Raw genomic sequence first — 58,494 nt, forward strand, 5'->3', positions numbered from 1 at the left:
TTTACATAATCTTCTATTAAAATGCAAAAATGTTTCCACATTGGAAATCACATTTTTCTTTTATGCACTTATAGTAAATTAACTCTCTCTTGATTATACGTAAAGAATATTAAATGCAAAGGCCTCCTATACTTTCATGTTTCAAACTATTTTTTGTGACAAAAAAAGTCAAAATGTAAGTAAAATAATGGCCCATTGTCATTTAGCATAGCATATTTATATATAATTTTGTTGAATTAAACTGTATGGACCTCAATTATTACATTTTATTTAATAAGTGCTTTAAATTGTACTATAAAATTATATAATTTAATTACTTGAATATATTATCTGTACAATGCTGACAAATGGGTAAAACCTAGTACATCAAAGTATGAGGATTTAAAATAAATAATTAGTATTTCGGGGTTGCACTGTGATCCTTAAAGAGTCTTTTAATATGTCATTAAATGATTCTTGCTTAAATATGTTATTGTATAAGTTATACTACAAACGAAAATGAATTCATTAGCAATCACTTCAATTTTACATTTTGTTTAGCACACAATGCTGATCCTTTAAATGTTTAATTTAGGGCTGGGCTGAAAAAACGGGGTCAGTATTTATTGACCAAACACCATTGTCAATAGCGATAAAAAAAAGTATGAAGTTTTGGTTTGAAGTGCTATAGTTTTCTTAAAATGTGTCTGCTAAGCGAGCGCCTGGGAATAAAAAAATTAACCAGTAAGCCTAAGGTTATGTCCGATCGAGGTGCAAAGCTTGCGAATGCAAATAGGGAGCAACACCAACATGGTGTGCAAGCAGCGCACACGTGACGCGCTCACATCTTCCAGGTGCTCCTAGTTGAAAACATCTCAACTTCCAGAATGCCACATTCACACCGCGATTCATGCAAGAAGAACTAACCAATCTGCTTCACACTTTGTGTGGAATATACACATATTAATTACCTCAGACAAAAACAGGGCACCCAACACTGCCGTGCTTTTTAATTCTCTCCATAAATAAAAGTGTATCGGAGCTGCATCAATGGATTAACTGTTTGTCATTCTCTGAGAAAATGGTTGATGGTCGCGTAGCTATGAGTGACAACAGGGTAGCGCGAGCACAAAGCGCATTGAAATTGGTAAAGGAAATCACGAGCTGTGCACTTTTCACGTTCATTTAGACACAATTTGTGAATGGACTCCGGTTGGGTTTCGCCATCGCCACTTCAGATCAGAATAACAACACATGCGAAAATGAGTGCTGTGACAAGCAGCAGAGAGAAAATTGTAAATAAAAGGATGTAAGGATGTTGCCAAAGTGTCTTTTTGGTTTCTTTTCTTGTGCATCCCAGCCACTAGCACACCATCTGAAAGATTTTTTAGCATAGGGTTAATATAGTCATTCAACTTCACAATTTCTGATGTTGCAATATGTATTTGAATAATGATTGCTGATTCCTCAGATTTGATTCTCATCATTTGCTTTGTTTACAGAGTTTGAGATTTACTGTATCAATATTATTCACACCTTACAGATGTTGATCTACCTTAAAGTTTGCCTTGATTGTTCAGCGTTTACACTTTCCCATTGCACACACTTTGAAACATTTTATTTATCGAGTTTAAGAGTATCTTTAACACTTTTGTTCATTTTATTATAAGACATAAGAGACAAGTTATTTTTGATCATTTTTTTGTTTTTGACTGTTAAAGCTATTTGCCTTAGTAATGTTGGTAAATTTAAATAAAGTGGTTAAATAAAAATCCTAATACTCCTAAATTGATTGTAAAAATATATTCAATAATTATTTATATCGAATGTTATGAAGCATTAAATTGTGATCATTTTTTAATTCATCAAAGAATCCTGAAGAGTGTATCGTGGGTTCTATAAACATTTTAAGCTGCACAAATAATCTACATAAAAAAGAAATGTTTCCTTAGCATGAAGTCAGCATATGAAAATGAAAACTGAAGATCATGTGACAGTGCAGACTGGAGCATTGACAGCTGAAAACTAGACCATAATAAAATAATAAATAAGTTAAACATATTTTTAAAAAGCCTTGTTGCAATTCTATAAATGCAAATAATAAAAAAGCTAATTTAAGCTGTAGTTCTTTCAGAAGTCTGAGGTAAAACAGCTGTGAAAAAGTACTCAAGATAGAAAAGCATAGATAAGAAAAAGTGTGTGAGCAGCTAAATTACCACGAGACAGATGAAAGACTCCTCAGTACTATTTTAAAATGCTGGTCAGCAGCCTTGAGTTGTGTGCTGACTTGTGTGAAATTGAAAAATCTGCACAAATGTGACACAAACCATTTTCCTGTCGCCCAGGTATCACTCAAAGCACAAAAAAAGTCAATATTGCATGAACTCAACCTGAACGTGAGAAAAAAAGAACAGTAAAAGTTTGGTGGAAATAGCAAACTATATAAATTCAGAAACACATCAATGGACATTAGAAGAGTTTTAACATAATCCTCTAAGATTTTGTGCTATGCGGACTTCACCGATTCCCCCACTGAAGGTCTAGTTGCTACGTAACAGAGAAGGGTCAGTGGCACTGTGAAGGGTGAATGGATTCCTCCAGAACAGTCCATTTATCAAGTGCTGCCAACATGCCAAACGCACAAAGGACAACACATCCACCGCTAGATCCTGTTCCTTTTCACCGTTTCTTTCTAACCCCCTTTATTTTAACCTCTATCTTTGTTCCTTAAATCTCCAAAAAGTTCCCAAATACGACTCAAACTACTTCCAAATTCCACACGAGATGTTTTATGTTGGCTACATGCAGAAACAGGACACCGGGGAATCGTTAATATGAAAATCATTTCGAATTTCCATGTATCATTCCCCACTTAAGTCTCCCCCAATGACCTCGCTAATAGGAACGCTGTACAATAGGAAAAAGATTTCATATCATATGTTCTCCATCGCTAAGAAAGCAGAACAAAACTGCAGCTAATGAGTCCCTGATCATGTGAAAAATGACCCCAACTTGCACCAACCCCCCCCCTTTTACAGGTGAAAACCAAAGCACGATGCACAAAAACGATTTATGATATGGATTCAGCGGCCTCTGAGCTGGTCATTAAGCAGTACGGGTCATTAGCCTTTTTTTCTGCCCGTTTCAACTGATAACAATACACAGCTGGAGTAAAAGCACCAAGAGAACTCTTGCTTTTGACTTTATGCATGACACAATATAAATTACTTTTATGACTCTGTGCGCTAAGGCAAGGCTACACCGCGAAGTGTGAATTGTTATGTTATTCTTCACAGACAGAGCAAAGAGAATTCATAACAGGGAAGGTGTCAGCGCATCAAAGGCGAATTTCACAGAGATAAGAAACAAAGAGCGGGTTCAAAACACTGCCACCCCACCATTGCTTTTATGGAGGCTTCTTATTTCCTATTCACTCAAAGCCAAAAGAAGGAATTCACCACATTTCCACACCTCAATTCTGGAACCCTCTGACAATGACTTTGAAAGCAGTGAGTGAAACAGCAATCCATCAGTAAAAGCATGGTGAATGTAGGGTACAAACGTACTTTTATGGCATATGACCCCATGACTGCACTTGATACATCCGTTTCTTTATTGACTCCTCTTCTCGCCTTTTGTTCACCTTGGCCTGATTGCATCCGAGCAAATAATGACCTCTTCATGAAAATGACTGTAATTTTCCGGCAAAAGTCCCCCGTGCTGGCAGCCTGCCGCAGTAATACACAGAGGAGAGAGCGGCAGACGTTTAACTGATGTTAATGATGAAATTAAAACTGCAGACCCCTAATGAGGCCAGAAAAAGGATCGGAAGACGTCAATGTGTTATAACACACTCGTTTTGCATAATTAGCACTTTCCTTTGTTGTTTAACAACTCCAGTGCAACAGTTGTTTTGCGCATCCCCTGACTGTAACCTCACATTTTCGGACCTGTTCCAGACTAAACATGAAGCACTTAACACCTGGAATATCAGTTATCACACATTAACGGGATGTAAGATCGGCCTGGCAGTGGAGACTGTAAACAGGAGAAACAAGAAGTGATCGCGTGGTCATTAGCGGATCATTCATGAAGATGAAGATCATTAGAGATGCCGACGGAACAGGTATTGTCTGACTTCAAAGTCCCGTCCAGGAACACCTAAAACCTGCGTGCTGCTCTCGCTCTTCCTGAAAGCAGTCTCTTATCTCCCAGATCCGCAGACTCTGATGCAAAGTCAGGCTGACACTCTACTTTCCAACTCCAAGAACTTACAACCGACATCCATTCAAAGCAAGTGGGCCGTTTCTAAACTGCGTGCGATGGTGCGAACTGATGAAAATGCAGATAAGTGGAGAAAAAGGGAAGGCGAGCTCTCGATTTGTTTTGACTACTTTTCATCTTACTGCTACAATAAATGAACTCAGGATCTGGATGAACAGCGTATCTCTTGTTTTAGATCGGCAGAGAGGGAAAAACTGCTTAAGGAAGGAAGGATTTTGGAAGGAGTGCATGTAGAAGATCAACACCATTAGAAGTCCAAAGGACCATGAGAAAAGTTGGCATGTATCTCCACTGCACACAAAAGTCCACTAAGCGCACGACTATAAAAGACCCCTGAGATGTATTCATCAGAGCCTTTGAGACACAGACAACCGGGTGACTTCAAAATCAGTGTTTGCTTTATCTGGCACCTGTGAAACTATCCCAGAGATGCACATCTCTGATTAGATGCTGGCTGTACAGTCAAAGGTGTTGTGAGTTTGTTGTCTTTTAAGGTTTCTGGAGTAAACCTATGACAAGGAGTATGTGGGCTTGAGGTTATATGAAGAACATCTCTTTGTTTAGCAAGACAGCTCATTGATTATGTACAAGATTTTTCCAGAAACGTGTCTAACTGCAGTATGAGCTGACTATAATGGAGAAATAAAATAAAGCAAATCTATTGAACTATTCAAATTATACATTCCAACTCATTGGAACGGAGTATTCATGCAAAGCTGAAAAAAAAAAAGATTGTTAAAAGATCTGTACTGAATTGACACTATATGTTTTTTATATATACACGTTATCGGCAAATATGTGAAATCCAGGATTGTAAAGAATGCCTAGGAAATGTATAGAATGCCTAAAATCGAATGTCAACGTATGAAACATTTGCTACTTTATACATTGCCTAGGCATTCTATAGAACAGTGGTCCTCAACCACTTATACCGGTCCGTGGATCAATTGGTACAGAGCCACACATTCATTCATTCATTCATTTTCTTTTCGGCTTAGTCCTTTTATTAATCTAGGGTTCAACACAGTGCAATGAACCACCAACTTATCCAGCATATGTTTTACGCAGCGGATGCCCTTTCAGCTGCAACCAATCACTGGGAAACACCTGTACACTCTCATTCACACACATATACTACGAACAATTTAGCCTACCCAATTCTCCTATACTGCATGTCTTTGGACTTGTGGGGGAAACCGAAGCACCCGGAGGAAACCTACACCAACACGGGGAGAACATGCAAACTCTACACAGAAATGCCAACTGACCCAGCTGAGGCTTGAACCAGCGACCTTTTTGCTGTGAGGCGACAGCACTACCCACTGCGCCACCATGCTGCCCCCCCAAGCCCCCCCTGTTCGGCTTTATTAATCTGGGGTCCCCAAAGCGGAATGAACCGCCAACTTATCCAGCATATTTTTTACGCAGCGGATTTCCTTCCAGCTGCAACCCATCAATGGGAAACATTAATTATTTCCATTTTATTTATTATCCGAGTCTGAAAGATCTTTTATTTTGAAAAATGATCCTATTCTCTCGCTAAGATCTCAGTCACTTGAGCGCCCAAATTTAACCCTCAAGCAGCAAAATAAGTAAGAAACAAACGTCTTTGAAAAGTTTCTTTGCTAAGGGGAAAAGGCCCAGTGAAGGACACGTGAACTGCCAAGGAATAGATCCACAACCTACTTGTCAACAAATCAGGTGTATCCACCATGTCTGTACAAGAAGACCAACAGCTAGAGATCGCAAATGATGGCGTTCTTTTAGATGGGTTGCAGCTGGAAGGGTATCCGCTGCATAAAACATATGCTGGATAAGTTGGCGGTTCATTCCGCTGTGGTGACCCCAGATTAATAAAGGGACTAAGCCAAGAAAAAAAAAATGAATGAATGAAGCGAACGTAATTATAAGAAAATTGTAATGTTTTTTGATGTTGTTTTCATGTAAACATATCATAAGAGACATCCAACAGAAAATTAGCAAAACTGTCAAAAAAGCATAATAGGGCCACTTTCAAATAAAACCTTGCTCATCAGCACTACACGACTTTGTGACCATGCAAAGTTATAATACCCAGTATTTTTGGGTTCCTTGTATTGTCTACAAAGTGAAAAGCAATGAAACTTGCTCTATTGAAGTGATAGTGACCCTAAACTGTCATCCCATGTTAGCCATGTTAGTGCTCTCTCGCTGATGGGCCGGATAACCTGGATTATGGAGACAGCTGCTGCTGAGTCACGCAACACTGGAGCCAGTGTTCACTGCAGATAATTGGCTGGTCCAGGGTAAATAATGAGCTAGAAATTAACAACTGTCTACGCAGCCACACATCTTTTGCAATAAATGTCCATGAAAGCAACTCAAAATTACAGGAAAAAGAAAAAACACAACAACAACAAACAAACAACTTGCTCATTTGCAAAACAACATACTGAAATCAAGCTGTTATCTACAACAACTGAACAAATTTCTCAACTGAACAAACTTGGGTACATAATTATGAGATGAAAGTTGAATCCACTGACCCGTGCCTATTTTTCAAAATTGCATTAATTCTTATTAATAAGCTTTACTGTTGCTGCCAAAACTACTTTTAAAAGGCATAAAATACCACATTGTTTACCAAAATGTTAGCTTTTTGATGTTGACAGGCCCGGCCGACTATTTTAAACTAGCAGATCTCTCAACAGCACTAACAAACATCCGCCTGCATTCATTCAGGTACTTCGGTATAAATGTAGATACAATTAATGGGCGGATAACAAACAGGAAGAAGATTAACCATGAATGGAGGTAAACATTTCGCATCATAAGTTGCCTTTTATAGCTCTGGCTGAAAAAACACCTGTTGATTTTTCCGTATTGATAGAAATCACTAAACAAGAGCAGGCGGCAGCTTTGTTTTCTATGACCCAGATGGAATTAAGTTGAACTGGTGGTGAGGACTGGAAGGATGGACATTCTTCACTATTAATAAAACATTAAATCAGGAAGTGTTCTGGATGATGAACAACACTGGCACGTGAAACGCCATCAGCGGTAGTTGACTGGTAGTGTGGATGCCATTCCTACACTCAAAGCGCTTCCTGTAAACATCCAAGTACTTCCTGTGAGGTCAGATATGCCAGTGGAGGGGTCTGCTGGTTTAAAATAGTCAATAAATGAGGTCAGACATACCAGATGCTGTTGTTATGAGTATGTTTAATAACAATTAATCAATGAGGGACAAATTGCATTAAAAATAGATAACACTTTAGTTTAAGCACCAATTATCACTATTAATTAGTGGGTTCTCACCTGCCTATTATTAAGATATTGGGTTTTGGGATGATAAAGCACATATTCTGCATGATCTTTTTCCATATGCCTAATCCTAGCCAATACCTGACCCCAACTGTTACCTTAATAATCATTAATAGCCAGTAAATTAGGAGTTTATCGAAGCAAAAGTCGTAGTTAATGGTTTATTAATAGCGAGGATTATACCTTAAAATAAACTGAAGCGTGTGACCAAAAAACTAAATCTTATCGCGAGATACATACAAGGTTTAAAACATCTAAAGAGGATTAAACTAATTTGGTCCAAATTTTTGGGACTTTACGTCATCCTTTATAAGTCACAAATGCTCTTATGTCCTCCTTGACAGCATTAAAACATACCACTCATACTCTAGTAAATATTTTGCTGATTTTATTATTACTGTATAGCGTCTAGTGTGTTCTCATGAAAACACCTAAATCAAGTCAGGCATGCTTGAGCAGATAGCAGCCATACATAAAACCTGGACAGTGTTCTTCAACAAATTATCTCCTATAGCTAAAATTAGGTCGCTGGAGGATAAGCACCTTCAGACTTTGCATTGGACAGTACCAGATGAGAGGATTACTTCACCAAGAGTGAAGGCTACAAGTGGACCATGCTAAAATGGAAGGCGGTAGTGTTGTTAGTTCTAAAGAGGGTGTTACAGACATGTTTGCCTGGGGCGGATGACCACAGAAAACAATGCCACATGGAGCCACGGTCTCACACTGCAGAAATGCCTTTCTTACACTGTAAAACGCAACAGTCAACTTTATCAAATGAAATGAGTGTAGTCAACTCAAAATTTACTGAAAGTTAATTCTACTTATTTGAAAAGAGTTTTAAACTCAGTGTTGAAGGTAATGAGTTAGTTAAATACCTCATTACTTCAACTTAAATGGAGTAAGTTCACAATATAGATTCATTGTTTTAACTCAAATGGTTTGCAGCAATCAGTTTCCTCAAATGGTTTAAGTTGCCTTAACTCATTGGGTTTTACAGAACTCAGTTGGTTTGAGTTCTCTTCATTTGTTGGGTTTTACTGTGCTCAAATTGCTTCGTTTACTCAAATGGATTACGTTCACAGTACTCATTAGGATTAGTTTTTGAACTTAAATGGTTTGTTGCAATTGATTTCCTCGAATGGTTTGAGTTACCTTAACTTATTGGGTTTTACAGTGTACTTAGGGGTTTTGTCTTCTAGTCCAAATATCTAAAAATTCTTAAATCAATTTTCTAGACAAGTAAAATATATTGTCTTGCTTTTAGAATTAATGTCAAAATTAAGTGAGTATTGCCTTAAAATAAGCTAAATAATCTGCCAATTGGGTAAGCTAAATATATGCATTTTCATTCATTAATTCATTCATTTTCTTTTCGGCTTAGTCCCTTTATTAATCTGGGGTCACCACAGCGGAATGAACCGCCAACTTATCTAGCATATGTTTTACACAGTGGATGCCCTTTAAGCTGCAACCCATCACTGGGAAACACAATTTAGCTTACCCAATTCACCTGTACCGCATGTCTTTGGACTTGTGGGGGAAACTGGAGCACCCGGAGGAAACCCACGCCACAGGGTGAACATGCAAACTCCGAGGCTCGAACCAGCGACTTTCTTGCTGTGAGGCGAGAGCGCTACCCACTGCGTCACCGTGCTGCCCAATATGCATTTTGCTTTAAAATAAGATTATTTTGCTTACCTTATTGGCAGATTATTTTGCTTGTTTTAAGGAAAAACTCGAAAAAGAAAATGTGATTTAAGAATTTTTAGATATTTGGACTAGAAACAAAAACTGAGAATTCTTTGATTGACAGCCTATGTGTTAAGTGAGTATGTATATGTATGTATATGTGTCTAATTCCCAAATGGGTGTCTGTGAAAATAAACTAATGCATTTTTAGTTCTTTGGAAATAAAATAATTATAAAAAAAACATCATTCAACAGTGATTATTACTGCTTGATCAAATATTTCTACAATGTTTAAAGACAGAATAGTGCATACACACTGAGCTGGAACACTAAATAATGAGAATATATTGTTCTAATGAAACCATATGGTGGGCATCTTGATAAAATGATTCTGACAACATTACAGCACATTATACGTTCATCCGTCATCAACTGCCTCAGTCTTTTGGCCTCTACTGTAGCTCTAAGTTTCTTAGAGACTGGATTATGGGAACGTTCGTCTAGGCGTTGAAAATGAAGAAGGTGGGTCATAAACAGTTTAAATTGAGCTAGATTGGCGCCAGAGTTTGTCAATACAAATAGAAATGAAAACAAATATTTCAGGAGGAAAAAAAAAATTAATTACAACAGAAAGATTTTACATCCATGCAATAAACTTTATATTGTTTTAAGGCTTTTTCAAATCCCTCACCATTCAGCAAGAGAAATGAAACCCTTCCTGTTTATTGGACGAACAGAAAATTTGCACAGTACTCAGTCTACCTCTCCTCAGATTTTCATCAGGCCTTTTGTTCTTGTGGACAATGGAAATCTATACACAGAGCAAAACAAATGACTCAGAATCAGCAAATCAAACAAAACAACAGAGCAACTGATAAGTTAGTTTTCCTCTGGCAGACACAAAATGTGCCACCCAGGGTAAAGAAGTGTACTGTGTAGGTCTGTTCAACTCATATGCAATAAAAATGAAGAGAAGAAAATCAGCTTTTCTTTTCATGTGATGTTATTTTCAGACTTAATTATAAAAAGGGTATCTGTTTGGATAATATCATCAAGATACCCTCTTCCTCTCTCTCTCTTTCTCTCTCTCAGTGGGAGGGTTATAATAAGGAGGGTGGAGGGGAAAAGCCCCTTTTCCGTGACCCTCAGAGTCAGGGATACATAAGCAACATGAGGGACTAGTGCTCCTAAATCCATCCCCTGATTCAAAGCAACTAGCTTCGCACTCATCCTCCTGGACTTCCAATTGACAAAAGGAAAACGCGCACATCGCAGCAGGAGAACTCCAACAGAAACCTGCCCTCAATCTCAGCGGCGCTGTCACACACTTGCACACAGATATACAAACACATTCACAGCCACACACACAGCCGTGCGCGCACACACACACAGACACACGCGCGCACTGAAGAGCAAACAGTCTCTCTCTCTCGCTCGCATTCGCTCACCCACTCTCCTCTCCCTCCCATCCACACACGCACACCACTACAGTATATCAGCTAGCGACTGGCAGGGAAACGGAGGGGAGAGCAGAAATGAATGTGAAGATCTTGACGCTGGTGATTGTGCTGGTGGTTTCTCTGCTGTGTTCAGCCAGTGCTGGTAAGTCGGGAGCGTGACGGCTGTTGCCTGGAGCCTCCCCATGTTTATCTTTTTTCTCTTTGCTGTTAGCCTTGGGCTTAGGAATGGGAATGGGCAGCTGTAGTTGATCAGTTACCCAGCGTGGTTAGCCTTCTGGGGCTAGGGAGAGGAGGGAAACGGCACCTGGCTGCGCGCTGTACTGCACTGCAGAGGTTTGGCTTGTTATTGTGCCCGTTTAATGAAGTTAATTGTGCCATCGGTGGATTACCTGCCGACTTCTGCATGACATATGTAGGAAAAATCACGCAGATAAGGAGGATGGTGCTGAGGATTCTTCCTGGTGTAATGTAACGGTTGGCTTTCTAGGATTATGTACTCCTGGATGCCGTAAATGTAAGGTGTATGCCTATATAGTGTTGCGATGCATGTGGTGAGGTGTTAAAAACAGCAGATGGTTGTATAATTTGGGTTTCACAAGGAAGATGCTGATCTCAATGGTTACGGTAGATGTTTGAAGGTGGATATGATCCATTTCTTTTGGGCTGTGCCACATCATGGATGGATCCTCAGTCTGCTAGGCTGAAGATGCACAGATCAGAGTTCTTGCGCTTCACCTCCATACCATTTATCTGATATTGTGCTGTTATGTAATTCAAGCTTAAACACCATGTTATTTTGAATATACCTCTGCTTTTAAATCAAAGATGTCACACAAGTGTTAAAGCTGTGAGCTGGAGTCAGGTGACCGGTGGCCACCCTGCAGATGTGATGCAGGTAACAGGCTCGTGTTAAAAAACAAATCTGACCCTTGTGTAAACGCTTGCATCTCTCCAAAGTCTGACTGCTGGGAAGCATGTGTGTTTGAGAATGTGTGCATGTTGAAGGGTGCTGGCTAATCGGCGAATCAAACGGCCCCTTACGCCCTACGTTTCCACTCACGTTTGTTACAGAGACGCAGCTATTTTGGTCTAAATGGGAAGCAATTACCTTGCATTACAGTCAGTGTCATTTTTCACTCTCTCTGCATGTGAAGCCTGATCCTGATCCTGGAAAGGCTACTAACGTCTGATCCGGGTCAGACTGCTCGCTTGCCGTTATTAGTAGTATTATCTCCATCATGAGGGAGCCACAGGGAGCCGGAGCTGCGCGCTGTCACGGGAAGGTGTTGGAAGCAACTCTGTGTGTAGGCAACGGGTGTGAATCCTTTTATCTTCCGACAAATGCTTTTCCACTACACTGGGAGTTTGCTGGGAATTGCCTACCATCTCAATCGTACAATGGGAGTCATTTGCGAGCTGCTTTCGAGAAGGTAGAAAGAGGGTGGGGACATAGTGGAGAAGTCATGGTGCAACAGGCGATAGCAGCATTGAGTGTCACCCAGCAGAACGGCTGCGGCCCTGCTAATCTCATCCGCGCATACCTCAATCTGCTCGTCTTGTAATGGGCTTCCCTTCAAGAATGGGCGAATCTTGAGCGCATTGAGTCGTTCATAATTCATCCTGAAAGCAATCTGTCTTCCACTCTCAAGTCTGGTATGTAAACACTTCATATTGTGGAAACACTCTGGGTTGTCAGTCCGAGTGCGGTATCAACGCCTCATCTTTCAAAGTCACGGAAGCGCAGGAGTCCTTTCAGAAATACAGTCTTGAAAGCAAACAAAAAGTCTTGAGATGGTGTAATTTTAGCTGCCAGGTTCATCCTCTTCATCTGTGGAGATCAAATCTTGCCACTATCAGTTTAAAATCAGCCCTTTTTTTTTAATCACGCAAGCTGTCAGCAATGCTATAACTCGATATTAAACGCTGAAGTCTTGCACGGGCATGTTGCTCGCCATGCGTCCTGGGTCAGCGTGAGACCCCTGCTAAACAAATACAGGGCTCATTAGGAAATCTTCAGCCATACAATGTTTCTTTTTAAAAGGAACGGGGGGATATTTTGTGAAATAACACCAGTGGCCCTGCGCTAACAGCATGCAGGAAGCATTAAATCATAATTCCATGAGTTGCCCTAATGTGAAGAAGGTGTTTGCGGTTACACACTTGATTATAGAGGCCATGGCGAGAACACAAACAGGCAAACTTTTCCAGATGTCCAGTGATAACATGATGATAATGTCCGAACAGCATGAAGGAGATGAGCGCTACAGAAAGGTCATTACAGGATTATGGAGAATCATTCATCGGTGCTGAGGCATGATGGATTTTTGGCCGAGTTCCTCTCTTTCACAAGCTCTCTCTCACACACACACATACGTGCACAAGCTCACACACATACTGTACAGAGGGTCAGTGACTCAGATCTATTTTATGAGTAACCTGGATATCCTCTATGCTCTCACTGTAAGAACTGCACAGTGTGTGTGTGCAGAGAATTGAGAGAAAGTAGCAGAGAGAAAAGTTCAATGTGCTGTAACATGAAAATATGGACATTTACCGACTCATATGTCATTCCAAACTCACATGACTTCATGTTTCTGACTATATTTGGAAAATTACATAGAATATTCACACTTCTTTCACCTATGCAGTCAGTGACAGGCAAAAACTCCTACAGTATATATTTAGTCATTTGTAAGTGATAGAGTTTATGAAAAATGGCTTAATATTTTGTATCAAAATACTTTAGCGTGTTGGATTTTTGTATTTTTAAAATACTTTCTAAGAAATCTACATGTTGACATCATAAAAATGCGGCCCCTGATTGTTGCTTTCTCAGTTATTTGTCTATAGGCTTGAGATGAGAACAGAAAATTGATGAAGAAGGTGGTCAATGCTTGGAGTATGGATGTGCAATGTGTATGTGCAACACGCATAAAAAAAGACAAATGGCATGGGTATATTTGGGAGCAAGTCAACAATCATTGAAAATAGTATACTGCACAATGTTAAGAGCAGTAATATTTAATGGTAGTATAGTGTACAATTCGGCATCAGCATCTTCGCTTAAGAAATCAGATGGAATAAAATATCAGTCCAAAAACAGGAATATGGAGCCTACAGCACATAATCATTCTCAGTCTCAGTGCTGCAGACGCAAATGCAGAGGAAGTTACACCTGTGTACTAGTGTTCACTAAGGGGTAAAGTGAGACTCTTGCAGTTAAAGAACTCAAAAAATCTTGGAGAATGAGTAAACTGCACAAATAATAGTAGTTTTGGATGAATTGCTGATGCCAAAAAAATAAGACAAACAACATTAAAATAAGTCCTACATTGGCGATTCCTACAATACTTTATTGGTTTCACATGCCAGTTGTTGATCAGCAGGTTGTGCAAGAGTACAATTGCAAAAAAAAAAAACAAAAAAAAAAACATGATTTATAGAATGACTAAAGCTGAAGATTTTAGTAGTTTTCAGAAACCATGTTTATACATTAAGTATTGAAGATTTCAATTGCAAAAAACGAAATTTATTGAACAAAACAAAAAAACAAAAACCTTTTCATATATAACCCTTTTAAAATATAAGATTGTTAAGGAATGGTGTAAATTTTACTGGCCACGCAATGGATGGAAACACAATAAAGAGATATAGTACTATGTTCCTACTCACTGTCTGCATGTCTTCAAGACAGGACTTTCTGTATAAAATTTGTACAAAATGTATATTAAAATGAAAGAAACAAATGATGAATAAATATCTATCAAAAGGATGAATACCTCCTCATGTACAGGAGTAGAGGTGAATAAGTTGGCAGAGAAGCTGACTTACACCTGCTCAGAGAAACACTGTTGTTATCAATCATTGTATACTTCACTGGGTCAGTTTGGGATTGATCTAATATGCCTGTTGATGGAAGGTTTGAAACTTCATGCCCACGAAAAAGTATTTTGTAGTATTTTCAAAATACAAAAATACTGTATTTTATTTTGATAGTTGTTGTGGCTGCTGTATTTTGTAGTTTACTTTATTACATGTAAAACTGAGGTATTTGGTATTTTATTTTAAAATACATTTCAATGTATTTTGCCCGTCATGATTATATGCTGCAATTCAAGTGTTCAGAAGCCTTAAAGTAGCTTATAATTAAAATATAATAAGTATACATATACAAAAAAAGTTGAAGGTGAATTTTATTACAATAAATATTCTTTTCTTTTATCTTCAGAAGGTTTTTTTTTTATGAAAGCCCCATAATAACAAAAGAAGTTTGAATTTAAAAGCTAATTTTGAACCATTATGTAGTTCAAACAGTTAACAATTTCAATTTCACGGGTTCAAATCCCAGGAAATACCTGAACTAATGAAATGAATACCATGAATGTAATGCATGTCATGCTGTGTTTACATGAAAATGCATACATTTCATAAAAGAATCAAGTTTGGAATGGTCATCTATTCCCTGGACAGTTACTACTTTTTATTAATGTAGTTTCTGTTAACTTGTTGCAGCCTTTTATAAATACAGCAGAAATATATCTGCTCGGAGCTGTGGAAGTGGTTATTTTTTCCAGTTATAAGCCTTGGCAGAGCAGAACCAATAAAAACGGTGCCCTTTATAAAACAGAGTACATTTTCTGAGCTCTATAATAACTCATGTGGTAAAGACACGGGATAACCTTTGAGCAAAGCTCCACAGTGGCAAAAAGGTGAATGTCTTGACATGTATGATCGCTATAAGGCCAACATAATGCAATTCAGAGCACTGAATAAATCAGATCACCTCCACCATCAGACTTAAACAGATGCAGAGGAGAAATCCTGAAGGATGCTGATGGAGGAGAAAGAAAAGAAAAAAGCAATCCCGCAGCCTTCTGATGTGGCGAGGAACACAGCCGCTAAAATATTAAAAGGTCTTTAAAACTTCACAGCTGGTGGTCTTCCCGAATTTGCAGGTGGACAAATGTGGGGAATATAAAGGGCCCGGTGCCAAACTTACTTCAAGTGGATGCTTGCTCACTGCTCGCTCTCAGAACCACACTTTCTGCATCTGGAGAAGCTATATTACATGCCTTCTGTACCCAAAAGCAAGCTGACAAACCATTAGCTAGGCCCCTTCCACTAAACACCAGAAAAAAAAAATCCCCTCAACACCCCCAAAATCTCCCTTTCTTTCCCCCAAACTTTTTAATTAAAGCCAGATACCCTGAACGCCTCGCTGCGTCCACAGGGGCCTGATATTAACCTGATTTACGGCTCCCTTTTCAAATATTAAACATTAGGTTTATTGTGGTTGCTGATCAGATACGATCGGAGTGGACATTTTTATGAACAGCCAGGCAAAATGCTGTATAAATATTTCGAGTTGGGGAATAAATGTGCTTTAATTATTTTCATGCTCAATTTGAAGAGCAAAGGAATGAAAAACACAACTGCAGCACACAGGCCTGGTTTTGTTCGCTGAAAAATAGCAGTCTGTTGTTTGTACTTCTATCGTGAGCTTTCCCAGATTATTTCAGAAGTATCTCACATCAAACCATTAGTCTGATTTAAGGCTTCTGCTGTGGGTACTTCGTTACATCTGTTCAGAAACACAGAACCAGGGTTTTGATTGCTCTGAGCGGTATGGATGTGAGAAACCGACTGGATTGTTTATGAGAAGTGTTTGAGAGTTTTTGGAACACTTTACTGATGCCCCCACTGGGACTACCCATAATTCCAAGCCTCAAGGTACAGGATATGCGTGTTATGCCTTCAGTTTTATGGCTCTAGTTCGTATGCTACCAATACAAATCCCAAATCTCCATGGGCTCTCTGATCTTTCTAATAGAGGACAATGCACATTAAATGAAGTACCTCTGGTCATGAGTCATGAGTGTAATACGTCTTTATAGTGAATAATAGTTTATAACAAATTACAAATACTCAAACTACTGTAATTGAGTAGTTTCTCTCAGGAATAGTAATTTCTAATTGCAGCAAACTGTTTGAAAGCATTAAAAGTGTCCAATAGATGTCCAGTAAATCTTTAAACGCATTGACCCAGAGACTGTTTAGATGCATGTCACTGATGAGATGTTTACTGTATCATGACCAAAATGGCCTTAAACACCCAGCAGGCACAAGACGTCAACATGACATTAGATTGACGTTGTACCTCAACGTCATGGGGACGTGCACTACATTTTTAAGTAATGGTACTTTTACTTAAGCATGAATTTTCAGTACTCTTTCAACTCCTGGTTGTTAGACATTGATAAAAGTGAATTAAGCCTAAATAGTAGCAGTCTATACATACATCAGTCTATACATCAGTCTTTGATATATTTTAATAAGCACAGGCCAGATTAGGTATGGCTCTTCATTTTTACATGAATTTAATTGCTGAATGATGCTGATGGAGGATTATTTCACAGATGTAGATACTTCACAAAAGTAAAAAAAAGGAATAGTTTTATTTTTATGTACATAGAATCTTTTGTTAACTGAATACAGACACCAAAATAGTGCATCTTGTCTGACCATATTTATATTGCTTATGAAGCTAAAAGGAGTTCTGATAAATAAATTGAATGTTTGAATGTCATCCAATTTTTGGTAAAGACTGCATCACTGATAAGCTGATTAATTTTTTTTTTATTTAAAAAGTCCAGAAGGAGCAATTCAGAACAGAAATATATTATGTGTCAAGCAAATCTTATCACGTCTATCATTTCTTGCCTTTCAAAACAAAACAAATGAGGTATATGCATGATAACTGATATCCCGTCTTATATCCCACTAGAAACACACTAAAGAAAAACATTGTGCTGAAAGAAAAAGTCTTGTTTGTTAAAGTAGCATGCAGAAATTGGAACCACATTCTGTAAATACATACACAATTCAGACAGGGAGTTTACTCAAACATTGTGAAGCTTTATATTTAATCTTATATGGGGTAAACACTGTGGCTAATATACCAACATACTGTATATAAACACCAAAGGTAAATGAACTGTTAGTAATTAGAATCTCGCCTGTAACATGACCCACAAAGTTGCTGTGAGAACCAGGGCAAACTGTCTAAAACAAAAATCAGTCCACCACATGACACAAACAGCCATTCGCATCAGAGCTGTTAATCATGCATCATCAGTCAGTTCTCGTCCACATGACACATATGTGCCTTTTCATGACTGATTGTTTGGTGTGATCTCAGCTGGAAATATCCCAGCATGCACTGGTTGACACTCCTTTCAGTAGCTCGGCACTGGGCCCGAAGCAGGAGAACTGAATCCACACATTAAAGACAGTATGCATGCGGGCTCACAGCTGACAGCACAATAGAAAGGGGTGGATGTGGTTCATTACCGATTAGAAGAGCCTTGAAAAAGGACTGTCGCTAAAGAGCACTTTTCTTGATGATTACTAACATGCTGAGTTTGAGCCCATCACTGCTGACGAGGATATTCGGGTCTCGATCGGCCTCTGAAGTAAATCCGCTTTGAGGCGGCGTACTGTTTTGCCCTGGAAGCCAATTCAGAAGAAATCACACTTAAGATGCTTTGCATGATCGGCTCTCTTGATTTTCTTGTACTTAAAGATCCAACCTGCGGTAACCTCTACCCAGCGATTCACCCCTGCCAGTCTGAAGTGCTGGTGCGAGAGCAAGTCTTAATCAGCCTTCTTTTTTTTTTGTCTTTTCTCTTTCTCTCAACACATCATTAGCAGTCAAGGCAGCAGCCGTAGCGCTTTGAACCTGCAGCTCTCTGATCATTCGGAACCGGGCCATTTTTAACCACATTATTATAGCTTAGCCCTAATTTGGGTCATGTGTAGTTTGCTTGCAAGGCTGCACACCATCTGAGGGTGTCAGAAACGTTCAGAGAGCAGATCGGTAACATAATGCTACAGCCACTTTTATCAGAGCGCAGCTATTATTTTCAGTAACCCAGCTCAAAGTGGAGGTGTGGGAAAGTCTGTGAACTTTCATTTCTCTGCGGAGTCGCCGAAAACAATGCACGCCTTCATTTCCTCCTGCAAGCCGCGTGCCATCACAGCAGCACAATGCTGAATATCAAACAGCCCCCGTTGTGAGGAAATACAACATCTGACCTCATGGACAGGGAAAGGGTTAAGCAATCTTACTGCCCACCTCAGCCTAATAATGGAGCTCTGCTGAAATTTGTAAACCGGGAAACCTGATCCATTCCAGCTGACAATGTCATTCTCTTGCTCCTCAGTGAGTGCCTTTCACAGCGGCTGCCATGGAAACGTGGTTTGAGAGCATGTTAGAGATTGGTACCAGTTTATGCCAAGGCCCTGCGCTACTGGTAGGCATGCGATAAGCAGCAGCCTTCAAAAGGCCAGGCTGCTGATTGTACTGGCTTCTTTAACTTCATTTCCATATCAGAAGTGGTATATTCAGAGACATAATAGCACACTGTTAGGAAATTTTGCGTAACAGGGTCTCATTTATGAGCTTGGCAAATGATTCATACTGGGCTTTCATGCTAATTAATGTGTCTTATTCTAGGCATAATGCTTATGATCAAGTGTGACTGGCTAAAGGATAGTCTTAGGGGGCATCAAATTGGCATGTCTGCGTGTGCGGCGTAGAAAAAAAGCAGCTAAGTATGGAGCTTTCTCTTGCTTATTTCATTGAATGAACGTCCTCTGAGACACTGGGGATCACGCCTCTGACGTCACACACCGTCAGCTATGGTTACACCCCCGTGGGACTGCACGCCTCTTCTTGCACATATGCAAGGCAAAACAAAGCACAAAACAGTCACGCACATGCACATTCATTCACAAAATGATTTTGGGAATTATTTGGCCTTAATGGAAATCACTTACAGCACAATTGTCATACCTTTCTGTGTGCAATATCATACATAGATAAAAAGGATTTATTTGCAACCAAGCATCAATGAGTGTGTTTGGATGTGCATCTAAATGCTCATAGCTATCAGAAATCAGCTCATTATAGATAATGGCTCTGTTTTTTTCCCCCTTCTCGTTAAGGCTGATATGTAAATCCTGCATTGCATTGGATTACAGATGTGCATGCACTGAACAAAAAGCTAAATGGATGTAAAAAACAAAAAAAATATCTGTCTAATCTCATTGGGTTTTTGTTTTTACTCATTTAGTCAATTTTATCATATAAACAACATCTTAAATATGATTTATACTGTTGTGTTGTGCGTAAGTCTCGCATCTCCATATTTCGAAGTTTTTAAATCATTTCATAAATCATGCTAGTGGTCATTCTTAATGTAAATATATTGGTTTTACAAATATTTAACCAATGAAAAGTATTTTAAAAACATGTTTAAACATTGTGCTTTCACTGAATCCTTAAACTATCAGTAAAACCTCATAACTCTACCTGGTTTTCTTTACTCAAGCACCGTCTACATGAACCGATTTGAGTGATGTAAACAATAAAAATGGTCGTATTTCCTCTTTTACATTTTTAATTTCCATAGCTACCGAGAATCCTAAAAGAGCAACATATTGTTGAATAACATTATGACAGCTGTTTTAACATTGCGATATGATTGAATTGCCTCGTTACAGTTATTCAAATTGTTTGACAACAAGGAAATGTTCATAAGTCAATGTCATCATCACATTGAAATGGTCTATACAGTATGCGGTTTTAAGAATCTAATGCATGGGAAAAAAGTTTCTTAATCTAGCATTTCCTTTGGCCACAACAGCCTTAAACATCATTTGCATTGCACATAGGAAAAACTGAGAACCAGCACTACTATAATTATCCTTATAACCTGTACACGAATGAAAATGCAGCATCCTTACTAATCAATATGGTTAACTCTGGCACTTTATTCTGAAATTAGCTGGTCAAAGTCCACTTAATCTGAGCTTGCTTTTTGTGAAATGGTAACAATATGATAATAATATAAGTGTCTGATCACATTTAAGCCACACTAACAATTTGACAACAAAGTGTCAATATCTGGCATCGATAATATACACATCTCAGTCCTTACAAATCCTTTATATTGTACATATTTTGCATGCATGTAATCCAGAACCAGATCATTTAGGTAAATAAATCAGAGTTTACGAATGACTCGTTGTTTATAAAAGCAAAACTGATAACCCATGTCTCAGGACAATTCTTCTTCTTCCACTTTTTTTAATTACAGTTGGCAACACAACATGGCGTCTCTCTGCCATCTGAACACTGTAACAGGTAAAAACAGTCTTCGAAGCTATATCATGCATATTAATGAAGTCTTTCTCATGAACTATTGCTGAAAACTCAAAGACATCAGGTTGAACTGGCCGGTAAAGACATCTAGTCTACATGCTGGAATTTCCACAAGGATCTCATGGCCTTGACATAGCTTAAAAATTTCTTTATTAAACCAGAAGAACGAATTTGTTCGAAATAACCCAAAAACAACCAACAGTCACTTTTTGTGAAATATATGTCTTAATAGTGTTTTTAGCAACGTGGGACATATATATGACTGGCAACATCTCAAAAAATGTGTTTTGGTGCTTCGTGAGCAATTCAGCATAAGATCCACGTAAGCACACTCAATGTCATCTCAAGGCCAGTTAACCTTCTACATTTGAATTACTCTATAAACACTAACCTCTTCAGACATGCGCAAATTATAACACTAGACCCACAAAACCACATTAACTATTGTAAAACCAAAAGATAAGGAAAAACACAAACCACCATAACACTTCGTGTCACCTTTGACTTACGATGTGGCTGTTACCGGTATTCATTATGCATGCTTGCGGAGACGCCCTTACATGAGCTGTTATGACTGCAGTGTCAAGCTGTGGGGAGAGCGAGAGGCTCGATGTACAACAAACATCATACCCATCGCTGCATTCATTCCTCTGCACTAAATAGGCTGGGTTCATCAAGCAGACTATTTTGTAAACAATGACAAATAAATCAATACTCATGTATAATATTGCATAAACAAACTAGCCAAGCAAGACGTTTTTGCTTCGCATAGATGAAGCAATTATATTCCGCATTGATTGGTCGTTGCGTTCGCTTGATTTAAGACGGGTGGTGGTGGAGGTGCTAGAAGGGTAAGTGTATAAGCAGAGATAATGCATGTAGTACAACCAGCCATAAATAAGGGTTGCCCTCTCCTCACCTGGTTCTGCTTTGCGTGTAAGTAGATCTAATCTCTCACTTCCTGGAGTAGTGAGTAAAAGATTAGATCCATCTGGTGCCCCGAGCTTAAAGGTCTTCAGACTAGCCTAAACTTTATATCTATTGGAAGTCGTCGTTCTTTATTTTCTGTGCTGTGTGTTTGTACTGGGAGTGTATTGTAAATTTAGGCCGGTCAGAGACATTTGGTAAACCATTCATCAGATTGTGTTCGGCCCTTTATAAACGTCGCCTACCCTGGGCCTCTCTCGCTGTCAGGAAAGTGCCGGGTGATGGATAACTCTCTCGGCTAAGAGGCAGCCCTGGGATTTACAGGGACACAATATCAGACACAAGGTGTCCAGCAGAGGAGAGGCACGCCGAGGCAGTCATGTTAAAAAGTCAACATAATGGATAGCACCTATGGACTGTGGTACTAGAGGATGAGATGGCAAAGATGCTGCAATTTATCATTAGCCTGGAGGAAAGCTGACCAATTTGGGCACTTCCTGTCACTGTGGGAACAAGCTATTGTGATTTCAGCATATTGGAGTTGCCAATTTTTTTTTATATTTGTTTAAACAACTTCAGAAATCGTGTTTAAAAAATTTGGTGAAAGCAGTGCACTGAGGAGTGCAACTTTTATTCATTTTGATATGAGATTCAATTATGATTGCTACAGACTTAATACTGTCACTGTGCAGTTCCTTGCACACTACTGTTATGACCAGATCCAAATCTATGGATTTTCCGCCAAAATAAACTTGCTCTAGGCCTAATGATGATGATACAAGGGGCAACTTTGGAAAATGATGCCATCAATGGGCATCCAGGTGTGATACAGGGCAATTAATTAGGGCAATGGTTACAGATACAATATTGTTGCCCATTCCTAACTGGTATGTAGCCAAGCACTGCTCTGAAACATTGCTCAAAATAATTGCCCCTTGTATCATCACCATAACTCTTTGCAAAAGCAGGCTAAATAGCATGCATGCTTTAGAAAATTCATTTGCAGTTGATATTTGATAGTTGATAGTATTTGTCAGGTTTAGGGCAAGGCTTGCTGTAGGTGTTACATCAATTTCAAAAGGGAACGAGTGCCACACAGGGAACGAGTGCTCAGACATTCCATTTTCAATCTGCCATTATACGAACAGCTTCCACAAATATATCTGTCATAAAAAAAAAAGTGTTATTTTAGCAACACTTGCTGGACATTAGCAATTTGCTATAATTTTTCAGATTATTTTTTGCCTTACATCCAATTAACTTGGGTTGGAAATAGGGATGCAATGCTAATAGATTTTGGTTTAATGATTATAGTCTAAGGAATAATCATAATCAATTCTAAATACTACTAGTTTAGAAAAATCACATGAAAACTCCTTACATTTTAAAGTGCCTATTTATTTATTGCTGCTCAGTAATCAATTAATACAGCACAAAAAAATAAAAACAAACAATAGTCCATTTCTCTTTGGACTTAAAAATAAGTGAAAAAAGTTTTTGCCATTTAAATATAAGTAATGATTTTACTCTGAAAATAAATGACAGAACAATGAATAAACGAACAAACAAATAAATAGATAAATAAGTCAATGAAAATAGTATTTGTCTAATGTAACTCTAAGCGACATATTACCCAAGTATTTCCCTTTTGAAGAAAACAAATGTAGTCAAAGTCTGCTGAACCTCTGTCTGAAAGACACTTTGATCAACTATATTACACAATGGTTTGGTATTTTCCTTTTGTATTTTTTTCTCTTTGGAGTAGAAATGTGTATATTCCATACAAAGTATGAACCTGACCGGTCAGTTCTTGTCACATGACTGCGGTGCACTCGCAGCATTCGTTCAATTAGGTGCACCTGGAAAGCGTGAATGCGTCGCTGCCAAAATTCGCACACATGCCTCCATTAGAAATAACAAACTTGCACACGCAAAAGACTGGATATGTGAATAGCCCTTCGTTATTAGCGTCAGCCATAGTTAAAATCAGCCTTTTATCCAGTTTGCTTGCGTATTGTGTACAAGCTCGAAACTTTAAACTAGCGCACAGTTGGCATAACTTTATTTGCAGCAGCTTTGTTCCGGACAGGACAAATTAAAGCGTGGTTAATAGTGAAATCGGTTAATCCCCAGTTGGAAATCTCTGAGTCACCCGTATAACTTAATAAGTATTAAAATTTATTTATTTTTATTAATATATCTCACTGTTTTCATCAATTTAATGGAACTGAGTAGGATCTAAAACATTAAAACACTAACTTTTACTGCATGGATTAAAACAGTGAGGTACAAGCTTTTAAAAAGAGAAAGAATACAGGTTCAGAGCAACATGATAGTGAGTAAATTGACTGAATTCACTATTTTGGGTGAACTTTCCTTTTAAAGGTTTGAGGTCTTCTAATAAGAAGATATATCGTGAGAAGCATCTATTGCTATCTCTTCCTGACTTGCCTGTCATTAGCTGGTAAACCTGGAAGACATTATGCTGGTGAGGAGGAGGCCCACTATCAGCGGCATCAGATCTAATGCAATAAGGGTACTCGAGTGTTTTCATCCCCGAGTGGGTCTGATAAACAAGCAGCAAGTTTAAGGAAGATCCCATCAGCATATGCCATCTATTATAGTATATCCACAATTATTGCTCCTGTCACTTTGCATTCGCCACAAAGCGTGGAAAGATACAGCCTGCAGAGAAACACAGATTGAGAAAAAAACCAAGTCAAGTCGAAAAACAGACAATGAAGTGATTTTGAGTGCTTAAAATAGAACTTCCTCTTCATCAGTCCCAACGCATGTGTTGAGTTAATTCATAAACGCCGTTCTTGTCACTAGCAGAGATTATTTTTAGCATTGTTCTTCCTGCTTGTGCCCTGGGATGACAATTTTCAGAGAGATTTGCTCCTCTTAAAACTAAGCGGCCAGCAAATGTTGCCTGTCAGATGGTGATGGCAGGAAACATCTAAATTGTGTCATTATGGAGAGCTTTATGACAGACGCAGATAGAAGAGCTGCGGCGATGTGCTGCGTTCAGCTCAGCCAGGTGTAATTACAGCCTCTTCTGCCTGCCTGGACGAAAAACATTGTGTTTTTGCCCCCTCAGAGACATTTCAAGACTATTCCTCATGGCGTCGTGAAAAATATGTTAGTACTGAAAAAGCCTTACTCACAGCTGAGTGTTTTAAAGAAACATTTTGGTAGGGAACATTTTTAAAACCCTTCAGATTAGAAAAAAATGACTTGAATGCAGACAGAATGTGTAAACTCGCTTCATTCAATACTGGAGAAATAACAGGAGGATAATGCTGGGATTAGCAGGTCTGTAGGAAAGATGGGTTTAGCGTGGTTTCCTTCTTTCATGAGATGTTGAAATATGCAATGTAGTCTTTCTGCGGGGCAAATGAATTAGTCCACTGTTCGCAGAATTAGTCTGCGGTGAACGTGTAATGTGTCAGCTAAAGGCGATTAGTTTGAAAAATGTAATTTGACTTGTCAGGAATTTAAAAATATAGTTGGAGGATATTTAACTCATAAGCAGACTTACAGGCAACGTGTTTAGCCTCACGTCGTCCAGTCACCACCTATACTGACCCTTATTTCAAGTCTACACGATAAGCAACTCATTTTGTTTGGCATAATTTTCTAAAAAGCAGACCAAAATATTTGATGAGAAAAAAAAAGTTTTACATTTTAGTTAGAGCATATCTTGACCGCTTTTAGTTAGTATTATATGGTGTCCAAGCCAAATTCACTCCATTGGCCCTTACCCGTTATGGCCTCCCAATCATCTTTCCACCAAATTGGCTGCATCACAGTCTCTCCACTCCACCAATGGTGTGTGGTGAGTGCACTGGTGCTGTTGTCCTGTGGCGTCTGCACGTGGCGTCCTGTGGCGTCTCCAAGTGGATTCTGCACACTGGTGGTGGTGTGGAGAGGCCCCACTCATGATTGAAGCGCTTTGGGTGTATGGCCATTTGGGTTAGGCAATGTCGACCAATTTAGCATCATACGATAACTAACGTGAAACGTAGTAACTGACGATGGCATAGTCGTCGTTGGCGGTAGTGAATTATTTATTTATGAATAATTAATTATTGCATAGTCAATTTATTATTTGTAGCCTACCATTTCAACTACCTGAAACCCATGGTCTTTGTTTTACCCATAACCAAATCATAAATAAATTAAGTTTGACAAATTACCACCTATCAATCACTTTTTCTGCAGGACTCTGACATGAATAGGCAGAGTGATCCGTGTCGTTATAATGGCATCGACAAACTTGGTTGGTAAAAAGGTGCACAACGGACAGGATCCAGCCAATGGTATTTGAGGTTTTCGCTAAAATTACTAAGTACAAGCGTGAAAGCGAAAGATTGAAGCAGTGTACTGACGCTGTGACACATTACCTGATAGATTCAAAAGACCAAAGAGTCATTAGATAGAGACAAGATTAAATAAATTTTTTTTTTTTGTCTATCGTCTATGATGCTGGACGATGGCATCGTCTAACGACCCTACCCTAATGGCCATATGCGATAAATGCGCTATATAAATGCACATTACATTACAATTAGCATTTTCCTACTGGAAAATTTTAGTAGGTGTGTTTGATCATTTCCAGCTTGTCATTAGCTGGTCCAAGCAGGTTTATAGCTAGTCTAAGCTTTCAAAAACCAACTTGTTTATTTAAGATAATCTTCCGGCTTGTCAAAGTGTATAAATCTACTTGGACAAGCTAATAACAAACCAGCTCCATAGTTTAAACATAAATGTGTCAACATCAAGGTATATGCAGGAATCCTAAAGGTAATTTCAATACCTTTTTAAGACTTTGTAAACAGCTTCTCAGAATATTTTAAGACCTCATTGCCACTTCAAGTTGAAATCAGTATCAAACCTTTAACTTAATAAACAGTTGTTAATAAACCATTGTAGTTAAATAAATCAATAGAGCACAACCATGCAACAGAACTCAGATAAGCTCTGAAGAAACAAAGATGACGTGGTTGTTTTCAGCGACAGGTTTCAGCCACTGTTTAAACTCGTCTTTCTTCAACCAGGAGTACACAAACGTACATTTCCCAATTTGCCGTCTGTTTCGCTCTATGGTTTCACTACATGTGGAGAGCGTCACATCACCTTCCTGCGTTTGTTGCAAATTATGTGACATCAGGAGCCTGGCCGGACGCAACCCGGCCTGAACCAATCGCATGGATCGAGAACGCCGTTGTTAATATTAGGAGGAAAATAAATATATTTTTGCTTTTTTGGATTCAAACACTTTGGACAATTCTTGAACAAAATTTAAGACCTCGTAAAAACATAATTAAGACTTTTTAAAACCTTTAATAGCTTAATTTTCTCATAATATTACTTTTAAGACCTTTAAGACACCCTGAACATCTACATCGCAAAATAAAGAAAAAAAACTGCACTTATTTGTCCAAATCAGAATTATAAAAGGTCTAAAATGCAGCACTGATTTTTTTTGTTTAATTCACAGCAACTGCTTATGTTTTGATATCTTCCAAAAAAGCTGCTCCCTGTAGTCTTCTCAATATTGGTTGTCTGTCACTCCCCAGGGAGATGTTTGGAATGTCTTGACCCAATGAGAATAATCTCATTCAAGTTCTTGCTGGGAAAAGGTTAATGGGATTCTCTGTTTACTCTGTAGGATAGGCATTTGTTGAGCTCTCACTGAAAGATTTCTTTTTAAAGACATTTCTGGCTGCGTTCTTTTGCATGCAGTGGAATTTAAGACAAACATAGACAAATAGGTTAAGGGAGAAAGATGTATGCAAAAAAAGCAGGGGGTTTGAAGAATAGGATGAATTATCTTCAGCAGAAAGAGTATGGTATGTGTTTAATATGGATTGAAGAGCAGTGGCCTGAAACGGGAAACATAACTGATGATTGACCAAGCACGTTTTCCTATTCATTCCCTTCAACGTACAAAAAACAAGTCTCATTGATTCCAGCTTCTGTCATTGGGAATAGTGGGAACTTTCAGTGGAAAGACATACAATCCCTACGATGCACTCGAACAAAACGCCCTTAGAAAGCCAATTCAGAACTTGAATGGGAGATCAGTGACACCAGATAGCACTGCACAGATCAAGGTCTCCCCAAAAACCTCCCAGAATGTTTGCTCTCTCCAGAGGACTTGTTTGATTTTTCTAAAGAGGTGAGAGGTTAGAGACGCGCTGATGTGGATCAAGCTGTGGATATGAGACAGGCTTAAAGGATCTACACACGCTTATTGAGAGATGACTGGAAACATCTGAGAACTCTCACAAGTGAGCAGTGTAGTGCACACAGACACACAAACAAGTGTCCAGGACAAGAGTCTAGACAACTCGTGATGAGAGATGTTTGATAACATGAACGTAAACAGCATCTGTGATGAGAGACTTTTTAAATTAAGTTTCTTAATAGTGAATTGTGTTATTAAAATTCAATACTTTTTAAGACTCTTTCCATACATTTAAGACCTTTTAACTAGGGAAGCACTGATGCCATTGTTTTGGAACCGATCCGATACCAAAATTCGGAGTATCGACCGATACAGATCTGATCCCGATACTGTGCCTTTTTTTAAAGCCTAATACAGTTTCTATAGTTCTGTAGATTAACTCAAATAAGATATCTTCTTTAGTAAAAATACCAGACCCATAGGCCTACTGTATATGACAGAGGACACAATCTAACTAAAAACATGATGCTTGCTGTAAACTAGGCTACATTATTTGAGCATCCTTAATGACATTGACCTGTTGTGGTCCAGCTCATTTTTCCTTTTTAACATTAAGATTTTTCTTTTAAATCTGTAATAGGCTACCATTATTGACCCTAATCGTTGGTAAAATAACCAGCCTTTTAGCAAAGCCTGATATTTTTTTACTTAATAAACACTCCCCTTTTTGTTAATGACAATCGATATTGCGCCTATCAGTCTACTCCAGTTTTACAGAGTGGGCACTGCGTCTGCACAGCTGCTGCAGCGTGAATGAAGCGCTTGATGCATCACTAAGACACTAAGTGCGCAGCCCTTCGGTATCTGCGGACACTTTCGAAACTCAGCAGCACAAAGGGAGGAAATCAGTTTGTTGAGGATCTGTCCAATGTATTATTGAGCCTTTTCTAATTTAAAATTTCAAGAAGGCCTACTTTGTGTGTGAAGAGCAGGTAATAACCCTTTACTCCAGTGTTGCAAATGAGCGAATGCGATCTAACAGACACAGCGCAACATGATTTCAGAACAGCAATGAACTCCATGTTGCAGGTCAAAATGAACCCATTTAATGCAAAACTAAATGCTTTTCTCCATTGATTATTTACAGTATATTAACAGGAACAAATAGTATTGGGGTAAGCTTTGTGTTGTCATTCATGCGACATGCAGTTTGAGTTGTAAATGAATGGAGAATGATTGACAGGCGCAGCGGCAGGAAGTGCTGAACTGAATATGAATTTAACCACTTAAAAAAAAAAAAATAAATGCAGTATCGAATAGATATCCGATTGAAGTATCGAGATTGGTGCATCTCTACTTATAACCACTTTTCAACCGGAAACACTGGCGAGATTTTAACTTACAGTATATTTACTAAATATTAATATGAGAAATGAATCCAAAACTAAAACATTATTCATATACTGAATAAAAAACTATTAAATCTAGCTAAATCAGCAGGTTGGCACCTTTAGAACTGCAGAAACAATGGTGTTGCCTTGCAGTAAACAAAGCAGCATGATGTCAAATCTAGTAGGATTTCATTGACTACACAAAGTACACAGCATCCTGATAATCGCTGATTTCATTCAGGCAAACTTTAGCATACAACCAAGAAATAGTTAATATACAGTAGGACTTGTTAATTGGGAATTGATTGTTGTTGTTTGTTATTGCTGGGTTCGCATGTGAATGTCAGGTTGACCGGCCACTGCACTGGTAAACATCAGAGAGTAGAAGAAATGTCTGTCCAAGAGGGCCATTAGAAAGGACATTGTTTTGAAAAAGAAGCTTAATGATTTACATATATTTCATTTAAAATCTAATCTGTAAGATCTGTAAAATATGAGAGACATTTTGAAGGATGATTCTGCTGAAGAACTATAGGCAGAGCATTATCAAAAACATTGCTATCATTTTTTGACATTGTGACAAGCCCAAAATAGCAACACTGGCTCAGCCAATGGGATCACTTTGGGGCGGGGATAACTCATTGTAAAACCAATGGAGAAATTAACTCTGGAAAGTTATCTTGCAACAATTTTTTTTTTTGTCGGGTTATATTCACATACCGTTTTTCTTGTCACAGGTCCAATGGCCTCCACCGAGCATAGCAAAGAGATCGAGGAGGTGGGCAGCATGAGGACTCCTTTGCGGCAGAATCCCGCTCGAGCCGGCCGGAGCCAAAGACCCTCTGGCTGGAGGAGGAGACGCCCTCGACCCCGCCTCTCCCATAAGGGGCCCATGCCATTCTAGAGCAAGGTCAGTTTGACATTCCAGCACAATAGCCTGAAAGCAACAATAAGAGGCAAACAAAATATGAGTGACTAAACTGAGGGAGGAGAAAGAAAAATCTCATTTCCAACTATAAATGAAGCCATTCTGAATGGCCTTGAGGGAAGAGGCACCTGTCTCAATTTTTTAGAGTGCATAGTGAGGAAGGCTGGAGAATAACATGAGAAAAGGGAGACTGTGATTGACAGAAACTTGCTCGCTCATTCACTTGGTCTATGAATTATAGATTACTGCTGGCACAGGAAAACTGCATGTCTTTATGAGATTACCGGACTTTAGACTGCTAGCGTCTGTGGTCCCAATCTTCTCCAGCAGATCTATAAAACCCACACAGAGTGGAATATAATACATTGCAAATGTTACATTATATGTGAGTCAACATGTTTCCGTTATCCTTATAATGCCAATTAACTTTCCAATCCAATGATAACACTCGAGCATATCGTCTGAAGCGCTTCAGTTTGTTTTTCACACAAAAAGCATATTTAGCTTATCGTCTACACAAACGACTCCTCAGGCAAAACTATCTTTACGTCTAATAAAGTGTTTTCTCTTCCTACAAACACTCTCTATGAAATTTCCAGACCAAAGCCTATATTTTAACAGGGCCTCTATTAAGGAAACTTTCAAGTTACAACATCAATAAATAAAAGAGAAACATATCTGACAGATCTTATCAGCACGTTTATGCTTTATTACTTACAGTCTTCATACTAAATTGCTGACCCACAGTATTTCCAGAAAATAAGTGGTTTATATGAAAAAAAGAAAACAAAAATTCAGCGGACAGCAGAGAAAACTCATTCACAGCTTTCTCACACATGGTCCCACACAAAAGGATGACTCGACAGGGTACAATGTCCCCACAGGAGCCCACAACACTAGCCTGCCATAAATAACCCTCATATAAGCCCAGATTCTATGGAGAAGAACAAGTCAGCTCTTTATGGCATAGTTAATCGTTTTTTTAAAAGCTGAGAGACAAAAACAATAAAAAAAGTGAGAAATCCCCAATATGCGGCACGGTGGCTCAATGGTTAGCACTGTCGCCTCACAGCAAGAAGGTCTCTGGTTAGAGTCTCAGCTTGGCCACTTGGCATTTCTGTGTGGAGTTTGCATGTTCTCCCTGTGTTCATGTAGGTTTCCCCTAGAGCCCAAACACATGTGCTATAGGTTCAGTTTGGTACGCTTTTAAAGGTACCTCCACTGTGAAAAGGTACCTAAATGCGAACCGTACCTATTTTTAAATACACAGCCGAGACATTACATTGTAATACTATATACATATAATAACGAGCCATGGTCGACCCAAGCTTAAACAAACCTTGTCATCATCTTGATGAACAGCCACAAAACCAAGAGGAACAAAATCTGCCGTGTCCTGTTTTTGTTTTATGAGGCCGTCTAAAAGTGCAAGCGGTTTCACTTTCTCCAGAGAGCTCACGATCGCTCGCCGAACATAAAAGACATGCACTATATAGGTCAACTGAATAAACTCTGAGCGTGTATGGGTGTTTCCCAGCACTGGGTTGTGGCTGGAAGGGTATCCCCTGTGTAAAACATATGCCGGAATAGTTGGCAGTTCATTCCACCGTGGCTACCCCTGACGTTAAGGGACTAAGCTGAAGGAAAATTAATGAATATTCCCTATATTTCTCCAGCAAACTCTTTTTTTTCCCCAAATATTAGTAAACAATTCCTATTCTTTTGTTTCATCAAACCAAGGTCAACGCTCATCTTAATGTCTATAGATGTGGACACAAAGACCAAGGCCTATGCATGTCCTCCCATCCCGCCCAATAAAATGCACAGATTCATTGAGTGAATTGGGCAGTCAAGGCTTGTTTTGATCCCCAGTATACTGACAGCACAATAAGGAGAGCTGCAGGAAGCTGTGTAGCTCCATTAAATGGAACGGCTCAGTGCCTCACAATGTGGAGTCCACAAACAGCACTTCAACCCTAAACAAGACGAAGATTTCTCTTTCACTCGGCTCCTTCTTCAGCTCCCTTCATGCCGTACTAGGGTTCAGAGTTCACGTCTTTTAGCACATTCACCAACATTCCTTTGGGCCTATTCTGCTGAACCAGTCCATTTGAGGCGACTAATGTGCCAATCAATCCGGCAGTACCAGACCCCAAAACTCTTCTCCTAATCCACTCACGGTTCATTATTTTCCACAATGTGATACATTTACATTTATATTCATTTCCCTGACAGACATTTTATCACTAAAGAGAACATGTTGCGATAATTACTGTATGACACGGTACAGTAAATCAGACCATGGCCCAGAAGGGACTCCCACTAAAGTGTTTGACCTGCATCTGGCTTGTGTACAACATCTCACATTTTGTGCAGTGTGAGAAATGTAGCCTCACACTTCATCATCTATGGCTAAAAACGGGGCACAGACTGACTGGGGCAATTAGCTCTCCTCAAGGGCTGATAACAGACAGAAAACCACTGAACAAGGCCACAGTGGAGGCACTTGAAAGGCTTTTTCTCTTTTTTTCATGGATGCCTGCGGATGAGAAAGATGTTCAAAGCTTGACTGCATGCATAACAGCATACAAGAACAAAAAAGAAATCATTGCTCGAGTAGAACTGCTAGAACGTGGGTTGAGAAATTAAAATTGTTTTCTAGGAAACATTTGAGAAACAAATAAAAAGATCTTGACTTTAAACACTGGGGAAACACTTATTTAACGCTTATGCTTCACACTACAAGATCCTAAACCTTGGGTTAACATCCTTTGTTTTACATTTGCAGTCGTTGTCATTAATCGGATGAACGCAATGCAGCACTAGCGTTGCAAATCTTCTTATAAGTGTTTAGTTTTCCATCAGCGTTTGAATATTTTCACCTCAAACTCTGAAACAACGCATAGTGTTTCTGTGAATGTCTAATGCATGTGAATATGAGATGAATCAATTAATATGATTAGCTGTTGCTTGATAATCATCCACATCAGGGCTATTCAATTAGTTTGTCATGGGGGCCAGTTCATGAAAATCATGCCAAATGAGGGGCCGGAGAGATTTGCAATATGTGATGACACAACAGCAATATAAGAGCCCATATGCTGTATTTTTGCTCCTTAAGACACCCACGTTGGCTTTTTCTACACTAAAACGTTAATATGTCGTATTTTGAAACTACATAACATCAGTGCATTGTGTTTTACAAACATTTAAATGTTGTATTTCGAAGCACAACAAAATCAGTGTTGCTCAAGTAGGCTTCTTCTACAGGGTGGGCCATTTATATGGATACACCTTAATAAACTTAGTGGGAATTTCACAAGAAAAACAATCGTGTGCTTGGATTTAAACATAACTTTATTCTTTCATGAGTTATTTACAAGCCCCCTCACATATACTAATGTGCCACAAGCAGGACGTTAATATCACCAACCATTCCCATTTTATTAAGGTGGTGTATCCATATAAATGGCCCACCCTGTACATTCAGACACATTCATATGTTATGTTTTAAACTGCGTAACAATTAGCGATGAAACGATTATAGATTTTGGTTGTACGATTATAATCTGAAGAATAATCATGGTTTCACGGTTATCATGATTATTTTGCATTTATTCAATTCAAAACACTAATAGTTTAGAAAATCACAAGAAAACTGCTTATTTTTTAAAGTCTTGTTTATTGCTGCTCAGTAAATAAATAAAGCACAACATATTAATAAAAACCAAACAATAGTCCATTTCTCTCTTAGGACTTAAAAATAAATGAAAAAGTTTTTGATTTAAACATGAGTGACAAATTTACAATAAAAATAAATAACAGAACAATGAATAAACAAATTCAAAAAAGAATAAATAAAAAATCGTATTTGTCTAATGTAAATTTAAGCTATATATTAGCTAAGAATTTAAATAAACTTGTTATTATCTGCGTTCATACCTACATAATCATTTTAATAATTTGTAATAATTCGTCTACCATATTGTTTGTTTACATTGTACTGAAAGCCACACACAACTCTCATCACTACAGCGGGAGATCATTTCTACTGTGCGAGTCGGTCTGCTTGCGAGCCACGCGCGCACCGCTCCCTCCATCGGAAATAATGAACTTGCTTGTGGAAAAGACGCAATATGTGAACAGCCTGGTGTTACCTAATCTAATGTGCATGCGTATTAGTCTCGGTATAAGCTCGGACCATTAAACTAGCACACAGTTGGCATAACTTTGTTTAGTTGCAGCAGTTTTGTTCTGCGCATCAGAAACACGGCATTGTTTCTTTATGATTAATTAACCGTAATGAATTAAAGCGCGGTTAATAGTGAAATCGGCTAATCATTGAATCACTATAAACGATATCAGTGCATTGCACAAAAGGCCTTTTCTACAAACATATCCAAATGTTTTCGGCTGCCCGCATCACTCGCTTAATGTCAGGTGACTCACTCTCTGCACAGCCTTCAACTACAGCTCGTGCTGTATTGAACAGACGCACGTCACTTCATAACTATAGCGGCCTATTGTGACGTCTTGGTCACACTATTTGGAGGGCCGAAACAAATTCCCTCAGTGTTGGGTTCGCCAATTGAATAGTCCTGATCTAGATAAAGCCTTTTAACACATCATTTTGCACTGCAGAAATGTGGTAAAAACTAGAGATTACTTCACTTTTAAACTAGTCTTTTATCTAGGGTTACCAGCAGCAAATGGGTGATATGGTTATAACCAGTGTAAGGGTAATGCATTACAAGTAGTGCGAGCTATGTAATATAATGGTCCCTCATTATTCGCGGCAGTGACGTTCTAAAAATAACCCGCAATAGGTGAAATCCACAAAGTGGACTCAGCTTTATATTTTTAACTATCAAAGATGTTTTAAGGCTGTAAAACCCCTCACTGCACTCTTTATACAATTTTATCAGACAGGTATTAACATTTTCACACTTTTCTTTCTTGTTTAAACACTCTCAAAGTTCAAACCTTCGTAGAGAAATAAGTCCAGTATTATAGAATAAAACCAAAGATCAAAACCATTCGACCTTCATTTATTTATTCCGTAATGACGCCCTACCGCCATGTAACTTCTACTTTTATTTAGGATGTCCAGAAGTCCAACTTGTTGTACGATGGTTAGCATCTTCCTCTGCCTTTGAGGGTGCAGAACGTTTGGTCGATGTTATGGGGTTTATTTGGAAACATACAGTACAGCACTTCAGAGTCACACTGCTAGTGATCGAAGATTTATGTAAATTTGGCAAGCTGAACGCATTCTGTACAGTACAAGAGACACGGCACGGAAGAGACTGAATGACAATGGTCTACAGCCAGTCAGGACACAGAACACATTGCGCTAAGCAGGACACAATAATTCAGTAGAAAAAAAAGGCATGTCAAATTGAAAAAATACACGAAACTGTGAGGCCGCGAAAAATGAACTGCGTTATAGCGAGGAACTACTGTAATATTCCTTTTCTAAGTAACATGTAAAGTAACGAATTACTTTTAAAAAAATAAGTAATAATATTTGAGTAAATTTTTTGAAAATGTAATGCGAGTTACTTATTAATTTAATTAGCTTTTAAAAAATAAATTGCTGAATTAAAATTAAAGTAGTCACAATGAATCAAACAGTCAACGAGAGAATGTGTTCATTATTTTGAACGCATTAAGGAAATGGGGATGGTCTCAATGGACAGTGATTTTACTTAAGACAAATAGTAAAAAGTAGCAAACACATTGCTTTAAACTTTCAATAATCTGCATATATGCCATGTAGAGCTCTGGGGTCACGAAGTTCTCAGATATTATCCTAAAATAGAATTTTTTGATGTTTTTAAAGGTACCAGTAAAGGTGTAGGTTGTACAGGGTTATACAAGTCAAATTTAAGACTTTTTAAGACCCCTTTAAGACCATTATGAATGAAATTTTCAAGTTATACAGGGCTAAACACTAATGATTATTTCTAATGGCCCGGTTGGCCCAATGGAATTTTGCGTGCCACAAAAAATAAATAAAAATGTAATTATTTCCTAGCAATATAATTCAATGTGTCAAAACAAGAAAACTAGCTGTATACACTTTTATCAACATAATATTTATTTTTATTAATACAAATGCCAAGTTTAACATTGTTAAAAGCATATTTATTGTGGAGACAGTTACATAAATAAAAATATATATTTGTTGGCTTTTGGTCCAAATTGATTGAGTATAACTTCTATTTAACCTAATGCGTTACTGTTATAAAACATTAAGTTTCATATCTATTTATAAATTTTATGTCTACTTCCACTTATTTCTGTCAATAGTTTTTATATGAATGGAAGATAATGTTATGGGAAATATTACTCTGTTATTATCATGAGGAATTGTGAAAATGTTTTTAGTTTTCTTTCCTTGATTTTATTAAGATGGATTGTTGGTGATTGGATGGATGTCGACCCGATTGGGTAGCGTTACATGGACAGAAGAAAATTAAAACCTGTTTAAAATGATTTAGGACCTACAAAACAGTGAAAACATTTTAAGACTTTAAGACCCTGTGGACAGCCTGTTATACAGTGTGTTATTAAGCACAAAACTCCTCTATTAAAAAAAAGAAAGAAAAAAAAAACAAGTTCTGAAGGAGATCAAGCCTCCGCCAGGTATTAAAAAGTATTACAAAGTAACTCAAAAGCAATGTATTGCATTACTTACTATACAAAGTAATGCAAATAGTTACTTATTTTGGGGAGTAACTCAATATTGTAATGCATTACTTTCAAAAGTAACTTTCCCCAACACTGGTGATAACCCAGGGTAGAGCTTGATATTGTACAACAAAACGGCTTGTTGAAGAAAACAAGAGAAAAATACAAATTCAAAGTAATGATCAATCATTACAAAATTTAACATGTAAAAATGTAAGCTAATAAATTCAGACAGATATTTCCCTGTTAAATTGTACAGTTGATTTAAAGCTGTAAAGTTTAAATGGTTAGTACATTTCTTTTACAATCACGTTAACACGCTGATTATGCCTTGTGTCTATTAAACCTATTGAAGTGAGTATTTTAGCACTTTCATTATTGCCTGTCATTAATGCCTCATTGTAACCCAGATGCATGTGTGTGTGTTGTTGTTTTTTTAAAGAAACGGGTAGACATTAATTATTTAAAGTGCTGTTAATTGAGATGCACTGCCTGTGCGTTATTCCAACTGGTCTAACTCTACAAAACACAAGACTTTATCATAGTAAGATAAGCGGGAGTAAGCAAAAAAGGAGGTTAAAAGCTCAGCTGATGATTATGAAAACTGAAGGTTGTGTTAATGGAACACAAGCAACACAAGAATGAACAACCAGTTACAAGATCCAGATGCCACAACATATAAGAGGAACAGCACATGTTGAGAAAGCTCCTCTTCAAAGGTTTTCTAGCACAAAGGCACTGCACTGCAGAGAGCAAGAAATTGGAAATCTGCCTCATTCAGTACCGATGGGAACAAAAAGCAACTGCCTGACGCAAAGTTCCTCTTTTAAAGTGCCCGTAGCTCGCTGTTGTTGTTTTCTGACAATCAACATGATGTCATAGGGCACAAACAAACAAACGTACGATGAATCACAAACAAAACAAGGTTCAGATAAGAATCTGTGGTGCTGCACTGTGCGTGACTCAAACACAGAACTATGCAGGTGTCACACAGCCAGTAAAAAGATGGTTCTTATCACTCAATGGCCACTGTTGTACTGGAAGAAAAAAAGCTCTAGAGCTACTATCTGAAATCAATGTGAAGTCATGATGGCTCAAAAACTGTAAATGATGACCTCATTGATTTACATAGGTTTCTTGCTCAAAGTTAAGTGTGGGAACCAAACAGTTTCGGTTCACGTTGCCTTACATTTTATGAAAATAAAGTAAACTATAACGTCAAAATATATTTTTGTATCTTAGAAGAATAAAGTTTTAAATGACATGGGGGTGGTGCATTTGATGACAATTTGGATGGGGTGATCTACCCTAGTCCACACCTCCATAATTCTAGTTTAGAAAATCGAAACAAACAAATATATAGAATAGGCCTGCATGATATTGGAAAAATCTGACATTGCGATATTTTGTTTTGCTGCGATATACATTGTGATATGAATATAATTTCACCAGATGATTTGAATAGTTCTAATTGGAAAGATTTCAATTAGATCGACCGGGGTGATCAAGCCTTTTTCTATGCAGTGCATCTGCATAAAATATAATAAATTAAAAGCATGTGCTGTATAAAAACTACAGAGCAAAAATAAAAGTTAAATAGGTCTCTATGGCTCTCTGGGGAGTCTAACAGTATTAAAATATAGAAATTGAACAATCAAACTTAAAAATAACATCATTGTTTAAATAATTTTAACAATATTTAATGATATCTCTATTTTTAATCTTTAATAAATAATCTAATCCTGCGATGTGACTACTGCAGATACACACATTGCGATATGGATGCTCAAACGATATATTGTTCAACGCTAATATAGAATATATTTTGTTGATCATAAAATAAAATCAATACCAATAAATAATAGTTAACTAAAGATTTGATTTTTTATTTTTATAAACTATTTGATTCATATATATTCTTGAATGAACAGTATATAAACAATTGATATTTATTTGCATGCTCCGTTATTAGCATTTCTAGTTAGATAAAGGCTGAATTATACTTCTATGTTGAGTGATCGCCATAAGCCACGGAGCATGCCTTCATGCCCTGCTATTGTGGTTGTGTTGCTCTGAAAATAACAATTTCGAAAAGCTAACTGGCAGTGGGGTTTCTGTGTTTCTAGCTTACTGTAGAACTTACTGTAAAAGCAGCTCAAACTCACACTCATTCAAGGTAGATAGAGATGCAAGGTTTTTTCTTTTTAAAAGATGTCTAATAGACGTCTAAACATAGTCGTCTTGGTTAAACAAGGCTAAATATGGGCTGTCAGTCAAAATATAATAGACATCTGAAGCGGGGTCGCATATCGGATGCGCCGCAACATGGCGCGCACATGATGAAAGTATCGCACACATTTGCATGGTATTTAAAATAAAACTATTCAGATGACGCTCTGTGGCGCAGCAGAAATATGGATAGTATCCTGAGCCGTAGCTGGGCACCATGGACAGCCGCCAACTTGTGGCGCTGGTGTGGGTACCCTGATACAAATCTATGTTTAGAATTCTAAAATGCATGGCACTGCGAGGCGCATCCGGTGTGCAACCCTCTTAAGAATGGGCCAAAACTAGACCATCAAATACAAAAATTAATGACTACACACATAAAGTCTGTCTTATGTGTCTATTTAAAGACTAGTCTAGTTTTGGGCTATTCTTAGATGTATATTAGATTTTCACTGACAGCCCAAATTTAGCCTTGTTTTAGCCAAGCTGTCTACATTTAGATGTCTATTAGACGTCTATTAAACACAAAATTGTTTGCTGGGATGCTTGTCTTTTTCGGTGATACAAAAATAGTGTTTTCCCATCTAATACAGTGAAAGCCAGTGGAGGTCATTGTTATTTTGCTATTGAATGTGTAATGAATGCTCTATACTAGATACTGAAAGAACTGGTTTTAGCATACTAACTAACCTTTCGCATACTTAAAACTTTAAATGACTTGTGTAACTGTTCTTTTGTTAGCTGTGCAGCTCAGCACCCACTACCTGTGCCAATTAGTCAAAGTAGAGAAAACATTGATGGTTTCCTGCATTGCACCTTATTCATGTCTCTTTTCTTTTGTCCGCAGGCACAGCTTAGAGTGCCCTCCCCCTTGGTTCTGATTTCTATGCTCTTCCTTTGCCTTGGGGGGCCTTGCAACAAGGGGCCTTTGCTAGCCCAGCCTGAAGAGTGATGTCCATAGCACCTGCTGGTTCTTCAAGCAACTCTTCTTCTGTCCACAAAAAACCAGGACAAGCCACTCACCCTCAGCTCTACGAAGATTTGTGGGCCGGGAACGGGGGTGGGGGGTATTGAGCCCGAGCTATCAGATTCTGTCTCTCTCTGTCTGTCTCTCTCCTCCTGTGGTTTTCCTCATTTGCTTTCTAGAGCCCTTTCATGGCCACACTTTGCATGATGTGTGAGCAGTGGGGAGCCTGGTCCAAACAGTTATAGTCCGAAAGCGTCAGTTTCTTGTCCGAGATGTGCTAGTCCCATTCTCTCCAGCGTGAAGGTGACCACAGCGCTTTGTCCCATTGCTACGTGTTGGCAACTCTTGGCTTATAAATAGTGTTTATGAGGGAAATAAAGAACACGGCTAAATGTTTGAGCCCAATATGGCCCGGTCAGCAACGTACATTGTTTTTTTTCCAATTTCATCATCTGCCTACAACAAAGATGGTCCATTAGCATAATAATAGTATCAGTGAGTTGATTTAAATGACAAATTATTTCACATAATGACCTAAAAAGCAGAAAATAAGTTTAAAAGAGATAAGAACGCGAATCTCCAGAATGTGCATGTAAATGTAATCAACGTTATCTGGTCAGTTATAATTGCCGATTATATAATTGACTCTGAAAATGTCAAATAACTATAATTCATTGGCACATCTGTGTTAAACAGCTGGATTATATCTCTTCGTGCTGTCCAATGGCCATTACACATCATCCCACCAATGAGCCTAAGAGTTGTCAGGCACCCGAAGCTTAAGGGTAAAGCCACAGTGTCTCATTATCGAAATCACACTCCACTTCCATGAGCGTGAGATCATCGGTCCTGAGCCCTTTTCTCCTCCCCCATGACACACACGCTGCTTTACGGCAGAGATACATGACTGTTAACTGGCCAGGGTGATCTGCTTCACACGGCGGACCATCTCTCCTTTTAATGAAGTGCCAAATAGCAAATCTACTCCACAGTGCTGCCAGGAGAAGAAAAGTAAACATGTTACCTCTTATCTCGGGGGAAGCATAACATCTAACTACATGTATGCATTTTGCCATATGTTTGAACATCCGATGTAAAGGCAATGGTAGCATGGTTTGAAGACATTAGACCAAAAAGAAATTTCCTTACAGATCTGACGATTTAGTCCCCTAGACTGACAGAACTCGATGCCTTTATTTGACATCATACTGGAAATGATTTCTTGTTTGGTTCTCATTCTCTTGTTGTTATTTTGTGTTCAATTTCAGTTCATTTCTCAGGGTGCTGTGACAGAAGCCTGTATGGTTTATATTACACGCATTTATTTAAATAAAAAAACACACATTATTTGTATCCACACCATTTAGCTTCATGCTTATGTATCCGTCACTTTAGCTATGTTTTTACAAGCCATTTTTGTTCTCTCCCCATTGGGAGCAGTTGCCTTTTGAGTTTGAGCCTCTTTAGCACAGGTGGCTGCGATGGTTATTAAAGCCCAGTACTAATTGATTTTCCAACTGAAATCTCTAATAGAGCTCACAAAATTGGCACAGAAAGACCATGGTATTCAACTCATTTATGAGGTAACAATCGATAAATATGAGCAACTCTTGGCTTGGCATCGTCAATGCTTTCAGTAAAATACAAATTTTGAGAGGAGGCTTTTATGAGACTGTTAGCTAGACTTTTTAATTAGACATTAATGCAAATCAGCATTTGAGTCACTCCCCCCATTTCTCTGTGGATTTGAAAAAAAAAAACAGAGTCGCCGCTAATATACCACAAACATGGCCTTGCGGCAAAAATCAGCTCTTCATAAGAGAGTGCCTAAAAACCACAGTGGTAAAACACCCAGCCAAGCTCACCGCGATTAAAAATGGATCAAATCTTTGGGCACCGTGAATACTAATAATTCCAGTCACGCCATGATTATTTTATACCCTCTCAGACAGAGATGTGGGTTTCATTAACGCTTTCTCAGAACGATAGTGCTCCCGAGAGCTCTGCTTCATGGATCAGTAGGTCAGAACGCAGAGAAGTTGCCGTCTGAAGAGTCTGTTAGAGGTGCAGAGTAACGCCTGTTGTTCATGAATGTATCTTCACCATCCTCAACACAGGGCAACGTCGAGCAGTGTTTCAGTTCAGTTCAAGCCTTGAATCTTGAAACAAAAACTAGCCCGTCACTGCTACATACGACAACCGACCCCGATCCCCCTTCCAGCCGATGGTGATCGTTATCCGTTTCATCAAACATCCAAAGACAAATAATATAACAAAATCCAAAGCTTGTTACAGCAGAGACCCCTATCAATCACTTGGCTTTCCTCCAACAGCTCTCTGTACGGACATGCAAGGCTGCACTTTTGCAATTCCATTATGCTGCTGGAAAAATAAATCCTGAAAACAAGTCTTTTGGCATGTAATGGTTTTCCAGTGTCTTGTGACAATTAAATTGACTGATTCTTGTCTAGCTGGTTGTCCAAAGCTTACTTTTTTGATAGAGTGTGGAAAGCTGTATTTTATTTTTTCTGTGTGTATGGTCGTATAAAAGTGTACAAAAAGTAGTCTGCCGCACAATATGTCTGTCGTGGACACAAAAGAGCTTTCTCGCTTTCATTTGCCAGTCCGCCGTCCCCATTAAGATCGTCCAGACTCAAAACAGCAATGGCAAACACATACGTTAAACTTACAGAGCACAAATCTTTTTATATGAATGAACTCACTCGCTCATTCCTACTCTATCATGTGTTTCTGCCCAATTTGTCCTATGCACTTGTACGCACGTTCCACTTAATTGTTCAGAGGGTATTTTTATGTTTGAGCACAGACCTTTGCGTGGGGGAAATGGATCCAGAATGTGTTTGTATGTTGAAAACAGAGCTGTGGAAAGTGAAACTAGGTCTGAAGCGAGTCCCCTTTGGGTCTTAATCATTTAAAGAGGAACAAATACAAAACATAAGATTGTGATTGATTCATCGCATTGTTTTTATGGAGACATTCATTACAGAAAGAGAGACCCGTTTGGCTGCTTGTTTTCGATTAGCCTGTCACGGTGCATGTAAAATGTGGGGACCAGATCGAGTAGCTGAAATTCAATCCCAACACTCTCCCAAACGTTCACCAAATGTTTGGGACGCTAAGAATGATCTGATTCATCTGTTGCTTCGGAAAAAAAAAAAAAAACACCTCACACCCATAAAGAGCTCTAACCTCCATCCATAAACACGGCCTGTTTGTTCAGCACACCCATCCATTTTCAATCTCGAAATCGGTAGTCAGGCCTGGCATTTCAACAGTATTAGTGGGCCACGTGAAAAGCAAGGTATTATTATTCCTCCTCTTTATTCCTGTTGGAGGTGTGTGCTCATCAAACTCACCTGGCCAAATGTACAGTCCCTGTCTCTGTTTTGATGTTGACCTGGGCAAAAACAAATGAAATAAATAAATGAATTAAACAAGTGTATCAGAAATGGTTGAAATACTGTGTACATATTTGAACTTTTGGTTTCTAATTTATAAAAGATAAGCTTTAGCTCTTGGAGTACTTATTTTATTTGATTTTCCTTTCATGCGTAGCTTTGTGTTTTTATTTTCTATTTCTGTAAAGTGTGTAAATATATCTTTATGATTATAAGTAATATTAAAAAATCTTATTTTAAGAAACAAGTGTGAGTTTGTCCTTTTTATGAATAATGCAGAATGTTACAGAGTAATTCAATTTTAGATCTTTCATGATCATTTTCATCATTTAAAGTGAATTAAGTCCACTAGTCTGTGATATTTACACATGATAACCTGAAATATGCTGTTATCTTCTACTAACAGTTGAGTTACCACACATCACTTAAAAAAAAACTTGATTGGATAGACTTTCTCCTAAAGTATTGTTTTCAATGCTTTCAATGTTTTCCAAAATAAACCTATTCTATTGCAGGGGTTACCAAACTTTTCAGTCCGCGACCCCCAAAACAACAATGCCAGTGACTCGTGAAGCCCAATATCCTCTGAGGTGGTTATAAATACATAAACATTGCATGCAACATCGCACAAACAACAATAGGGCTAAGTCAATTCTTCAATTAATTTTGGAGAATGTCACTCTAAGACAGGGGTCACCAACCTTTTTGAAACTAAGAGCTACTTCTCGGGTACCGATTAATGTGAAGAGCTACCAGTTTGATAAACACTTCTTCAATAACAAATTTTCTCAATTTACTTTTAGTTGTAAGTTATTATTAAAAATTAATGATATTCATTGATGTGAAGACACGGATCATGTTAATGATTTCTCACAATAGTTCTCAACAATGATTTAACAAGGTAGGAAACAGATAAATATCAATATGCAACACTTCATTTGTCTGAAATTGTTTTTAAAGTATATATATATATATATATATATATATATATATATATATATATATATATATATATATATATATATATATATACACACATACATACATACATACATACATACATACATACATACATATATACATATACATATATAACTATATATATATATAACATATATAACTTAAATGTAATTTTTAATTTTACACCAATGCAAGCGTGATTTAAAAAGAATAACTACAAAAAATATTAGATGCAGCTTACTGGTATGTGGTGCTATGGTGAGCTATTTTTAGAACAGGTCTGCGGGCAACTCACGTGATCCTCGCGGGCTACCTGGTGCCCGCAGGCACCATGATGGTGACCCCTGCTCTAAGACCTTCCTCCATATTCAGTCATGGCCTTTATTTTTAATGTATGTGAGTGTAAGAAAGTTTAACCTGCTGCCATAAAATCAGTCTCCTGCATCTGACTTCTGATAACGTAAATCAACCCTGGGGTCCCAATCCAAAAACAAAAAAACAAAAAAAAAGAAGGCTGGTGGCTTTTTATTTGCATGTTGTTCTTTTTTTTAAATGTAACTATTAATTTTATATATTCTATAGGTTATGGATAAAATATGGCAATGCTAATGGTTTAATGAAATGAATTTGATTTTTGGAAATCATCAAGCGACTCCCCCTGACCCTCCAGGGTGTCCTGACCCCACTTTGGTAACCACTATTCCATTGGATAGCTCATCCTAAAATTAAAATTAAAGAAAATTCAAATCTACAGAAGGGCTGCACGATGTTGAAAAAGTCTGACATTGCGATATTTAGTTTTTCAGTGATATATATTGTGTTGTGAATACAATTTCACCAGATGGCTTGAATAGCTCTATTTTGAAAGAAATCAATAATTAGGATTGATTGGGGTGATTTTCTAAGAGTGTGAATCATGTATAAAATATAGTAAACAAATTGTAAGCGAAAAATAATTACAACAGAGCAACAAAAAATAAACAGTGCTTAATAGTTTTCCGGAGAGTCAAACTATATTCAGGTATAGAAATTGAATAATGAAATGTAAAATAACACTGTACAGACTTCATTGCACTAATTCAGTAAAATAATTCCTCAATAAAGTTACAAATGTACTTTTTTTGTGACTGAATGCTTTAAACTCTCTTGAAATGCCTTTAAAACACATGAGTTGAATGATAAACGTTCACTCTGTTATGGTTGTACTTTGCTGTGACTCAACAAAATGTATTCTTCACTGTTGTGCTGATCAACTACAATCCCAACTCAACATTGCATATCCTGCGATGTGACTATTGCAGACACACACATTGTGATATTCATGCTGAAACTTTATATTCTGCAGCCCTTATCTACAGTACACCTGTAAAATCATGTGTGTAACTCTATGGGACACAAAAGAACTTTAGGGGTGGTGAAATGGCATTGTCTTCTGGGCTCCAATGAATTTCATGGTAAACGAGCGTTCTTTAGTAAAGAGGAAAAAAACTTAATCACACATTTTTTTTATACATTTTATGTCAATTTTTTGTTGCTAATGTACGAAGTATTAAAGCATTAGAATGCAGACATAAAATACTGATTTAGATGATTTTAAAACTTTATACTTAGCACTATGTCCTTTAAAACACTAAGTTTTACCCATCGGGCAGCAAGATTTTACCTCAAATTTAATACAGTGTTGTATTATCGGTATTCTTCTATGTACTTCAGTAAGTAGCAGTCACTCCATTTTTACATGAATACATAGATTACCCTAAAAGACTTCAGAACATTAATGATCTGTTTTAACCATTTATTTCCTATTTTCCTACTTTATTGAGTGAAGACACCAAAGCAGAGGTGGGCAGAAACTAATTACATTTACTTCATTACTTTTACTTGAGTAAAATTGTTGGGCAGCGTGTACTTTTTGAGTACATTTCAGATTCATTTGGAGTAAATTTTTTGAGAAAAATAATTTCTCTTCGCTACATTTGGCGGCGTTATTGTCTTCCGTTACTGTCAAATGATAATAAATATGATTTATATGACTCGTTTGTCAACATCACGAGGTGCTGCGGTGGAAAGGTTGTGATGTGAGAGGTTGCTATAGAGATGCGTCTCCCGCTTTCGGTTAGAGTGCATGCCTGTGCTGAATGACATGTGGGGAAGACATGCAAGTTTATCGGATCAAAAAACCTTGCCAAGGTTCAGTCTGTTTTCACTCCAAGCAGTTTCATAATGTGATTTACATTTACATTAAACGGACATCGCAGCATATGCATGAATTACCTCCAACCTAAAAAAAAAGGTTGGGCGGTATCCAAATTTTGATACTGTCAAACCTATTTTACCTCAGTATCCGGTATTACCATGCATAATAAAAAAATTATGATGCAAGGCTCATACAGTGTCACCAAACTGTTGGCTTGTGCCTAAACCATTCAGAAACTGAATACAGTGTATGCAACCTTAAGTTCACGATCACCTGTTTGTCTTGTTCGTATTAGAGATCTGCGCGGGACACTCTCTCTCATTCTCTCACACGCACGCACGCACACACACTTTTAGATCCCGCGGTATACCATATTACCGGCCAAGCCTAATGTAGTGTCATGTACAGTAAGTGTCAAAGTTATACCAATTTGAACCTTATTAATGGCAACTATGGGATATGGGAAAGTCTTACTTGTTTTTAGTTTTTTTCATTTTTTAAAAACCATTTTAAGGGCTAAATTATTAGCCCCTTTAAGCTATATATTTTTTCAATTGTCAACAATTGTTATACAATAACTTGCCAAATTACCCTAACCTGCCTAGTTAAGCCTTTAAATGTCACTTTAAGCTGTATAGAAGTGTCTTGAAAAATATCTAGTCAAATATTATTTACTGTCATCATGGCAAAGCTAAAATAAATCAGTTATTAGAAATAAGTTTTTAAAACTGTTGTTTATAGATGTGTTGAACAAATCTGCTCTCCTTTGGGGAAAAAATAAACGGGGGCTAATAATTCAGGGGGTTTAATAATTCTGACTTCAACTGCATATGTATCAAGATACTAGTATTTAGCTTAAAGTGACATTTAAAGGCTTGACTAGGTTAATTAGGTTAAAAAATATTAAAGGAAATACAATGAAAAAATCCTTGCTTTGTTAATCATTTGAGAAATGTTTGAAATAGAAAAATAATTAACAGGAGGTAGTGACTATTTACACAAGTAATGTTTTCATCAGATAGTTATTTACTCTTCCTTTTAAGATTGTTTCTTTTACTTGGGTAAAAATTTCCTAAAGTACTTGTACTTTTACTTGAGTATAGACTTTGGATACTCTACCCACCTCTGCACCAAAGTGAGAAATCTCATCTTTGACAGATATATTTTTTTTAAATCATACAATAAAAATCCTCAACAGCTAGGGATGCAATAATTCTCTGTAAAAAAAACGTATCGTCCCATTGTTCTCCCACGGTTCGGTGCGCCCTGTGATCCGCGGTTCAGAATATGCATTATAAATATTTATTTGTTAATAAAACAACTGCAACAACTGCCTTTGTATGCTTCCGATTACCTTTCCCATCCATTGCATGTGTGAAGACCTGTCCAATCACCTCTTAGTATGTAATTCTGTTGTTGACATCACGTTTCCTCACGTATCGGTGTGTGCGTGTGGAGTTTCTGTGTTTCAGCATTGCAAATGAAGAAGATAAAACGCAAATGCGCAGCTAAGGCCAAATCACAGTGCATTGCCATCAGTGTTTCAACAGACTCTCAAGATAAATTCAGACAGACACAAAAACAGAACGAATGTCGTTTTTGTTGTTGTTGAACAGATAGCCTAGATCAGTGGTTACTAAAAGGTGGATCGAGGTCCGTGTCCAGACCCAGAAGCGTTCCATACGCTATTCCGCTATTCACTCTGTTTACCCGCTGTCTGCTAAGAACAGTTTTCTTCTCGACTGACTGTTGCCGCTGAATTAAGTAAGAAGAGCCGAACGCTCTCTCTTTGCTTAAGTTTCATTCACTATGATGGTATGTAAACGGAGCTCTCTGGAATCATAATAAAATCATATAGAAATCATAAATAAGAATGTGTTTCCTTGGTAATGCAAGCATAATGTAAACAGAAGTGATCAATACTTTAAAAGTGCTCAATTATTAAGATGTATTGACTTAATTATTATCTGCATAACTGGTTGAGACTGTTGAGTTCAGATGTAAAACAGAAAAAGGGGAAATTTAAGCTTTTACTCTTTATTTTCTTAAGCAATTTATTTGAGCATACAATTTTTAAAATGCCCTACTTTTATTTAATTAATGCGAGAACATGCAAATCTACAGTCATATTGTATGTGTAAAGCTGTTGCACTGTCAGTTGTTTGTTACCTAATAAATGTGTACATTGTTCTTTGAATTGTTCCACAGACATTTTTTCTAAGCATAGCACTAACCGTACCGTACCAAAACTGTGACCCTAAAACCATGATACATACCGAACTGTGAGTAGATTGAACCGTTGCACCCCTACAATTTCCAGCAACTTAACGTTTTGACTGAAAGCTGAAACTAAAGGACAAAAAAAGAAAGAAATCTATATTTAAAGCAAAAAAAAAAAAAGCTCTATATGTTCAGTCTGCAGCCCCTCATTGCCTCTGTCCACTGGGAGCAGCTCTGGGAAGTGTCTGCTTTGCATGGCGAGCTGACGTGGCCTGACAGGCAGTAGGGAACCTCGCAAGGTGATCGCACCCCGATCCACAGAGGTTATGTCATCAAACCTGGGTCAGCTGTATAATTGGGCTGGGGTCAGTGAGGCGATATGGAGCGTGACAATGAAGCTCTAGAGTTACAGTGCAGATCTGGCTGCTTCGATGACTGCAGGAGGCACTTATGTACCCCCAGACTGCTCAGGGATCAGTGAGGTGTCTGTTCACTCTCACTGCAATAAAACATGTCAGAGATTCCTATTAAAGTTAACTTATAGACTGAGCTGACAACCTTGGACCTATGAAGTCTGTTAGAGGCTTATTAGTAGGGCTGCATGATACTGGATAAAACGGACACTTTGATATTCACTTTTCCAACAAGATACTGTATGTTATATGAAGAAATTAAAATCAGAGCAATACTGTTTTTAAGGTGTTCACTGTTGTGTTTATAATTTACCAGAACTAATCATCAAATGTGACCAAGAATAAGTTTTACAAGTTCAAAACATTTTTACTGATTTAACCGTCTTTTCTTTATGAAGTTGGACACGCGTGTGCTGTGTGTGTATATGTCTGCTGTGTGTGCGTGAACTTTGTAATGACATTGTGTGTGATTTATCGAAAGGCTTGAATTAACTCCACAACAAATACATCTAATAATTATTGATAAAGTTCTCACTGTAGTATTTCTCACAAACGTTAAGAGATCTGCTTCCTTCATGTCTGTCACTGTGCTGATTATCTGATGCAGCCGAGGCGGAGATTGAGGCACACTCTGACAGGCATGTGGGAACGGTGGGCGGAGAAAACTAGCATTAAAGGCACAGGCAACAAAAACAGCTACATAGAGTTCAGAGCTGAAAAATCCCAATGTCCAGAAAAATATAATAAATAATCTGATGGGTGTTTTGAGCTGAAACTTGACAGACACATTCTGGAGACACAAAAAACTTATCTTAAATCTTGAAAAATGGGTAAAATAGGTGCCCTTTAATTTCTTTGTTTTCAAATGTTAAAATATTAAGCTTTTATTTTGATCAAAAAGAAACATGTACACTGCACAATTGAAAATATAAATATATACAGTATATATATATATATACACACAGTATATATATATATATATATATATATATATATATATATATATATATATATATATATATATATATATATATATATATATATATATATATATACACACACACACACACACACACACACACACACACACACACACACATCTGAGGGCAAAATTATTAGCCCTACTGTTGTATATTTATTCTTTATCAAATATTTCTCAAGTGCTATTTAAGAGCAAAGATAGTCTCACAGTATTATTGTTTCATGAAATAAGTCTTATTTTTGTTTTATTTTGCCTGGAATAAAAGCAGTTTTAAAAAATTTTCAACCATTTAAGGCCCTCTTAAGCATTTTTTGGTCATTGTAATATAATAACTTGCCTAATTAACCTAGTTAAGTCTTTAAATGTCACTTTAAGCTGTATAGAAGTGTCTTGAAAAATATCTAGTAAAATATTATTTACTGTCATCATGGCAAAGATAAAATAAATCAGTTATTAGAAATGAGTTATTAAAACTATTATGTTTAGAAATGTGTTGAAAAAAAATCATCTTCCTGTTAAACACAACTTTAAGGAAAAATATAAAAAACCATTAGCTAGTAATAATAATAATAATAATAATAACAACAATTAAATAAATATAACAGACATATTATTATAGATTAGGGCTGCACAATATATATATCGATTCAGCATGGATATCGCAATATGTGAATCCATAATAGTCACATCGCATAAATATGCAATGTTGAGCTGACTTTGCAGTGTAATTTTTACATTTATATATACAAAACCATGATGCATGAAATGTTAATTTCACTTTTATCTTTGCTTTGTTGCATGTATCTATCCTTGAAGTTTGTTTAATACATTTATGTATGATTCACTTCCCTACAGAATCATTCTAATCAATCAAACTTGAACACTTTAGGGAACAATTCTCATAATTAACTAGTTACTTATTAGCACGCATGTTATTGAAATGCTTTTTAGTATTACTGTATAAAGCATATATTCTGTATAATCTAATTCTACATTCCCAAACCTACCCAATACCTAAACAATGTTAATAACTATTAATGAGGAGCAAATTAGGAGTTGATTGAAGCAAAAGTCTAAATGGTTTGCTAAGAGCAAGAATCAAACCTTAAAATAAAGTGACCTAATATTCAAAGTATTGCTTATACAATAAAGTATATCGCAGAAAAACAAAACATCGCATTGTTAGCATTTTCCAATATCGTGCAGCCCTATAATAGATTTTATCTTGCAGCCTACTTGTTGCCTATCACAGTATGAAATGACTGATCACGGCTGAGGTAATGCACAAATAAAAACTACAACTTTCACTTGGAGCCAAGGCACAGCAGTAACATCTGTAGCAGAGCTGGCAACAAGCCTCTTCTGCCACACCATAAAAGCTTTATTAGTACCATCAACTTGTCTGAAAATCCCACCAGCGGTAATATCGCTGTGTCTTTTCTGCTTTCCAAGCCAGTCGCTTCCAATTAATCAGCTTCACTGATACATACTGGATCTGACAGCACGTTGTCAAATCACTGCCTTTCCAAATGTCAAAACTGCAGAAAGAACAACATCACGGGCAATTAAGCGCATTACAGCCTCCGAGAGCTGCCACTTGGACTCCAGCGTGGGGTCTGCGGCGGCACTGAAGTGGAAGGAAAACACAAGGGACCGCAAACAGAGCCTGGAGCCAGGTAAGAAGCAAGAACAACACAAGCCTAATGCACCTCAGCTGTGTTAACAGTGGCCGTCCTGTGGAGGGATGGATCATTGACGTGGACAAAAACAACAAAAGCGCCACAAATGCCAGGGGTTGCGGGTAAGGGGGTTTTTGGTGAGTCGCCAGGGAATTGTGAAGGAGCGTCTGTGTCATTCGGAGGCTTGACTTTTGGTTACCACTCTAATCAGGGAGCTGAATTCTTGTGATTTGCTCAAAGAGCCTCTTGGGAAGGAGCGACTCTGATGAAGCAGAAGAGGAGAAGGTGAGAAGAGGGCTGAAAACACATCCTGGACTCATTAAACTCACCACTGAGCCAAACACCTTAGTCCAGGATTAAACGCACAGAGAGTGCTTTCAGATTTACCTCATAGTTGTGTGGATGTACAGAGCAAAACACACTAAAGGACATATTTATAGAATCTAAACTAGGAATGCTCAAAATAATCGATTAACTGTTAACTGAAAAGGTGCGTTTTTAACCGATTAATGGTATTGGTAAAACAATTAAGAAAATATAGTTTTATTTATTTTTAAAGTTTGGCTGTATAAAGGGCTGATCACAGTTAACACGCTTTTTGCATTGAAAGTGACATCTTTTGAATAGTTTACTAATGGCCGCTAGTGTTTTGCATGCTGCTTATGTGCCCTGCGCACCTCACGTTTTTGCCGTTGCACATAAATAAAAAAAAGATTTTTCCAGTACCGTGCAGCCCTAGTCTAAATATTTACAGAATAGATAATTTATTAGTGGATTAATAATATGCTGACACCGCCAAAGAATTCAGTTTTTCAACTAACTATCAGATCATTCTTCTTTGGATCTCCAGTTTCAAAGCTGTGGTACACAGGGAGCTTTGAGATTGTTTTGAGAGTGGGGAAAAACATTGGAAGCTCTACCTCAGTCTTTATGATTGCATTTCAGGCAGTAAACAAGACTTGCCCCACGGGGATCCTGTGACATTGTAAAATGGAGCAAGGGCTACTGCTGGGCAGTCCCTTTAGAAACACTGTTTCTTAAAACTTTTATTGAACTATTTGCAGTTCCCTAAGCCTGAACTTAAATTCATTATGGCAACATTTTAAACATCAGCATCTGTTCGAATCCTCTTCAAAATGTTAACCAGCCTCCAATGTGATTTTACACCCAGGCGTAAGTCTCACGAGAACCCATAGGAAACAGATTAAGAGGGAGTCACCCCAGAGAGAAGGTTATCAGAGCTGTGCACCAGAGAGATCGTCAGATAACTAACAATAAAACATCCTGATCCAGGAAAAGCCATTGATGAACTCCATTGAGGGGCACAGTGTTGTGGCTCCCCTGAAAAGTGTGAAGACGCTCTTTTTAGCTTATCAAAGAACAAGTGCACAATTATTATCTGCTAAAGAAAAGTGACTATCTGCAGGGGAACGGCACATCTTGAAGGGAAAATCAGGCATGCAGGAGGGCTGTGGTTTGCGTATGGAGTGCAAACATGCAGACGTTAACGGCACAGCCACTGCTTGACAGACAGACAAGCAGCACGAGTCACTACCCTCAAGGTATTCACCTAATCTTTCAAGAGGGAAATTAATCTTCCTTCTGCTCACACAGAAGAATAAAGGCCGTTTTGTTTGAACCTAGCCAAGTTCACCATAATCAGAAGTGCAGCTTAGCTGAAGTTTGCAAGATTGAGTTGTAGGAACTTGACCAGTGCAGTGAACTCTCTGCTTACTTTTTTTTAAAATAGAGATTACATATGGTCCAAACCAAAAGATGTGACTGACTGAGAAATTTCATAATAAATAAAGAAAAACAAACAAGGTGGTTGGTTTCTATTGGTATGGAAATCATCATATATGGTAGCCACAGAATAATAACAGAAAAATATATAGTATCTATTTTTCTGTTATTATTCTGTGTAAAATATAAAAATATTGACGCATGTAACTTCGGTTAGTTCACTCACAGTTCAAAATGAATACACAATTACACCACTTTACTCTAACAGTAAATATAGTGCATTCGTAAAAAAGTGTTCATAGCGCTTCACTTTTTCCACATTTTTTTGTTACAGCCTTTTTCCAAAATGGATTAAATTCATTCATTTCCTCAACATTCTACACACAATACCCCATAATGACAATGTGAAAAAAGATTTTTTGAAATTGTTACAAATTTATTAAAATAAAAAACCTGAAAAAAATCACATGCACATAAGTATTGACAGCCTTTGCCGTGAAGCCCTAAATTGAGCTCAGGTAAATTCTGTTTCCACTGATCATTCTTGAGATGTTTCAGCAGCTTCATTGGAGTTAACCTGTAGTAAATTCAGTTGATTGAACATGATTTGAAAAGGCATACACCTGTCTGTATAAGGTCCCAGGGTTGACAGTGGATGTCAAAGCACAAACCAAGCATGAAGACAAAGGAATTGTCTGTAGACCTCCGAGACAAGATTGTCTCAAAGAACAAGGCTGAGGAAGGTTAAAAAAAAAAATTCTGCTGCTCTGAAAGTTCCAATGAGCACAGTAACCTCCATCAACCGTGAGTGTAAGATGTTTGGAACCACCAGCACTCTTCTTAGAGCTGGCCGACTAAGCTGAGTGATCGGGAGAGAAGGGCCTTAGTCAGGGGGGTGATCAATAACCCGATGGTCACTCTATTCGAGCTCCAGTGTTCTTCTGGAGAGAGGAGAACCTTGCAGGAGGAAAAGCATCTGTGCAGCAATCCATCAATCAGGCTTGTATGGTAGAGTGGTCAGACGGAAGCCACTCCCCGCCTGGAATTTACCAAAAGGCATCTGAAGGACTCTCAGACCATAAGAAACAAAATTCTCTGGTCTGATGAGACTAAAATTGAACTCTTTGGAGTGAATGCCAGGCGTTACGTTTAGAGAAAGCCAGGCACTGCTCATCACCCGCCTAATACCATCCCTACAGTGAAGCATGGTGGTAGCAGCATCATGCTGTGGGGATGTTTTTTAGCAGCAGGAACTGGAAGAATAGTCAGGATAGAGGGAAAGATCAATGCAGGAAATAAATAAATTTGACCTATTTTGGAATAATGCTGTAACATAAATGTGGAAAAAGTAAAGGGCTTTGAATAGTTTCCAGATGCACAGTTTATTCCCATTATCTACACTGAAACAAATTATTCAAAGATGATTCCTTGGATTTACTCAATTTTTTTTTACATTAAGTGGTTGTAAACAATTTATTTGGGCTGAATTTAAACAAACAAATTAAAGTTGAACATTGTTAAATTTAATTTGTTTAAATTCAACACAAATAAATTGTTTGCAACAGTTTTGCATGCAACACTTTTTTCAGTGTAGAGAGTTGTTTAATTTTAGAAACAATATATTGCTTATTTACTATGGCACTGACTACATTTTAACATTATTTAAAATTGTAGCAGGTGGTGGACACCTCAGAATCAGACAGTCCGATATATCTGTTGTATTATACACATAGATGTCTAAAAGGCATAACACACAATTTGATAGTGATGAGGTTTGACTCTACTGTATTGTCAGTTTAGTTTTAGTGGTATGTTCCACAACATTTGAACTCTACCGGAAGCTTTTTGAGCTTGCTGAATCGGTGTCCATTAATCATATCTCTGTATTTTTACGAGGAATGACGGTATACGATATATATCCGGTACTTTCCCATAAATGGTTACTTAAGACTCAAAGCCTTTATTAAAACTTTAATAAACAGTTTTTGAGAAAAATATAATTCAAACACAGGGGTTTCCCTCTCTGTTATTATCATCATTTTAATTATCATTCTTATATTGTTATTTGTTGAAAGAGTAGCTAACAGTAAGATATTTAAATAGAACAAGAAATGTTTGGTAGACAAATGGATGTTTTTGTTGTTGTACTTATTTTTAAGTTTTAATAATCATTTAAACCCCCGACCATTTGTACACTAGGCACACACACAAATCAAATCACATCCTCCAGTTAAGGGGCTAAACTAAATAAATCTATTATACAGAATAAATAAACACAATGATTAGAATATAATCGAAATTGGTCAACGCAAATAGCCTTGTGGTTAGTGCGTCGACACATAACACCGAAGTGCTCGCGGCGACCCGAGTTCGATTCCCGGCTTGAGGTCCTTTGCTGATTCTTCCCCTCTCTCTGCTCCCCACACTTTCCTGTTTCTAATCTCCACTGTCCTATCAATAAAGGTGAAAACCCCTAAAAATAGTTATAAAAAAAAGAATATAATCAGAATTTAAGTCAATATGCAATAACAGACCAGAACGCAGAGCTAAATGTGTTACAATGTAAATGTAAAGAAGAGATCGTTGTGTAAGAAATACTGAACTTATAATCAGTGAATATGAGGTGGTTTCACTTTCAAAATGCGGTATAAATTTGTCCCATTTTGGAGTTTTTTAATTCTTTTGAACACATTCAGGTGCTGCTTGTCAAATTGACAATGCTTCTATGTTCATTCTTGTCTGTCAATTGCAGAAGAAATGATCGATAAAAGGTTTCTGATAAACCACTGTGACAGCTGCTGGCGCTGTGTCACGCGCGTACATGCAAGGGGGAGTTCGATTTGGCCATGGAGTAAGATTTAGATACAAGACTGGCACTGCATGTTCCTCCATGTTCCGTGTAGTGAATTTTTTTTTAACAAATCTTTTGTATGACTCATTTGTGCAAGTGGAGCTCTGTTCTACCTCAGGGTGGTCTGTTTCGTGCAGAATGCGCACATGTGGCCTCAAACCATATCAATATCATTTTTATTTATTTTATTTTTTCATATTTATTTTGTGTTGTCACTTGTCACTTTATGTACACTGGAAGCTTCTGTAGCCAAAACAAATTCCTTGTGTGTGTGTGAAGCACACTTGGCAATAAAATTGATTCTGAATATACGAAAGATATTGGATAATCCTGCATCGCGTTGGGAAATCATATCGATATATCCCCAGATTTCAATAAACCACCCAGCCGTTAGATTTGACTGACTGTCTGTTCAGTTTAGCGAAGGAGTCAAGCATGGAAATAAAAGTCAAAGTGATGAAGATATGCAAATAAAACAGAAAGCTGTTATATTACATCTACTGTAAGTATTTCAATGGACAATATTATCATTGTTTTCACAATATCATATCATGCTCAACAGATATGAGTGTTGTTGGCTACAATGGCAAGTGCTTTAAGTTTTTCACTTATGGCTTACAAAGATAAGTGGACACAGGAGCACTAGGATGCTGTAACTTTTAGAGGATCTGTCCATGACCATGCATATCTGTTCAGCACATTAATACAATGAACATTTTTTTACATTTACACAGTACTTTTGACAACACTTCTCTAACTGATGTAGAACATGGGAAAAAACTAAAAGTCAACCCAACAAAATATCTGGCTATTGGCTGGGTGTTTCTAGGCGTTTTCAGCACAGACAGTCACAGAGCCATTGCAGAGAGACTTGCATCAAAATAAACCATGTTTATTTATTTAGTGCACATTTTATAGGTAAATAATTCATTCACGTAAGTCAATTCACAGAAAAAAACGTCTTCAATCAAAGACTGACCACTTGCTTCCACAATTGGAGTGCCAATTAGTCTCTGTTGATGTCAATTTGACAGCTTCAGTCAGAATATTCTTTACCATGACCCTTTTACCGTTAGTTTGCTACAAGGAAATATTGCACAAAAAAGCCTTGCCCCCTACTCAATATTGTTTCAATCAAGTACATCAACATACTGAAATAAATGTCTAAGCAACTTCCAGTTCACAGTGACTTTAAATGCTGTCCAAACACAGCTAGTCACAAGACAAAGTGGAAAGCAGAAATAGTAGTATACCTGGGCCTTTAGTAGTACTTATAGTACTAGTAGAATAATAGTACTTTCTGTAGTACAATGACTGTACTTTTTATATTGTTTATGACAATGAAACATAAAAATGAATTTCTCATCATGAAATAATGCTGGTTGTGGAAATCAGTCAGAAAGTACTACAGTAGGGCTGCACAATATATCGATTGAGTATCAACATCGCAATGTGTGTGTCCTCAATAGTCACATTGCAAGATATGCACTGTTGAGTTGGGATAATAGATGACCAGGAACCACAGTTCAAAACATATGAGATTTGTGGAGAATTTAAGCATAATAGAGTTAAAGTTAATCACGCGCATGTGTTTTTAAGGCTTGTGACTATGTAAGCATTAAGAGAGTTCAAAGCGTTTTAATAGAGCATAAATAAGTTTAATAAAGATTCATTTTATTGAACCATTTATATGATGAAGACTGCATCATTAATTAACATTTGATTCTTCAATTCCTGTAACCGAATACTATTAGACTCT

General features: G+C 37.7%; 1 protein-coding gene across 1 annotated transcript; it reads left to right on the plus strand.

The window, feature by feature from the left end:
* Nucleotides 1-10,431: 10,431 nt before the first annotated feature.
* apln (apelin) lies at nt 10,432-43,898 on the plus strand. Its single transcript, XM_056472097.1, has 3 exons — nt 10,432-10,860; nt 30,192-30,364; nt 40,152-43,898. The coding sequence occupies exons 1-2, from the start codon at nt 10,794-10,796 to the stop codon at nt 30,356-30,358; spliced, it is 234 nt and encodes a 77-aa protein (XP_056328072.1). The 5' UTR covers nt 10,432-10,793; the 3' UTR covers nt 30,359-30,364; nt 40,152-43,898.
* The last annotated feature ends 14,596 nt before the right edge of the window (nt 43,899-58,494 follow it).

The sequence above is a fragment of the Danio aesculapii genome, chromosome 14 (genome assembly GCF_903798145.1).
Source record: "Danio aesculapii chromosome 14, fDanAes4.1, whole genome shotgun sequence".
Classification (NCBI taxonomy): Eukaryota; Metazoa; Chordata; class Actinopteri; order Cypriniformes; family Danionidae; genus Danio; species Danio aesculapii.

Bases quoted from the DNA above. Each gene is read 5' to 3' on its own strand.
- apln (XM_056472097.1), top strand. From the start codon at position 10,794: ATGAATGTGAAGATCTTGACGCTGGTGATTGTGCTGGTGGTTTCTCTG. The intron at 10,861-30,191 runs GTAAGTCGGGAG...TTCTTGTCACAG, and splicing joins GCTGTGTTCAGCCAGTGCTG to GTCCAATGGCCTCCACCGAG.